This window comes from Pinus tabuliformis, chromosome 9, assembly GCF_031772625.1.
Source record: "Pinus tabuliformis cultivar Carrire ecotype Pingquan chromosome 9, CPIR1, whole genome shotgun sequence".
In the NCBI taxonomy this organism is placed as follows: domain Eukaryota; kingdom Viridiplantae; phylum Streptophyta; class Pinopsida; order Pinales; family Pinaceae; genus Pinus; species Pinus tabuliformis.
The window spans coordinates 1123819802-1123891890 of NC_142307.1; the positions used below are offsets into that span (position 1 = coordinate 1123819802).

At 38.8% G+C, this 72089-nt stretch overlaps 2 protein-coding genes across 2 annotated transcripts; both read left to right on the top strand.

Annotated features, from left to right (window-relative positions):
• Positions 1 to 11599: 11599 nt before the first annotated feature.
• On the top strand, positions 11600 to 13440 carry LOC149152596 (uncharacterized). The gene is made up of 2 exons (XM_089438581.1): positions 11600 to 11860; positions 11976 to 13440. The coding sequence occupies exons 1-2, from the start codon at positions 11733 to 11735 to the stop codon at positions 12430 to 12432; spliced, it is 585 nt and encodes a 194-aa protein (XP_089294707.1). The 5' UTR covers positions 11600 to 11732; the 3' UTR covers positions 12433 to 13440.
• Positions 13441 to 15503: 2063 nt separating this feature from the next.
• On the top strand, positions 15504 to 52161 carry LOC149152597 (Sec14p-like phosphatidylinositol transfer family protein). Its single transcript, XM_089438580.1, has 10 exons — positions 15504 to 15532; positions 15636 to 15719; positions 15862 to 15915; positions 16603 to 16680; positions 30606 to 30659; positions 30994 to 31053; positions 31148 to 31243; positions 38048 to 38149; positions 48450 to 48530; positions 51616 to 52161. Exons 2-10 carry the CDS (start codon positions 15639 to 15641, stop codon positions 51946 to 51948), a joined length of 939 nt encoding a protein of 312 aa, XP_089294706.1. The 5' UTR covers positions 15504 to 15532; positions 15636 to 15638; the 3' UTR covers positions 51949 to 52161.
• The last annotated feature ends 19928 nt before the right edge of the window (positions 52162 to 72089 follow it).

Sequence of the window (72089 nt, forward strand, 5' to 3'; positions counted from 1 at the left end):
AATGGAATAAGATGTGAACTTTCTATCATTTGTGCATCTAGTCAAACCATAATTTGCGAATCCAACTATTGCTAAATCACTGTTGCATTGCAAATACTCCAAACCCCAACTTATTGTGCCCTTTGTATATCTTAGTATTCCCGTAGCTACTTTGCAATGACTAACTTCAGGTTTTGCCATTTATTGGGTTGAGCAATGCGTAAATAAATTCATAGCTTATATCGCACTAAGCAATGCTCAAATAATTCATCTCCTACTAGTCTATATATTATAAGGGGTTGCTGCACTAATCACTTCCCTTCTTGTTGAGTTTCATGCTAGTATTTGTTGGGATATCACATGTTTTTCCACTATGATTCTCATTGAAGGCTTAAATTTAAAGAAACATCCAAAAGCTTTAGACTTTTGTGCTAGAAATATCCATAACTTTTGGTTGTGGTCATGATTAAAGTTCATTAAATTTAGCCTACCATTAATTGACTAATGACTTGTTAGTCTACCCATGTTAATATGCACCAACTCTAGACTAATTTAGGGCATTGCACTTTTCCTTTTGGGAATTATTCACATATTTCCTTGTCCAAGAAGTAAACTTCATAAAGCTCAACAAGATTTTGTGTTTGTGGTAAATCATGAACCATATTTAATTTACCTAACAACTACAAATGTTGAAAATTAAGATCACTGTACCTCGAGTGCCAAAATTTGCTTTAATTGCTTGCTACCACCATTTTATATTTGCCATTAATCTTTGCATCTAGTATGAACAAACCATCCTTATAGCCTCAAACTATGATTGCATAATTCTTAATTTGCACTTAATAAAGTACTTGCCTCCTTCAAATCTAAGATTTCGATTCAAGAATTTTCTTTGATTCATTGAGAGTAAGTTTTTTTTTTTTGTTTCCAAGGAAAAAGGCGTAATTTTATTAGTTAAAACAAAATTACATGTTACATTTTACTGAGAACCAAGCATCATCAAGTCAAAGGACTGATGATAAGCAGAGATATGCAAAAAAAACACAAGTAATATACAATAAGGAGAAAGCTAGGCTTTCCTCCCCTTCTTTTTTTCCACCCTACGCCATTCTCCTTGAGATGGCGTATCAGAGACAAGTGCGAGTTGAAAACCAGGTTCAGGCCTTGCATTGTCCTTATCTGAGTCCGAGTTGTCTGTTGAGTGGGTACGTTTATACCCACTAGTATCCATATCTTCCGGGTTGTTTGCTATTTTTTTCCTGTTTATCCTGCATTCCATTGAGGTCCTAGGGGACTTCCCCTTGATTTTCTAGTACCTGTGTTGTCTGGTTGTTCCTGGTTTGTATAGTTTCCTCCACAACTTCCTCTTCCTCCTCGTCCTGATTGGGTGGAGGGAAATTCCATCCCTTGGGCTTTTTCCCGTTCCTCTTCTTCCTCCTTGTTCTGACTGGCTATGTTCTCATAGTCTAGTGTCTGAGTCCAATGCATCTGTTTATGGATTAATTGTATGCGGTCCAATAATCCTTTGCTAAGATCTACTTCTACACATATCTGGGCATGTGTGAAGATCCTTTCTTCTAGTCTTTGGGTATCCGTCTTGATATATTTCCCAATGATGTTCCCGATTCTTGTGAGTACTCGCTCCTCCCAGAAATGGAGTGGGAGATTGTGCAGGTGGATCCACACCGACATTCTAGAGACAACCATGGTATTTGCATCGAAAGCAGGGAACCATGGTGTGATGGAAAGGCCCGTCGAACCCCAAAACCATGGACCTTCCTGAATAATACTGTCCCTGGCCTCTGTTGAAGGGAATTTTACAATGAAAAACCCCTTTGAACAGAGGTGAATTTCACAGTCTAGTGACCAATTAGTCAATATCCAATGAAATAACTCCGTAGGTTTTGGCCAAAAACAATTAAAACGATAAATAATTGCTTGAGATTCAAAAGCAACACAATGCTCATTTGTTTTTGAATTTTCGATGGTAAGTTCTGGAATAGAGTTCAGAAGCTCCACAATGTATGGGCTAGGGGATGTACCAACTTGTTTTTTTGGTTCTGTAGTTGTTCTGTTCCCTTGTAGGATGTTCTTGAAAGAGGGTCCTCCGATTGGTTGCTTCTATTTGGCTTCTGTGCTTTTCGAAGAACTGCCCCCAAAGCCATTTCCAGCCTTTAAGTTTTTGATGGCAGATCCCACACCCCCCCCTAATCTCAGATTGAGTATTATGGAGGATGCAACTTGAATATGGTGTTCTTGCAGAGACCGAATATCCTGTAATACTCTGCCTTCGAAGATCAGGTTCTGCATTTGAACAGGGTAACCCACCTGTTGCATAATGTTAAATTTTAGCTGCTGCACAGTATCGCCAAGATTTACCCATATTAATAGAGAACGCCCTTCCGGAAGTTTAATAAAGATTTGGATCTGGGTGGGCGATGACAGTCGCCTTGAGCCATACACCCCTAGAAAGCCTGGAGTCCTCACTTCAATGGGGGGTCTGATAATCACTGGGGGCCGTAGGGAACGCGTGGAGGCTGGGCATGGCGCCGAGAACATCGCAGCCAGGACGGAAACTCGCGCACAAGCCAGCTGAGCCAAGGGGGAGCCCAAGAAGCTGCGCGGAAGGCAGGAGCCGATGCCCGAAAACAGGAAAATCCGGAGGGCAAGAAAATAGTCCCTATGTAGCAACTCTTAACAATAACATGACCAAATAGTTATCTTTACAATAAAGACCATTTGCTCACAAAAGTATGAAGATTGAAAGGTCCAGTCGCTACGAACAATAAACTAAGCTAGTTGCTAAACACCTCTCTATAGAAGAAGTGTTTGGCAATTGCGAAAGCACCCATGTTAGCCAAATTTTGTAGTTGTGTGGTAGCACTATTGTGCATGTTCCATCACTCCTTGTCTAGCAATGTTCCACCATTGCTTATATCGGGATCCTCATCATTAGTATCATCCTTCATTCTTTGCCTCTTGTCTAGCCTTTGCCTCTACCTCGATCCTCTAGGGACATTAGTCAATACCACCCAATTTTGATGAAATTACCTAATCCAAGCCTTAAAATATGGTAGAAAAATCTTAACATGCCTGATCAATGATTTTGGTTTGAGTGAAGGGTACATTTTTGCTAAGGCCATGACAAAGGAGTTCAACAATCAACACCACCAACAATGGGGTAGATATAGGGCTTGGTGCTCTTGATTAAATGCCAATAACATACCCTCATATGTGATAGAATCCAATGAAAATGTTGTAATCCCATTGATCCTGAAATATGAAAATTGTTTGTTGAATTTTGAATGGGATATGAAATTCTATTTTCTCCATATGAAGTCCAATAAGGTTGGAACCACTTTCAAACATCATTAAACAATTAATGGTAACATTAAAAATTGAAAGTTGAACACCTAAGGAGTGCTTGGGGAGCACCTTTATTCTTTTACTTTGTTACCTCCCTACCGCTCCACTCCCTAGACATTCCTTATGTTGTTATGTTGAGTTCCACCCTCACCTAGGAATAAGAGGGTCTACTGCCCCCCTCCCCCTCGTGACCTCCCCGCTACTCCACTCCCTAGACACTACCTCTGTTGGGTATGTTGAGTTATTCTAACGTTGCACTTGTGTTTTAGGGCTTTACAACTTGAAGTGTAGGTTTGGGAGGTAACAATATATAATTACTAATTTGTAATGAATTTGATGCCTAAAATCTAGATAGAACTAAATAGGGTGAGGGGACACTCATTTTGCATGTAATGTTTACATATCACACATCCTAATACTAATGATAACTCTCTTATTGACTTTCTTTTCCAAAGTTCAAGATTGCAATTTTAAACTTTTAATGCCTCATGGTTTTTTATTTTGCATATATATGTGCACACACACATTATTTGGCATATCCTAGCAATCTTGTGTGTGGGATGTTCTAAAGTTTTCTTGCATCAGTTTTGGACACCATATACATATATGTGCCACTTAGATATCAAACTCACAAATAAGTGTGAGAGAGAAGATAAGATAATTATATTAATTTTTGACAAATGGCTACAAATAGGTGAAAGGGATTTTTAAGAACATTAGTTTCAATACAAAGTAGGAGCTTACAGGTCACCCATGGAAAAGCAAGATAAAAGTAGTTTTAAAGTTGTAACAGATAAGATTTAGATACAAAGCTGGAATGTTGATACAAAAGTGTGAGTAATGCAAAAATGCAAAATCCTAGAGTGATTCTTGTGCAAGGGTGCAAGTGAAAGGAACATTAGGAAAATTAATGCCCACTGTAGTTTTTCCTTGTTCTTGAGGAGGGAAATCTACCCTACCATGAGTTCTCAGTCTTAGTATGTATATTTATCCTAGCATCCATGATCAAAGAGAAGAACTTTTGATAGATGGTTGGTTGAAAGCACTAGAAGAATTGGCTTGTAACGTGTCTTGCTATCTAAAAGAGGTAGCTTGTTGTTGGGCTCTAGAAAGATTGATTATTTGCTACTGTTGGGTGCACTGTTCTCATACGTGAGACGATATCTCTGTTGGGTTCTCTAAGAGGTAAGATGATTCGTTGGTGTAGGATGGGATCACTAGAAAGAAAGATGTGATCATCTTGGTAATATCAGGTCATGGGTTTGGTTGGACCAAGCTAGATTTGAGTCTGAGGATATCCCTGTTGAATAGTGGGAGGGGTCATTGGTCATGATATCAAAAGATGGAAAAGAAACTTTGAGAATCCTTAAAGAGGTAGTAGAATCGTCCTTGGATCTTGTAGTAGATGGGGTATTGGAATATAAAGTGCTCCTTGGACTCAGTCTCTTAGAGATGGAAGAGCTGACAATTCCCCTTCACCCATGGAACATAGTGATCATCTTCCACAAAGACAATGTGGGCCCACTCGGAACTGGCCAAGATAAATCTTGACGGTGTGCATCCAAAACAAGTTGAAAATTGAGTCCAATTAACTCCGTGAAGTGATCTGTATAGAAGTCCGTCTTTGTAGTTGACTTGTTATGTGGGGTGAACCAAGTAGCTTGATTGTATTGCCTGTAAATATCCTCTTTGTAGAAAATCCGTGAAATTCTGATTTGCTAATATGAACAATCTGAAAAACCACTTTCTTTTCATATAAACACAAAATTTCTCTACTAAATTTGCAGTGGAATAAAATAGAAATAAATGCACAATTCACACGAGAACAACACAATTTTCTAGGGAAACCAACTGGGAAAACCCTAATTTTTTTAAGAATATTATTGAAGAAATTTGAGCAGTAGATCTCTTACAAATACACTTGCTTCATTAGAGAATAAAATGATCTCTTAGTGTTAGACTAGGATTGAAACAATCTTGCAAGAATGTTGATCCTCTCCTCCGAAGTCTGTGTGCACTAGAAGCTCGAATTCCTCGTACTAATACACCTCCTATTAAATAGGGAACCTCCTATTTTTATGCGCACTTCCTTGGGAAATTGCCTTTCTCTCCAATAATTCACACAAGGTCTCTTGGCACCTTTCTCTCACAAGCTCACACAAATTATGATACAATGAGTGCCTTCGTTCTTCCTTTTAATGCAATTCGTATGGCTAAGTTTAACAAATTTCTAATTAAGGAATGATTTTGTGATTGATTGAGTTAACTAAGTGAAAACTCACATGCAACTCATCTTGTCTCAAATCTAAGACTTGGAACTCAACCACTTGTCCTTTTCCTCAATCAACTTGCACTAGAAGACAAGTAACTCGTCCTTCCACTTGAGCACATTAGTTAACTGTATCATAGCTCGTCCTAATTTTTAGGAACACTCCTAAATTTTGGGAACTCGAACATGCCCAAGAAAGAACTCGAATTGACTCCTTGAATTAAGGCACAAATCAAGGAATCCATTTCTCTCTACATTTTCAACACTGTGTATTAGCAAGGAAGGGATTCCGTACAACTCTGAACTTATCCCTGTGATGAACAAAACTGCTTCTTGCCAATGCCTTGGTCAAGATATCAACTGTTTGCTCCTTTGTTGGAATGTACGACAGCTTCACTATCCCCTTTTGCACATAATCTCTAAGATGGTGATACTTGATCTCGATATGCCTTGAGTGATCATGAAACATTGGGTTCTCAAAAAGCTTTATGCAACTCTGATTATCACAATGTATCATGGTAGGTTCCATCCTTTGTTTGAAAAGTCCCACAAGCAACTTCCTCATCCAAATAGCCTCACATGCTGCCAAACTAGCATCCATGTACTTGACCTCTGTTGAACTGAGTGATATTGATCTCTGCTTCTTGCCGTACCAGGAAACAATTGCTAGCCTAATGCTAAAAACGCTACCTGGAGTACTCTTTCTATCTGTGGAGCACCCTCCCTGATCTGCATCTGTGAAGCCCTCAAGCCTCACTCCATCAACCTGTCTATACCACAATCTATAGTTTGTTGTGCCTCTAAGATATCTCAACACATGCTTTGCAACAACCCAATGCACTCTGGTCAGTTGCACCATGAATTGACTCAGCTGGTTGACTGCAAAACAAATATTAGGTCGTATGTTGACCAAGTATGTCAACAACCCAATGAACTGCCTATATACTGTAAGATCAACTCGCTCCGATCCACTGGCATCCACCTTCCTCCAATTTGTGACTAGAGGTGTGGCCATGGGCCTACAATTCTGCATATGAAATCTCCGGAGAATCTATGCACTGTACTTCCCCCGTCCCACAAAGATCTCACCATCACCTTGCCAGACCTCCAAGCGAAGGAAATAGTGCATAATCCCTATATCCTTCATCTCAAACTCCCTTGCAAGGTCCTCCTTGCAATCTTGGATTTGGCTGTCATCTCCAGTCAATATAAGGTCATCAACATAGAGAACTAGAATGAGTGGAAGCCCTCTAACCATGATGTAGTATAGGTTAGCATCCGCCTCACTCTTAGTGAAGCCCAATCCTCGAAGATAACTGTCAATCCGAGTGTATCATGCACTCGGAGCTTGCTTGAGCCTGTAAAGAGCTCTCTTCAGCCTAAACACTTGTCTCTGCTGAATTGCGTGAATCCCTCTCGCTGCTGCATATAAATGTCCTCCTGAACTGCTCCATTGAGAATGGTTGTGTTCACATCCATTTGGTGGATCTTCCACCACATCTAAGCTGCAAGTGCCAAAATAGTCTTGATGGATGAATACTGTGCTACTAGGGCAAAAGTCTCATCATAGTTTATGTCCTCAATCTGTGAGAAGCCCTTGGCCACAAACCTGGCCTTGTACTTCTTCACACTCCCATTTGCCCCATGCTTCACCTTGTACATCCATCTCGATCCAACTATTGATTTCCCCTCAGGTTGTGGAACAGTCTCCCAGACATCATTCTTCATGATAGAGGAATACTCCTCCACCATTGCATCTTGCCAAACTTGCTGAGAAGATACCTCCTTGTAAGAAGAAGGGTCATTGTCCACCAAATCTGTCATCAGTGCCATATAAACTATGTACCTCAGTGGCTGTTTACTCTGCCTAAACATGGTGCTAGGAGCCTCGACCCGCTCCTAAGTCTCCTGAATCAACCTCTCGACCCACTTGGCCTTCTTCCTCCATGTGGTGGGTGGCTTTGGCTGATTTGTCTGCTCTCAGTTTGAACTCTCATCCTCCTCCTGCTGTGCCACCCTCTTGCCACATGGTTGTGGCTGGGTTTATGGCTGACTCTAAGGTATTGGCTGTGACTCCTACTTAGGAGCGAGTAGCTCCTCCCCAGGTATTGGTTGTGACTCCTGCTTGGGAGCGAGTAGCTCCTCTCCAGGTATTGCAATTTGCTCACGCTCTAAGGAAACTCTCAGAGGCCGATCCTCCTAAAATCTCACCTCGCCTGAGAACTGTATTCCTGAGTCCTGGAAGATACATCCTATATGCCTGAGCTGTCTCACAGTATCCCACAAAAATTCCCTTTTCTGCATGGGATCTAGCTTCTTCCTACTATCCTTGGACACATGACAGTAGACCTTTGTGCCAAAAATCCAGAAGTGTTAAAAGATCCAGAAGTGTGAAACATCAGGCTTATTGCGTGTGAAAGCCTCCTTTGGTGTAACTCGCCCAAGCACCCTGTGTGGACTTTTGTTTTGCGAGAATACTACTGTGTTGCACGCTTCTGCCCACAAGAACATAGGCAATCCCTGATCATGCAACATAGCCTTGGCCGCTCCAACAATACTGCGGTTCTTCCTCTCAGCCACCCCATTTTGCTGAGGGTTATGAGGCGCTATCAACTCTCTTTTAATACCTTCCTTTGCACAAAACTTCTTGAAGGCATTGGTGACATATTCTCCACCATTCTCACTCCTCATTGCCTTGAGATTCTTTCCAGTCTACTTTTGCATCAAGGCGTTAAACTCCATGAACTTGTCTATGACCTCATCTTTCTTTTTCGTAAAATAAATCCAAGTTTTTTGAGAAAAATCATTAATGAAAGTAACACAATACCTGTGCCTTATCAGTGATGGAGAAGAAAAGGGCCCGCACACATCTGAATGCACCAAATCCAAAATCCCTTTGGCTTTGTTATCCTGACCATGGAAGGAAGACTTGGCATACTTGCCAAGCGTGCACCTTGTTGACATGTACATGGCCAACATTGTTCCAAAATACAAAGTACAAAGCATTGGAATAAAAAATTTAAGTTATTATCATCATTGTAATCCCAAATTTTGCAAATTATTGTAAAAATGATTCTAGTATGACTATTAAGCCATGTAACAACACCTAGGTAAGCCTATGATTGTTCTCAAAGGGTTTCACTCTAGGGAGTTTTTTAACCTCCCCAAATTATTTGTGTTTGTAAACACGAATAATTGACAGAGTTTTTCTCTTAAATATACCCCAAAGCTATGGTGGATCTCATTGATGAGGTCTTAGGTGAGTCTTAGTGTTATCAAGTCGATGTATTTTGTCATGCTAGATAAGCGCCCCATGATGCAAGTGACCCATGCGCCTATGCCAAAGTTCACCAGTATCTACACATCCTGCGTTGCTGCTCAAGGCTGCACAAGTCTCCACATGCAACCTGTAATGGTTCTTTATCCTCACACCTATTTGCTCCATTGTCTCGGAAGCTAGATGCTTGAGGTAAGCCTTACCTTTGCTGAATATGACTTCATATCCGTTATCCTCAAGGATAGCTACTGAAACTAGGTTCTTCTTCAGCCCTGGATCATAGAGAACATCTTTGAGATGGAGAGTGCTTCCAGACCAGTGTTGTTAAAAGCGCGATTTAATCGCGCTTTTTTCAAAAACGCGCGCGTTTTTCCCTTTGCCGCATAAAACGCGCGTTTTATACGAAAAAAGCGGCAGTGTTTTTTTTATAGCGCTTTTTTCCGAAAAAAGCGCGATTTAATTTGAAAAAAGCGCCGAGGGCGCGGGCAGCGGGTTATAAACTATGAAAATCGATTTTTGTTTTTTCATTTCTGACTGTCGCCGCGCGGAGGAGGAGGAGACGCCTTGTGGAGAAGAGCTGAAGGGTTTGGGAGCGAATCCAAGTGTTTTTAGAAGAAATCCAAGACAAGATCACCAATTTGTCCATAAAAACGGTATGTAGATTAATTTTTTTTTGTTTTCCTTGTTATAAACTTTGTTTTTCATTGTTTTTGGTTGAGAAATTTCATATGGGCACCATTTTCCTTTTGTTTTAATTGTTTTTAAAGAATTTTTTGTAATTTTTCATTGATTTGGGATGGGTAACTTGGTATGACTATGGGAACCAATTTTTTATTTTTTTTTTTCATTTTTTTTAAACATTGTTTATGTTTTTTGATTTTCATTGTTTTTTGGCATTTGCCATTTGGTTGGGTAACTTGGGATTTTGGAAATAATTAACTTGTAATTTTGTAAATGCTAAATTGTAATTTGTAATCCTAAATTCCTATTTCCTAATCCTTATTTTTCCATAGGTTTGCAAATTCAAAATTCAAAAACAAACATGCCAAGGAAATTGGATCCTTTCTGGGAAGATGGTGAACCTAAAGCTCCGAATGATAGACAAAACTTGAATTGCAAGTTGTGTGGAAAGGAGATACGCGGGGGGGTGTACAGGTTGAAGTACCACCTTGCACAAATCCCTGGACATGATGTGGGGCCCTGTATAAATACAAATCCTGAACTTATCCAAAGAGCCATGAGAGCATTGGGAGAATTAGAGCACACTAGAGAGGCCAAAGAAGAACTCAAAAGGCAACTAAGAAGGTCAACTGAAGGAAGTGGACCAAGTGGCACTGGTTCTACTGCAGCGTCAGTCAATCCGGTAGCTGCATCATCATTTTTTGTTCCTCGAACCACACCTGGTTCACAACCAACTATCGGTTCAATGCTAAAAAGAACTGAAAAAGAACAAGTTGATAGGTTGATGGCAAAATTTCTCCTCTGGAGTGATATTCCTTTCAGCATTGTAAGGAATAATCCATTTTTCCAACCTGCTGTTGATGCTATTGCCAGTGTTGGCCCGGGGTACAAAATCCCTTCTTATCATGATTTCAGAGGCCAGATTCTTCAAGAGGAAAAGCGTGACTGCACCCAAAGATTGGAGGATTTTAGGGCATCATGGGCACAAACAGGATGCACTGTTATGTCAGATGGTTGGACTGACCAAAAGGGGAGAACCCTTATAAACTTCTTGGTTAGTTGTCCCAAGGGGACTATGTTTATCAAATCTATTGATGCAACTCATCAAATCAAAGATGCAAGAACTTTATGTGATTTGCTGGATGTGTTTATTTTGGAGGTGGGTGCAGAAAATGTTGTCCAAGTCATAACGGACAATGCTGCAAATTATGTTGCTGCTGGTAGAATGCTTATGGACAGGCATCCTACTTTATTTTGGACACCTTGTGCTGCCCATTGTATTGATTTGATGTTAGAGGACATAGGGAAAATTCCCTTTGTCAAAGATATTGTTGACTCATCAAAAAGCATCACAAAATTTATTTACAATCATACATCTGTGCTTAGCTTGATGAGAAAATGCACCAACAACAAAGAGTTGGTGCGCCCCACCATTACACGGTTTGCGACGAGTTTCATATCTCTTCAATCCCTCTTGAATTCTATGTGGGATTTGAAGAGAATGTTTCTTTCAGAGGAGTGGCGTGCTTCGTCAATGAGCCGCAAACCAGAAGGAGAGGCAGTATGCAGACTAGTTTCATACCAGGAAGACTTCTGGGCGGGAGTGCAGGAGGTGTGCACCGTTACTGAACCTTTGGTAAAGGTTCTTCGGTTGGTTGATGGTGAGAAGCCCGCAATGGGCTATTTGTATGAAGCCATGGACAGGGCCAAAGAAGCCATTCGGTCCTACTATGATGATAAGGGAGATGATGGGTTTCAGAAACAACTCCTTCTATGGGAAGTGATTGATGAGCGATGGAACAACACACTCCATCGTCCCATTCACGCTGCTGGGCTTTTCCTGAACCCTGCATTTTCTTATGCATATGGGTTTGATTTTGATGCTGAGGTCATGGATGGATTATTATCCTGTGTCCAAAAGATGGTGAGATCTCCAGAACAACGTATAGAGATCTCTAAACAAATTGAGACATATAAGATGTCAGGTGGCACATTTGGCTTTGAGATGGCTGTCACTGATAGGACGATTAAAATGCCAGGTATTTTTTAGTTTGTACTTTGTAACTTTGTTTCAAATTTCATTGTCTCTTCAAATTCCATTTTTTTCTTATGTTTATTTAAAATTTTATTTGTAATTTTGTTGTAGACGCATGGTGGAAGATGTATGGTGGCAGAGTACCCCTTTTGCAAAAGCTTGCCGTACGCATCCTCAGTCAAACATGCAGCTCCTCAGGATGTGAGCGCAATTGGAGTGTATTTGAAAAAATACACAACAAGAAGCGCAATAGGTTAACACTTAAACATTTAAAATATTGCAAATTTCCAAATAAATTTTTGAATTCATTAAACAATATTTTTTTTATAATATTAATTATTAATTATTATTTCATGAACTTTGTACAGGTTGGAGTCCCATAGACTTAATGACATGGTCTATGTCTACTACAATCTTCGATTGTGGGTGAGGCAACTAGAGAGGACACTTGATATGGATGCCATCTCATTGGATGGGATTGACACCACTGCTGAATGGAGGGTTGAGACCGAGAGGCCTCTCATGGATCCCACTGATGATTGGTTAGTGCAGGATGAGGGGGAGGAGGAGGAGGAGGAGGAGCAGGAGCAGGTGGAGGAGGAGGAGCAGGAGGAGGAGGTGACACCGCCTACCCGGGCTACCACTACCACCAGTAGAGGACGTGGTCTCCGTCTAGCTCCTGTAGCTGCTACTACTAGTTCTTCAGCTTCTAGAGCACGTCAGACTCCACTGCCATTTCCACCAGCACAGGCACCAGCTTCTACATCTAGAGGGAAAGAGAAAGCTGCGCCATTTTCTCGCAAGAGGGGCAGAGGAAATCAATAGGATTAGACTTTCATTTTATTGTATATGACATTATGACATGATGAGATACATTATCATATTTTTTGTTGATATTTTGAGGCTGAGTTGGGACTCAGGACTTACTATTCAGGACATGATTCAATGTTATGTGTGATTTTAGCGCTAGAAATGATATTAAACATCTTATATATTAGTTTTTTTATCATATTTATGTGTCAATGTATTTATTTTATGTCGTAGATGGTTTAGATATTAAAAAAATTGAAAAAAAATGAAAAAAAATGAATATTTTTGTGCCAAACGCTTTTTTCCCGCTTTTGCCGATTTTTTCCGCTTTATTCCCGGCGCCGATTTAATCCCGCTCGCGCTTTTAACAACATTGTTCCAGACTCCCTCAAAGCTGACAGTACCAACCCCCTTGTTCCCATACTTGCCATTATCTCCAAGTTCGATATGCACATGCAAGTCCTTCTCCTCTAGGTGGCTGAAGAACTTTCTGTTGTCGGTCATGTATAAAGAGGCACTTGAATCAATATACCATGTGCTGCTTCCTATTGAGCTTGCCATGTAAGCTATCAACGAGAAATCCTTCTCAAACTGAGAGGCAAACCGATCTACCTCAGCTGATGCAACTACATGCTCCTTATTCGACCCCTTGTTCAGATGGGGACACTTAGAAGCAAAATGCCCAAACTCATGGAAATGGAAGCACTTGACCTTACTTAGACCCTTCTTTTTCTTGTCATTCTTCTGACTATTCTTGCCCTTCCCTTTGCCTTTGGCTTTACCCGCAAGAGCAAGATTCTCCTCTTCCTTCTCACTCTTGGAACCTTTGCCATTGCTGCTAGAAGCCTCAACTACACTGAGCCTTAGCTCCTCCTCAGTGAAGTCACTCCACAGGCGTTCCCAATCCGGCAACTTATCTCGTCCAGCAATCCCTTGAACAAAAGTAGCCCACTCCTTGGTAAACCAGTTTATAGCAACTCGTACGCTCTCCATCCACTGACTTCTCTCCCACAACTACTAGCTCATCACGGTCTCCATGATTTCTGGTGAGATAGAAAGTTACCTTCTTACCCTTCTGCGTCTTGACTGTTCTCAGCTTCTCCTTGAGAATCAACTTCTGATTCTCAGAAGGGTCTTGATAGAGCTTGACTAAGGCATCCCACATCTCCTTAGCTATATCTTTACCTGCAACATGAAGGACTACATGATCCCAGAGTTCATCTAGGATCATCCTCTTGGTCTTGGGCATCTACCTTTGGAAAAGCCTTAACTCGTCTAGATCTGAAGGTTTTGCAACACCTTTCTCTGCATAATCTTTCAGCCCAAACTCGTCCAACAAGAACATTATCCGGACTTTCCAAACACCAAAATTTGAGGTGCCATCCAGTCTATCCTGCTCTCTCAACCCTAATTCTGTGTGTGTCATCTTTCAAACTCGAAAGCTGTGTGCTGGTCAATTCTTTTTGAAACCTCTGATACCATGTAGAAAATTCATGAATATCTGTTCTGCTAATATGAACGATCTGAAAAAACACTTTCTTTTCATATAAACACATAATTTCTCCAATAAATTGCAGCAGAATAAAACAGATATAAATGCACAATTCACACAAAAGAACAACACAATTTTTCTAGGGAACCCAACTAGGAAAACCCTCGCTTGCTTGAGAATATTATTGAAGAAATTTGAGCAATAGATCTCTTACAAATGCACTTGCTTCTATAGAGAATACAATGATCTCTCAGCCTTAGACTAGGCTTGAAACAATCCTGCAAGAATGCTGATCCTCTCCTCTTAAGTCTTGTGCATAATAGAAGCCCGAATTCCTCGTGCAATTCACCTTCTATTAAATAGGGAACCCCCTATTTCTATGCGCCCTTCCTTGGGAAATCACCATCCTCTCCAATAATTTGCACAAGGTCTCTTGGCACCTTTCTCTCACAGGCTCACACAAATTATGATACAATGATTGCCTTCGTTCCTCTTAATGCAATTTGTATGGCTAAGTTTAGCAAATTTCTAATGAAGGAATGATTTTGTGATTGATTGAGTTGACTAAGTGAAACTCGCATGCAACTCATCTTGTCTCAAATCTAAGACTTGAAACTCAACCACTTGTCCTTTTCCTCAATCAACTCGCACTAGAAGACAAGTAACTCGTCCTTCCACTTGAGCACATTAGTTAAATGCATCATAGCTTTTCCTAATTTTTAGGAACACTCCTAAATTTTAGGAACTAGAGCATGCACAAGAAAGAACTCGAATTGACTCCTTGAATTGAGGCACAAATCAAGGAATCCATTTCTTGCTACAATTTCAACACTCTCTAGTAATTATGTTCATCTTTTTTTCTTGTTGGCGAGGGGCATCTAGAGAATCATTGAAAGTGGGAAGGAAATCCATTGAGATACTGTTTGATTGCAATAGATGGGTGACCTCCTCAAACTAGCAGTGACCTTCCTTGGAAGTGAAGGCAATGGTGTTTGAAGAACAATATGCAAAGAAAGGATAATGATCCTTACTGGCAGTTGAGTCGAAAGATGATCTCGAGCTGGAAGTGATGGGCTGCAGACTCCACCTAAATGATGTGCTGGGAAACTGTTTGCCTGTATCTGATAATGTGGCAAGGAGTGAAGGCACAAACTGTCCCCATCTTGTTCCAGGCCAACTCAAACAGACTAGGCTTGCAAATTTCTGAACCATATAAAACCAAGGGTTGGATAATGGTGTCCATGAGGTCCATCTCGGATGATATTTCCTAAAAATGGTGCTGGAAACACCATCTCCCAGGTAGCGCGAGGTAGTTGTAGCCTTACCTTTGTTGATACAGGAGAACTCTTATTGATTCAACCAGTGTTTGAGAATGTAAAACCAAATTTATACATGCTCTTAGTTATTTTGATTATGATCATAATGCAATCAGAAGTCGTGGAATGTGGTCTATTTAAGCTATTGTTCTATTATTTTCGGTTTTGTATTATGAATCTTGAATTATTGCTTCTCTTTGATATGAAATCATTTCTTGAAAGTTAATATCTTATATTTACATTATCTGTGTATGTGGTGTATTTTATTCAGACATGGATTGCCATTTTGCTGTTTCCTTTTGGCTTGGTTTGTTTCTGAAACCATTTCTATTTTGGATTTTGTTTTACATCTCTCTATTTCTGCCCAGCATAGGTAGAAGTTAACTGGATGTGAACTTGTTTAAATGCAGACTATGCATCGAGGATATGCACAGCAGACTCTAGAGAGGTTTCTAAAGGCACGGGAAGGGAATGTTCAGAAAGCAAACAAAATGGTGAGAGGGTCTATATTGATTCAGATTATTTTTAGGGTCACTGAAGAAATATTATGAATTTTGAAGAACTTGTTATACTAGGCATGGCACAAAGTGTGACATTAGTCGCCTTTTTCTCACATACTCTATTTTGTGGTTGCAGTTGCTAGATTGCTTAAGTTGGAGAGTTCAAAATGACATTGATAACATCTTAGCGGTATAGATCTGGTTCTTATCTTCTTGACAGTTCATTTTTTTAGATTTTAGAACTTTTGGTAATTGAAGTTTACCATTTTTTATCGTTACTGCAAATTGGTGTCATCTCATCTACTCTTAATCAGAGTTTGCATGAATGAATACACACTTATTTTTGGTGATAGTTATGACTGTACAATTATTAATGGTGGCATAATGGTTTCTGTTTAATTTTGTACATTGTCCTTCCATGGTTGTATCTGATTTATGATTAATTTTTGCATCAATGTCTTCTCTCATTTGAGGATCTTCATTCTTGTCCATAATAAAAGCGTCTACACTACCCACAATATGATATTTGGTGCACAAATTTAGCTTCGAGGCTTCTCATTAAATCATATTAGAAATTTAGTGCCCACAGTTACCATCGCTTGAAAGTTGACATGTATAGAAATTTAACTCCCAAAGCTTTCCTTTTAGAGATTAGCAGATAGACAGTTCCAATCACTGGACAAGAAGTAAATATTACTTCTGATGAGATGAATTTGTTGAGAAGAAGAATAGATCGAAATATGCATCCATGCAACCACAGTTAGTGGCAAAAAAAAAACACATCAGAATAATACTAAAATGGCAGAATATAATATATCATATTCCTATATATTGATACTTGTTCTGATGAAATTTCTTCCCGTTTTCAAATATGCAGAAACCTATAGAACCAAGAGAAGTTTATAATGCTGTTCGAGAATCACAGCTCATGGGGATGACAGGGTACTGCAAAAAGGTGAAAGTTCATATAAACTATTTTATGCTGTACATTAGTGAAAATCACATGCCCTTTTTACATCTTATGCTAAATTTATTGATAATACTCTGTCTATTCATTCCAGTTGTGGGAATCAGTGAAGCAGATAATAATTTTTTTTTTTTGGTATTTTGTTGGTATTGCAACTTTGAATTCCAGAGGCTTGTTTTAAGCATCATTGTCTTCCCCTGTCAGCATGCTTTCTCTTATATAGTACATAAGTATCCCTATGTTGTGTTAACACTTCAATGTGTCAAATTTGATGTGTATTGAGCTTTTCTCATTTCATTCAACTCCCATGCTCATCAAAATCCACATTCTGTGTTCTCATGGAATGTTATCTAAGGGAACCGTATTTAAACAGGAACGCAAAAAATTACAGAGATAACCATAAACACAGAGATGCAGTGGAAATAATATTTCATTTCATTAATGTAAAATATTGAAATATGCTTACAAATAGAAATGGAAATACACCAGCTATGGCGATGGTAGCTTATCTTTGAGAAGAGATGTGGCGGCTACATGCCTCTGAACTGAACTACAATGAAGCTCAAGGGCCTTTTTATTATTGAACAATAAGAGCAAACCTTAAACAACCAAAACCCTAACTCGAGCAGATGTAACACCAAGAGTTTATGGGCCCTGTTGGGGTGAGTTGGACAACCAACTTCCCAGAGTCGTGACTTAGTCATATTATCTCCGTTGACACGCATGATAACCTGTTGGAAAGATCTCTCTGAGGACTACGACGGAAAAGATGATTTTAGACAAAGAATTGCTGGCGGTAGATTTCCAAAAAAACATCGTTTAGAGCCTCAAAACGGCTCCGGATGTTTAGGACCCGAAAAATTGCTAAAAATAGTAAACTGTGCTATAATTAAGGAAACTGAAAAATTGAAAGAAGCAATGGTGGGGGTCCAAGTGGAATTGGTGGGTGGCCACCAATATCCACCCGGATCATTCCTCTCCCCTTAGGAGCCAATGGTCCCCATTGCGTTGAGTTCCTCCATGAGATGAGAAAACTTCTGTTGAACTTGGTCCCTGGCGAGCCACTTGCCTTGGTGAAGGAATTGGCCTACTTTGACAACTCGATACAGTTGGATATTCTGCTGGCGAGTGTGCTTGATCTGTGTGTCCATGATCCGATCAGTTTCAACTTGTTCCGTGCAATTTGGATTTAACTCTGTGGGTGTGCGCTGTTCTGCAATGTCGGATGTGTTTAGTAATGGTGGAAAGTATCGCTAAAGGCAGTCCACATTGAACACTAGGTGCAGGCCAAGCAATGGGGGAATGCTGAGCTCAAATGCATTGTCTCCCACAGCCTTGGTAATGGTGTAAGGACCATATCGGAGTGGTCTGAGTTTCCGATAGGCTCCGGTAAGGCGTTACTTTTGCAAATGCAACCAGACTTTGTCGCCCACCTGAAACTTGTGTGGCACCCGATGTTGATTATGTCGTTGCTTGTACTTGGCATTTCATTTCTCCAGAATGTCATGGACCTGCTGACAAATATGTTGGATGTGCTCAATGACGCTGTTTGCCTTATTTGTTTCAGACTGGACATGAGCCAAATTTGCGTGAGTAGCTGCAAATGGCATGGCCACATCAATGGGACATAGTGGCTGGAATCCCAAGCCCACCTGAAAAGGGTTGTGGCCAGTCGAGCTGTGGAGAGCCCGGTTGTAGCTGTGCTGAACATAGGGGAGGCTCTCGTCCCATGTCTGTGGATGCTTTGAGTTGTACATACACAAAATGTGTACGATCATCTTGTTGACAACCTCTGTCTGTCCATCAGTTTGAGGATGGAAGGCTGTGGGATGCTCTTGTCCCATGTCTGTGGATGCTTTGAATGTGTACGATCATCTTGTTGACAACCTCTGTCTGGCCATCAGTTTGAAGATTAGGATGTCATCCAAGTATACCACTACAAATGAGTTGGTGAATGGCTGCAAGATGTCATCCATTAGCCTCATGAAGGTTGCAGGAGCATTCGTCAATCTGAAAGGCATAACCAACCATTCGAAAAGGCCCTCCTTGGCTTTGAAGGCAGTCTTCCACACATCGGAGGGTTCGATTGGTACTTGGTGATATCCTGACTTCAAATCGATCTTGCTGAAATATTTTGCCCCCTTCAGTTGGTCCAGGAGGTCATTAATCCGTGAGATCGGGTACTTATTACGGACAGTGATCTTGTTCATCGCCCAATAATCAATACAAAGTCTCCAAGTCCCATCCTTCTTCTGTACCAACACTATCGGGCTCCCACACAGGGCGGTGAACTCAGAAGGATGTGACCTTTCTATAGCAATTCTTGAATCTGCCTCTTGATTTCATCGTTCTTCAGAACGGAGCACCGATATATTGGTCCATTGGGCAGCGGTGCACCTGGGGTCAGAATGATGGAGTGCTTGACCTGACAGTGCAGAGGAACCCTGTGGGGGAGGTGAAGATGTCCTCGTACTCCTCCATGACCTTGTCCATCTGTAGTTGTTGTGCGGAGGGGCCCTGTCTGGAGGTTGTGGCCACCGTCTTCTTCTTTCCTTGAGGGCGTATCATCAAGAAAACAAATTTGCGGGTTTTGGAAATGAGCTCACTGCATTGTTTTGCAGTAACCAAAGAGATGGCGGTAGGCAGTGCTACCTCCGGTATCCTGTACAACTTATTTCCCAAAGTAACAATAACAACACGGGTCCTTGATTCATACACAACATGTTGCTTCCACAAGTATGGTTGTCCTAATAATACATCACAAACTTCAAGGGGAGCAATGTCACACAATACCTCATCCGTGAAGGGCTTGATGTTGAATGGAAGACGACACTGCTGGGACACGCGAAGATCCCGTCCTTGGTGAAGCCACCTGACGGTGTACGATTGTGGATGTGTTGTGGTCGGTAAGCCCAACTGCTTCACGACCTCTATCGAAATGAGGTTTTTTTGGCTCCCATTGTCGACAATGAACTATAGCAGGGAGCGCTTTACCCACATCGGGGAGTGGAAGAGACGGTCCTCCTCCTCTGGATCTTTTGGTTCCTCCTTCTGCATCTTCGTGGTGGCAACGGTGGCGTTGGGCTCCACATCGATAATCTGCTTGCCTTTGTCATTCCCCTTGTCGGGTTCTGACTCAGAGTCAGAACATGCATCTGATTCTGAAACCTTTAGCTCAGTCACTAGTGATTGCTTCGCCCGACACTCACTTGTGTTGTGAGTGGAGCTCTTATGGAACTCACACCACTTTCCCGTGTCCTTTTTCAGCTTCGTGGCGTTGTTCTTTGCTTGCAGCTTTGGCGGGTTGTCTTGGGCCGCCCCGCCTTGGCTTTGTCCTTTGTTCTGCGGTTTGGGGCACCTTTCCCTTGCTTCGGATTCGCAGATCCAAAGTCTCGCTTTTTCTGTTTAAACTTTTGCTCGACCTTGACGACATATTAGTATGCTGTGCTGAGCGAGGAGATGTTCAGGAATTCTATTTTTTCCTGGATGTACTTGTGCAGGCAGCTGCGGTATTTGAATACCAGATGCTGCTCTGAATCGTTGATACCCAACTTTGTGTGAAGGGTATGGAAAGTATTGGTAAACTCTGGCACATCTTGGTTCCTTCCCTGTTGCAACGTGGTCCACTTTATGTATTGATCCTCATAGCTTCCAATAGGGTAGTACTGCTCCTTGGTGGCATCCTAGAATGAATTCCAAGTGGGTGCGGCTAAAAATAGTCAGCCTGTACTTTCATCCTTTTGCTCGCAGTAGGTTTCCCACCAGTCCTTGACGTGGGGAGCTGCTTTGAGAAGAGCGAAAATAATCTTTTCCCGACTGGAAAAATCATGAACGGAAAAATAAACCTCTAGCAGATTTAACCATTTATCGACGACATCTGCGTCTATCTGACCCTCGAATATGGGGATTTCAAAATTAACTTGTACCTTAAATGGTGTGGCGTTTCCAGAGTAGCTGTTGGAAGCCGATGCGTCGCCCTTGGGTAGCAACTGAAGGATCTGGGTAAAGCTGTCCATCATCGCGTTCATTTGTCGCTCGAGGGTTTCTTCGAGCAAGATTTTGATAGGATCTTCTGCGCCCTCATCTTTCTTTTCATCCGCCATAGGAGGCCGTCGGGATTTGCGAGGCTGGTCTTGTAAAGGTTTGACCAGTTCAAGCCCTAACTCCTTATATCCCGACCTCGTTGGGGACATGCAAAGAAAAATAGAGAAAAAGCGCAGACCGCTCTGATACCACTGATCCGTATTTAAACAGGAATGCAACAAATTACAGAGATAACCATAAACACAGAGATACAACGGAAATAATACTTCATTTCATTAATGTAAAACACTGAAATATGCTTACAAACAGAAATGGAAATACACTAATTAGGGCGATGGTAGCTTATCTCTGAGAAGAGATGTGGCGGCTACATGCCTCTGAACTGAACTACAATGAGGCTCAAGGGCTTTTTATTATTGAACAATAAGAGCAAACCCTAAACAACCAAAACCCTAACCCGAGGAGATGTAACAACAAGAGTTTATGGGCCCTGTTGGGGTGAGTTGGACAACTAACTTCCTGGGGTCGTGACTTGATCATGTTATTTCCGTTTGACGCGCATGATAACCCATTGGAAAGATCTCTCTGAGGACTACGATGGAAAAGACGATTTTAGATAGAAAATTGCTGGTAGTAGATTTCCAAAAAAAATGTCGTTTAGGGCCTCAAAACGGCTTCGAAAGTTTAGGACCCGAAAAATTGCTAAAAATAGTAAAGTGTGCTACAATTAAGGAAACTGAAAAACTGAAAGAAGTAATGGTGGGGGTCCAAGTGGAATTGTTGGGTGGTCACCAATATCCACTTGGATCAATATGAGTGCGCAAGAAAAGTGCTATCCTAATACAAGGAGTTCACTATACCAAAATATCATCCTCATAGGTTACCATGCCAAGATTTCATCCTCACTGTCCGCCATGCTAAGATATCGTTGCTATGCCAAGCAAGTTGATGAGGATTACAACGTTTATTCATAAAAGACATATCTCATCATACATTACCAGTAATACTATTATAATGCCAAGATAGACAAACAAGCATCTCATGAAAACATGTACTATGAGTTTGATCCATGTTACAAGAATACTTGTAGATAATACTTTATTATTATTGAATAAGAGATGATTTGATGCTTTACAATATCACTCGGACAAATGTGCTATATAGCATTTATTGGTGATGAGTGAGAGGGTATGGTATGCACCCTTTACTAACTAATTATATATTATTTTATTTATAACATTACTAATTAGTTAATTATTATTTTATTTGTAACATTGCCGACCCCTTTAAAATTGCTTTGTCCTCAAGGCAAGGGTAATGAGGGGTATTGATGGTGAAAATTCATTGTTCCCATGATGCATTTTCTTCTAGAAGGTTTTCCTTTTGACAAGGTATAGTTTGATGTTTATGGAATGTAACATTTTTTCCTTCGTTGCAAGAATTCCTTCTGGTTCTAAAATAATTTTCCTTTGTCATCGAAGTCAGGGATCTTCGTCTACACAGGTTGTGCTTGTCCTACACCTTGAGGCAAGAGACATGGAAGACATTATGGATGCAATAGTTGTCTGATAACCTCAACCCATGGGTTACTTTGCTAATTTTTTTTTGATTTGAACATACATGTAGAATTTTGGAGCCAATTTGTTTTCTCTTTGTTGTTTAAGTGATAACTGCTTGTAAGGTTGGAATCTTACAAGCACCCAATTGCCTTTGAACCTTCTTTTTGATCTATGTTGGTATACTTGTTCTTTCATTCTGTTATGAGTTGTAGCTAAATTTTCTTTTAATATTTTGATCATCTTTTGCTCTTCGTTAAGTGATTCTTCAATGCTTGGACTTTAGTATCAATTATTGCAAATTCCTTCCATTCTGGTCGTTCAGAACCATATAAGGCTCGGAAGGGAGTCTTCTTGGCATGTGTGGTAGGTAGAATTATACCACCATTTGGCTAAATGCAACTGTTGGGACCACTTGTTCTGCTTATTTGTCACAAAACAACGGAGGTAAGTTTCCAAGCATTTATTTACAATTGTTGTTTGTTCATTTGTTTGTGGATTGTAAGTTTAACTCATATTAAGGGATATTCGGATTTGTTTGCAAAATTCTCTCCAAATAATTCCTTTAAATTTTGGATCCTTATTGCTCAGAATGACCTTCAAAAAACCATGCAATTTATAGATATTTTACAGAAGACATCAACAATCTGGTGTTATGCAGTTGGGGAACTATGTGATTCCTTTAATACTGTGTCCTTATAGACTTTGAAGATGGAATTAGGTAAATTCTATTGTTGTACCATAAAATATCATTTTTCCATTCAAAGTTTGGACTTTGCTCCAAATTGTTGATTATGGAATAAGGTTCAGGATCCTTGGAATATTCAATTTGAATTTCATCTAACCAATTAAGCATCACCATTCTTATTGCACATGCAGTTATTTCATCATCTCTTTGTGACAATGCATCAACAACTAAGTTGTCTTTCCCTTTTTTGTGTAATATATCTATATCAAAGGTGGAAAGTATTTTCATCCATTTTTGTTGTTCAGTGGATAATGATTTTTGTTGTAATAAGAATTGAACACTGTTGGGATCTGTACATATTGAAAATTTCCAACATAAGAGGTATTGTTGCCACTTGGCTAGTGCATGGATAATGGCCAACATCTCTTTATCATATGTAGATTTTAGGTTTTCCCTCTTGTTGAGTTTTCGACTCTCAAAAGCTATCAGATGGTCATTTTGCATTAATACTACACCTATCCCAACCCTTGAAGCATCACATTCTACCACAAAGGGTTTTGTGAAATCCAAAGTTTCTAACACGTGTAAAAGACAACTTTTTCAATGCTCCAAAACACTCATTTGCTTGTTTACTCCATTGGAAGGAATTTTTCTTCAACAAGTGAGATAGTGTTGTTGTTAACTGAGCATAGTTCTTGATGAACCTTTTGTAATAATCCATTAGTTCGTGGAATCCTCTTAGTTTTGATATGTTATTTTGCCTTGGCCATTCCATGATTGCTTTGATTTTACTGGAAGCTAGTTATAGTGCATAAAGACCTACATCTTACAAAAAGTACATTTTGATATTTGTGCATAGAACTGATTTCCTGCTAGGAGAGAAAGTACTTGCTCCAATTGCTTAAGATGTTCCTTCCATGTCTTGTTGTAGATACAAATGTCATAAAAAAGACTAGTATGAACTTTCTTAGGTAGGGTTTAAAGAGTTCATTCATGGTTTCTTGGAAGGTGGTAGGGCGTGAGTTAACCCAATTGACATCACCTTAAATTTGTAGTGACCTTCATGAGTTATGAAAACAATCTTTGCCATATATTCTAGCCTTACTCATATTTGATAACAACTTGACCTTTTACTTCCAATTTTGAGAAATATTTTGCTCCATGGAGCTCATCTAAAATCTCATTTATAAATGGATTAGGAAAATTGTTTTTTATAGTTATCTCGCTCAGGCCCTGATAATCTACTCGTAGTTTGAAGGATCCATCTTTTTTTTTAAACACTATTGTGAGGATATCAATAGGATTTGATATTCACTGGTGTTGATTTGGTTTAACTTAGATTATATGTTCTGTACTTCTTTCCAAAGGCAGCTTCATAGATAAGTCTTGGAATACCCTGTCGTATTTGTAGATTAATGTTATAATCTCTAGGTGTTGAGAATGCACTAATTTTAGTGCTAATATCCCCATTTGATGGCATTGTGTGATGTAGATTGGTTCCCCCTTTGTAAATAGTTTCACCATTTGTTAAGAAGATACAATTTGAGTTGGTGGAGGCTAGAATCTGAACAATTTATGTTTTCTTCCTTCCCATTTGAATTTGATAAATTGTTTCTGATGGTTTGCAAAATAGGTCCCCAATGTTTTCAGCCATTGAATTCCCAATACAATGTCTACCCCGAGGGGCATGATGTAGAATCTCGATTCTAATTTGTAATCTTGTAATTGCAGCTTGACTTTGTGGCACTTTTTGACTCCATCAATTTGTTTGCCATCTGCTACCAACACTTTTATGTTTGCAACTGGATATTCAAATAGATTTAGTATTTTTTGTGACATTTATATCTATGAAGTTATGGGTGCCTCTTGTGTCATTTTCTTTTCTCTTTCACCTAACAAGAGGTTTGATTCAAAAATCCATTCTATTTTGTTGACCTAGACCACTGTTCCTCTATGGTCCTTACCATATGCTTTGATAATTCCTTCTTAATCTGTTGATGATTTTTATCTAGAATTTTTTCTTGATACTGATTACCTGAAAAAATACTTCAGCTGATTCTTGATGGTCTCGTTCACTTGTATTTTGTGATTATGGACTTGGTGTCAGCCTTTGATAGACTAAGGGTCGTGCCATTAATGCATGCACTTTTTTGGTTAGTTGATGAATTTGTTCACCATTGTATATAAGTGTCCTAGTAGTTTTGTCTTTGTCATCGTTCCTCATTCTTAACATAGTTTGCCTTCGATCTTTGGACTCTGCGAATAGATTATCAATTTTGGAAACGCAAGTAGATTATCAATTTTGTTTCTGTTTTCTATTAGCTGATTCATTTTCTCAATTAACACCTTTTGTCCTTCCCACATTTTTCTGTGACTTTTCCCACAAGTCATATTTTTTGCTTGTGTCTTTTGGTTTGAGTAATTAAGTTAAAAAAATAATAAATAACATTATAATTAAAAAACTTATTTTATTTTAAGTATATTTACCTAAGTTGCACTGAAATGGATACGGGAACAGATATGGATATGGGGTTTGAAATGGATACGAGAACGAATACAAATACGGGGTTTGGATATGACAAATTTTCAAAAAATATGGATACGATATGGCAGGAAACGACACACACACACACACACATAAAACAACTCTTTTAAAGACCTGGATTCATGGATCCAATTGCTTTCTAGTATGATCAAACACATTAGCAGTTGCAGAAATTGATGAATTGATAGCTTCAACATTACTAAAGGACATTGATGTATCACTCAATAGAAATGTTCCCTGTCTAATGCATTCTCAGCACTTCCATTTTGGTGACTCCAATCAGGGAATAATTATGTATTCTATGCAATTAGAAAACAAGATTGTAGAGAGCTCTCTCCTTCAGCTCAACCCTTGCTCTACAATTTACTTAACAGTAAATGTCATATGGTTCTCAATGCATTCACATGAATGGTATGTCTCCTTAAATGCCCAACCTTTGGAGTCTTATTTGGATACAATCATGCTCCAATTTAGCTTATGCACCATTCACTAATTGAACATAAATGAGAGGACAATTTTCTAAAGCATATAAGCAATGTCAAACATGTAAAGCATATGAGTAAAATAATCCTCCACATGCCAAAACTTAAAAGAAATATGAACTAAAGGATTTCACCATACGTTGCCAACAAATGGGAGGAAGGAGAGATTCATGTGTTGTGGGTCACACTTGACCATCTTTATCATGCCCAACATCAGTGGCACAATCTCTTGAAGATGGGCATAGTCTACTAGGTGGTGTACGCTTTGTATTACCCACAGTGCACACACAGCCTCCAACTTGCCCTAAAAACATATTAATACGTGTATGGCCTCCCAGAGAACTATTACATATTAATAGGTATTAAAAAATTAAAATTAGCGGAAACATATGCTTTTTACAAAAACGCCCTAAAAACGTTTTTGGATTCCAACTCGCAGTTTCTGAAATTCTGAAACGCTACAAATACGTTTTTATGCCATTTTTTAGGCGTCTCGTACCAGTTTCTGGATCTGAAACGCCGAAGGACGTTTCGACAAGGTTAACCCAGTGTTTTCAATAACTTAGATATTTACTTGATAAATTAATTATAAAGTTAGACAATAAAATCACTTTATTATTTTGTCTAACATTACTAATTAATTATTATTATTTTATTTGTGACAATCCATCAATAAAAGTTGTACAGTATGAAGAGACTGATAGAGCAACCTAGAGAACTGTGCCCCTTGTTTTGGAATATAACCCCTCATGCAATGTGCCATAAGAAACCTTTATGATTCACACCGTATCTGAGAGTACATCATGCATGTAATCTAAAACTGAATTGAACTGAAGACTAGCAAAAGCAAAATTGAAAATGCTACATCTGAAAGAACATTAAACTGGAATTAAATGAAGATGGAAAAATTGAAAATATTACTTAGATTGGTGCATGCATGTGCCCTCTATTGCTCCACATAACTGCAACAACATGCATGGACCCTCTACTCTCCTACATAATTATGCCCTCCTCATTGCAAACTAGTGCTTTGCTATCTATCTAACAGGACTGCTCCACCATGCCAAGGAGAGTACTATCCGAGCAGCATGTAAACAATTATGAGTGAGAACTCTTTGAACTTGCAACTAGACATCTACAATGTTATCACATGCTATACACTATAGCTACTTCTAGATACAGTTATCTATATAGTCCTGCTAAGGGCTCCTACTCTTAACATATTTTCTGTTAAACCATACTTGCAAATTTGTTTCTTACATTTTAAAAGGATTTCTAACATTCTTTTGGTGGAATAACTAAATGAGCTCAGCTACGACAAGCAAATTCCTTCCCATATAAACATGAAGCAATGCCTTCAAAATTCCAACCTGTAATGCTGTAATAGGAAGTTGTTCCAAATTGCTAGCATGGACATTGTCAAGTTTTTGGGCCTTTTTTCTTTTTATACATCAGAGTTAGAAGTTGTTTTTTCTCTCCCACTTTGTACTTACGCTGGCTGTACTTCTGAGCCCCATTGACCTACTGTTGTGGTCATTCATGGAACACAAATTATCCTATCCTATCTTGTAATGCCCTTTTGGACGAAGAAATCTCTCGACAATATGCTACATAGCCTAGAATAAATCTTGCAACCTTCTTTGAAAATTTGGTTTGGCTTTTTTTGATGAGATTTTAATTGGTAGGTGAAGTTGGGAAGAACAACGGAAACAACTTGACCAACTACTACAAGTAGTCTGTCATGTTCCTTTTTCTGGTTTTCCTTATGGCATAGTCAGGAAGGACTTTCATGGTTGGAGGCATCTAGGTCATAGGAGCAGGTTTACTCCATCAGCGGGCCCAAGAGCTTTTGGAGGGTCTTTATGGGGATTTGAAGAGTTTCTTTGGGATCTGATGGCATTCGCTTGGCATACTCCATCATCCGCACACCTTGCCTTTTGTTCCGTTTCATTCCGACAACTTTCGAAAAACAGGGTTATTATGCAGCCTAACTCAATGAATTACGCTTAAGGTGGTATTCCGAGAGGAATACTTGATATAACATCTTAGTGTAATAGCTCGTTGGAACCAGAACAAGAAGATCTATAGGATGAGATGGTGGGAAGTGACTTTCGGTGGCCTGAGGAGGAATGGTGGCCGATTTACCATTTTCCCAAATTAAAAAAGTATTTTAATTAAAATAAAAGGAGGGAAAAGATACTAGTGATTAAAATAATAATAAAATAAAGGCTTTTAGAGGGGTCCATCATATTATAAGAAGAGGAGGAGACCATTTGAGGACATCTCGGATTGTTGATATTTTTTGTTGATGAGATTTGGAGAATCTAGTTCCTAACTTCTATAGCCCCAAGATAGAAACCATTCGGTGTTGGACGAAAACCCAACGCTCTTGAGGAGATTTCACCCATAAATGTCATGGTGCTTTAGTGGAGTTTTAGAGAGAGCAAGTTTGCAGTAGCAAGGTTGTAGCAATCTTCTCACTGGACCATCTACATCATTGCCAAGGTCATACATCCTTTGGGCCAAACATCTTTCTTTGGGTTTTGCTCTGCCTGCTTGGCAAGCCCATGTTTCACTATTCCTTCATGTTGATGTACTCTTTCCAGTGGATTAATAAAATGACCCAGTGATTTTATTGGCATTTATCTGTGTTTATCTATGATTATTTTGTTGTTCAAGTTCATTTATGGTATCTATTGTTAAATTTTCCATTAGGAATATTACATACTCAAACAAAATTTTGCTTTTGCAAAAAGTTCAAAGCGTGTTTTCTTTTCAACAGGAGTTCTTGTGTCTAGGGATCAAAATATTAGAATTTAGAACAATGAAAAAGAATTGACCTGAGAAAAATAGAAACCATAAATTGGCCTACACCCAAAATTGTGATTCAAGGAAGTTCTTCATGGTGGAATTTACCTATGTTGGATAGAGATAGTATCCTGCATTATGGGCCTTGGTTTATGACACATGTAAGTCTATCCATGAAACTTTGGTTTCCATTCTTCGACCCCGTCTATTGGTTTGTCTTGAACTCTAATGTTGGTTAAGCCTTTCAATCTACTTTCCTATTTTGGGTTAGGGTTACGCATCTACAGAAAGCTGACCATGTTAGCATCCCCAACTACTAAACCTTCCAAGGAAGAAGAGTGATGAGGATGGACTGAGTTTAAAAAAGGAAAATAAGGACAGCACTTTTAATGGTGCAACAAAAAGGCCATCTTTTGCAAGGAAATGTTCTCATTGGGGTTAGGTGTTCTAGTCTCGTAGAGGTAAGCAACAACACTCCTAAGAAAGGAAAACAACTCGACAACTCTAAGACGGATGTTTTCCAATAGATAGATGTCCTTTGAAATTCAAGGGAACTGAGATTGAGCACAACATATTAAGATAATGCATACTGTAGCTTTGTGTTGAATTTTATTGCCCAACAATTATAGTTGCAGTTCTAAACATGAACGCCCCTCTGATATTTTAATAGAGAAAGCAGATATGTCCTACTCAAAATTATACGAACTATGAGTGCGATTGGAATCGGCTGAAGAAAGCAGTGTAGGTGCTGCACTCATCTGGACCCTATATTTTTTTAAAATAATAAATATATCAAAAAATTAAAATTTTAAATTTATAATGAAAATTTAGAAACAAAGAATTGAAATCTCAAATTGAAATGATTCATAACATCAAGAGCAATTGTCACAATGATAAAATCATAAATCATATTGTATATGTCATAACAGTTACATTAAAGATTCTAGAATTAATTAATCATAGATTCATACATCACACATGTAATTTTCCGATTTGAAATCAAACTGAATTTCTGATTCCGTATGTAAACAAATTTTGAACACAATGATATTCTATAATTTTGTCATTTCAAACAATGAAACATTGAGATGATAAATTAATCTTATGAAAATGATATCAAATTTCAAATTTTAAATTTCATACTTTCATTTCATGAGATTCATACTTTCTAGATCAGTCAACTGAGGACCATAATTAATATCAAATTGAAATTCAGATATCATAAATTCATTATCTTTAGGAAATCAATCTTATCTGGACCGACTGGAAGGAATGGAGTTCAGGAGGCCAAGAAAAAAATAATATTCCATTGTGTGACTAGAAATTGCAGGGGGGTGCAGGGCTAGTTAGGCATTTGTAACTATTTGTTTTTACATTGTATTTTGAGGACAGCTGCTTGAAAACATCAATATGACTACTAGTAGTATTCCTGATTAACAAAATGGTGATTTCAGAAATATGAAAGAGGGCCAGATATAAAGCCTTGTTACTGGATGAATCCATGGATCATTAATGTGATCTGTTAGGTTTGCTCAAGAGGCAGGATTATTAGGATTTCATTATGCGGGTTTCCTAGTTAGCTTTACCAGTCACGACTCAATTAATATTTAGGATGCTGCTGTTGAAGCTATATTTTTGTACATAGAAGAAACCACTGACCATTATTGGTTATCATTGGTTTCCATTTTAATAGAGTTGTCTGTCTCACTCTTATAACAAAATGCAAGTGAGCAATGCCCGTTTCACAGATTCTGGAGGAATTATAATTTTTCAACTATCCTTTTTTGTAGGGACGTCCTGTTTTTGCTATTGGAGTGGGGCTTAGTGGATATGACAAAGCATCTGTAAGAGCCGTTATTTTACTGCTTATCTGATCATTCGTGATTTTTTCTCCTCATTGGACTCAAATATCAGTTACTTTTTTTCGGTTTTTTAATGTATATTGCAAGAGATATTTTTAATGAAGATAACCCCCTTTTACATTTCCCTGTCTTAAATTCTCTTCCTATTGTCCTTATTTCCTTAATTCAATATCATTTTAAAAATGATTGCATGGCAAAGGATAGGTGAATGTATGCAATGTTTCTGGTCCCAATATTTGCATATCTTATTTACTTGGCTTTCACTATGTTTGTGTCCATGGATAGAGTTTAATACACAAGTTTCTTCTTTGTTCAGGCTGACAAATATGTGCAGTCACATATACAGATAAATGAGTACCGAGACCAAGTTCTATTGGTTAGTTATGCGAAGCTCAATGGTTTTGCTATGGGAATGGGTTTTAAAGTTCGTTGAGAAATTGAATTTTAACCATTGCCTTGTTATTTAACAGCCAAATGCATCAAAGAAATATGGGAGCTACATTGGACCATGCTTGAAAATCTTGGACATGACGGGGCTGAAACTTTCTGCTTTAAACCGCATTAAGGTCTGAATTTTGAAATGGCAAGTTTATGAATCTCAAGATTATGTACACTGCATTGCTTCAATAATGAACTGGTAGAGAGAACTCAATATTAATCAACCACGCATAGTATCAGCTCTATACTTGTGCACATTGCTTATTTACTTATGCAGAATGCTCTGCTCATGTGCATCAAAGTAAATCTTGTTACAAGTCAAAAACTAACACTGTTGCATTTCATATTAACTTTTGTAAAATGTATTGTTTATGTTTGCTCTTACATCTGAAATTTTTAACAGTTATAATGCATTTCTTTATAATGTTACTCTTAGGAAAAGATGCTGTTTAGCATCTAAATACATGCAACTTGCAAGTAACCTTTCTGGAGCTCTTTTATTATTTGTTTCCATTTCTATTACCTTTTGTGAAATTTTCAAGTGATATATTTTATTTGGAAGGATTCTTCTTTTGTAAGTCTTAATTTGTTGTTTTGATTGGTATTAGCTATGAGCAATTGCAAATATCACAATAATATCGCTGATATCAGGTTATTTCCGAGGAGGCAATAATATCATGTTAATGTGTTGTGATATTTTAGAACTTTAAGATAAAATCATGATTTTTTAAAGTATTGTGAGTTAATGCAATATTTTTCTGGGTCCACTTTAATAACCTTTAAGATTCTCCTTTTAGATTTTTTGACCTCATTTTAAAAATCAAAGGGTGGGGATTTACAGGAGAGTAGTTTCTCACTGTCTTGCATTGAGTTGTGGAGGAGGAATTGAGTGTTTTCATCGCCATAAGTTGAGATATTGTTGAGTAGGGATCAACTAGGACTCTAGGAGCATTGCAAAATTTATACATAGTCATGTGTAAATTATTAGCCTCATGAGACAAATCACAAGGAACAAGGACGTGGTTTGCCTCATAATCATGTGTTTCGCTACTAGCCTCGTTTCTCTATTGGGTTAAATCTTGACTCAGTTATAGAGTAGAAGATAGTATTCATTTAAGCCCGTGGTTTTGGAAACCCATGCTATTTGATGTAATAGCCTATCTAATGGCCTGAGAACTTCATTGTAAGATGCCTTGATTGGTCGGTTTTGCCCTGGTTTGATCGGTTTGGTCAAGGCTAATAGATCTATTAGGTGTTAGTTTTCCCAATGTAGGGTTTCCAAAGATAAATAGTGGTGCCTTGTGTGTTTCACATTTTATTTTGTGTCTATCTTATATTATTAATGTTTCTTAGTTTTTGACATGTGATATTAGGGCACATGTTGACCTGGAGTCTCCCATGAGAGGTATATGTTGGGAGCATTGGAGACACTAAATAATGGTTTGTGGATATATGAACCATGGTAAAATGGCACATGGGAATGCATTACAGAGGTTAGTATGGAGCATTGGCAAACACACATTGAGGAAGAATTACTAGGTGAATGAGTGCTTGATTTGGCTTACTGTATTTGGAGCAAAGAAAAATGTGGGAAAATAAGAAGGTAGATACTAGTCTCACATAGATAATTTTTAATTTACAAGTCTCATGGGTTCCTTCAACAAGTCCAATGTGAAGGAAGATCATAGAGACTTAGGCTAGGGTGACCCAAATGGTTGGTGGACTATGCACTGGGAATCAATATTTCAAATTGCCATTTAAGAGATGTACACCATAGAGAAGGGAAGAGCATTAAGTTTGTTTGTCTTACAAGTCTCTTCAACAAGTCCAATGCCAAGGAAGATCATAGAGACTTAGGCTAGGGTGATTGACCCAATTGGTTGGTGGAGGAGGCATGGCGAATTGTGGTTGATGCTCCAAAGCTCCAATATCTTGTTATCCCATATTGCTAGTTCATTTGTGGTAGAGAGGAATCGGTTCACACAAAACTTCATTGTATGAAGATTAGACTTTCCTCTAGGAGAGTGGAGAAGCTAGTTATAGTGCATAGAGGCCTACATCTTGTGCATAAGAAGATACTAGAGTATTAGGGAGGACTAGCAACATGATAGGATGTCGGGCAAGAGGAGGATGAACATATATATACGGAGAATGGATTGTTTGAGGCTAATCAAGGTTTGGTTGGTGTGCCATTGATTAGTAATGAGAGTGACTTTGATTCATATAGTGACATTCTCATGGATGTTATTGGTTACTTTGTACACTAGATGGATGCAGAGGACTAGTACATAGAGGCCTACATCTTGCACATAAGAGGATACTAGATTATTAGGGAGGACTAGCAGCATGATGGGATGTGGGGCGAGAGGAGGATGAACATATATATACACGGAGGATGGATTGTTTGAGGCTAATCAAGGCTTGGTTGGTGTGCCATTGATTACTAACGAGAGTGACTTTGATTCATAAAATGACATTCTCATGGATGTCACTGATGACTTTGTACACTAGATGGATGTAGAGGACTAGTCATTGGCTTTGCATTCATTATATATGACAGTCATAGATGATCATTGAACAATGACAAATTTGTTTCGTGAAACCAAATTTTGGAACCATCTCCAATGGTCTCTAGAAATGGAGCTCTCTAACCTAGGAGAAGTGCACCTTCTCTAATTCTAATGTCAAAGAATCCCCTTTTATTCCTTAAACAAAGCTTAAAAGATTTTGTTGTTATCTCTCTTTGAAGATCTGTGCACAAATATTGGACTTGTTTTTCATGATTCAATGTCTTGGCCATGCCAAGACGTTTTCGGGATTTTTCCTTCTTGTTTTGCTAGTGAAACTTATTTGTCCTCCTCCTTGATTATTCGCTACCAACAAAATTTTAGATGTGGGAATGAACACCATTCGAGCTGAAGTTACATGCCAAATCAACTTTCCCGAGTTGCAGGGATTCTCTCATTAGATTTTACATGCTTTTGGGTTTTTCAAAAAGCACTAATTCCCATGATTTGCCTATTTGTAGCCACAACTACTACCTTTTGGAATGCAGGGTACAACCACCATTGATTTCCAAAATTCCATTCAACTAACCTTATCTATTGGATTTGGCACTTAGCTCTTTATACCACATGAATTGTGCAAATAAAATTCTTACCAACAAAACGACATCATATTGTGTGGTAAAGTAGAGTCTCCAGATACCTTGTCACTCATGCATGCGGCATGTTATTTTTAGAGTCCAATTCATCATCATGCCCCTATGCCAAGTCATTCTCCATGCTATGTGCCATCCAACTGCTAGTTGCCACTTGTTTTCCACTCCATGGTCACTGCTCTGGATTATTCTAACGTAGGATGGATATAGGCATGATGTATGGGAGTGGCATGAAGTGGGATCTATCCTGCCTGCCTTCCTCCCCTCTCCACCCCCTTCAGATTGGTTGTTGAGAAGGCAAAGACTTAGGATGGAACGGATGCAGAGAAATGGAGTGGGGTGGGTGGTAAGGGTCAAGGTAATAGGGTGCAGGATAGAGCATAAAGTGGCTTGGAGGTAAATGGAGGGTGGGGAATTATGAATACCTTTGTCCTTCACCCCAAGTGAAAGTGAAAAATGGTGAAGTATGGAGTAGATGTGAGATGGAGTATGAAGTCAAGAGTGCAAAGAGGTTTACATTAAGACCCTAAAGATCTTATCAGAGGGCAGATATCAATGACTCTGCCACAAAGGGATCATCCTCCCCACCTTCCTCCCCTCTGCACCTACTTTGGATGTCTTGTTGAGAAGGAAAGGACAATGAATCAAAGGGATGTAGAGAAATGAGGTGGGGTGGGTGGTAAGGGTCAAGGTAATAGGGCAGTGGACAGAGCATGGAGTGGGTTGGAGTTAAATGGAGGTTTCGATAAAGACCTGAGGGTTCTTATCTAGTGGGCAGATATCAATGACATTGGCACAAAAGGACCTTACTGTAAGGGGTTTTACATATGCTCCAGGAACACACACTCTACTCAATTCTTCAGATTTTCTGGTAGGCTCCAGGATCTGCTGCTATTTAACATAAATAAAAAGCTCCAAAAATTGGATATGTAACATTTGGGGCTAAAAGTGGTTCCATATGGGGAGTGCAATCCCTGTTGTGGGGTGCTGAGAACTGTACATTTCCCAATCAGGATCTACCCCTTGAACTTGAAAAGCTGCAACTGCATCAAAAATGTTCATGACAAATTTCTGCTCTTGGCTGGATGCTGCTTGATTTGGTGGGTACAATGTGTATGCTCTATCTTGATGTCTTTGTACCTGTGAAGAATTTGGCCAAGGGCACATGTGGAATTACTAATCCCATTAACTTTATTATGTAACTCAGGTAATACCATGACACAATTTCGGCATGACAAATCCTTGCCTTTTATGTTTTTTGACACAAGCAACGCCTTCTGCAATTTATATAAAGACTCAGACTGTACCGCTGCCATCTGCTAGCACTTAATTAAAGAGAGACAAAAAAGTCTCGAAAATCCAGGCATCAGTCAAAATGCCAAAGAGAAACTCATAATGAGACATTCTGGAATAACCAACCAGTGTTCAGATAGTGAACTTATTTAGATATATAGTACTATCCTACCCTAAGCTAAACAATAAAAACAGGCATTATATTTCTAATGCAGTCACCCACAAATCACATAAAAAACATGAACTCTTCCCTTGTGTTTGACTATTATGTTATAAACCAAATCAGGGTGGTCAGTTACTTCCATAAGTATGCTGGTCCTTCAAATAAAGAGATGTACAATTCCACATTTGCTACTCTGAACAACAAAGTTGACACTTGATGCTCCTGCAGACCTGCATTTCTGCAAACAGAGTCCATTCAAACTTCAAAGGAATTTACATACGTTCCATTACTCAAGGCATGGTTGGGTAGTACATTGTGTACAATAACACCATAAAGCAGTGGAAACATAGCTGTCCATGTCAACTCTAGCGCTCTGCAGCTGGAAAGATGTGTACCAAAGAGAGAGTGGATGCGATATCAAAAGTCTTCAGCAAGAAAGTTTTGGAATTACGCTGTTTCTCTTCATGGCATTCAATGTCAGCCAAACAATCAGTATGTAACTGTTTGTTCACAATAGGCTGACATGAATACATCTCCAGGCTGCACTTTGACAGGCAGATCTGTACTCCAGGTTGTTTCTTCTCCTGGTCATTCATTAGTATGCACAAGGGTATGGGCACCATTGACAGGAATTAATAACTGATATTGAATATTCTTTGTTCCATCTTCACCATCACTATAGGTGTTATTTCATGTTCAACGTGATGATGGGCTGGTGCTGGAATTCTTGTCTTACCACCATTCAAATAATATGATTGTACAAACAGATGTTTGCAATGCAAGTTTTCTACATATGTGTCAAGACTCAAAATCAGAGCCATAACAATGTGGATAAGTGATAAAGAAGATGTACAACATACCCCATCACTTCTTTGATGCTGTACAGAACTGGTGTTAAGGTCTCATTTCTCCTGGACCAAAGAAAATTGTCAACATCAGTCAAAGGAGCCTGATCCAGTTCTGATTTTGAGTCCTCCCTGTGAGTTGCTGTTATTTTGCCAAAACTTGTGAGTCTACCAGTTTATTGGAGACTTTCTGAGAAAATTATTTGTTGGGTTTTTATTTATTTATTTTTTTGCCAAGTTTTTCCTTGTCGAATGAGTCTTTGCAACACAGATAAATGCCTTAGGTGTATGAACTTCGAAGTTTTCTATCTAAATATGCATTTCCTCCTTAATTCCTATTGCAGGAGCAGCGCCTTGTGTTTTCACGCCGAGAGAAGGCTTTATATTACTTTATTTCTTTGGAAATCTTGATAGTTTTGTTCTTCCTTTTTGGCTTGATAATAGAATGTATTTATAAAGTGATTGAATATAGAGGAACGACATTCTAAATTTGTGCACATAAAAAACCATTCCCATCACCAGTTGTAAGCGTGACCTTGAAATCATTTAATGGCATAACAGATTTCGCTGAACGTTCCCCACATTTGAAGAGGTACATGTGCTTGCATTATCTTATAATTCGTTGTCTTGGCTTTTTTGATAATAAGTCAAATATATGCATGTTGTACATTCGTTCTTCCCCAGAAAGCTTTGGTCATCATTCTCTCTTTTGTACATATAGAAATTTGTTTGTGCTTGAAATTATGGTGTTTCAATTTGCAGTTGCATGAAAGGTATTATCATATATTACTGATTTCCAGTACCTTGATTCGATCTACTTGTTGATGCTGATTCTGCTACGTCTGGTTAGGAAATAAGAATTTCCGATTTCCTTGTTGAGCTGCAATGACTACTGCTGGTATAATGTATAGTTATACTTTCCGGTGACTTCCATGATGACAATGAAATATCTCGATAGAACTATAAAATATACAAGAGAAAATAAGATAAAGATTTTTGGCTAATCAGAGATGCCTCTGAAGTGTGAACCAAGCATCCGTGCTTTCTTTTCAGAATGTGAGAGCCAATATTACAATATTCAAAATATACATTCATACAGGAATGGTCCTGTGAGTAACTGTCACATCATATAATCTCAACTCTACACTGAGATGAAATGGAAGCTAAACCACATAATCTAATTGGGTTATCTTACAAAGAAAAGTTGACAAATCAGTGACAATCACACCACATACTTGTAACATAATTCTAAATACAGTTATACAAGCTAAGGTTACCCGATCCAGAGTTGTGTCTTCTGCCCCAAAATAATGTGACTCTTTTCCTCGTATGCCAAGTGGAAAAAGAGTTTTATTGATGCTCATCTTCTTGTGAATTGCACAATTTGACATGATTTAATGTGTTTTGATATGGAATTTTTTGTCAATTTGATATTGGCTGATCATGTGACTTGCCAATTGGATGGTTGCAGATATTGACTACGATAGCTACAGTTGATGACCTTAATTATCCAGAGAAGACGGAGACATATTATATTGTTAATGCTCCATATGTTTTTTCTGCCTGTTGGAAGGTATTTTCCTGTTCCTTGCATGTAGGATTATTAGAAACTGCCATTTACATTTTGGTATGTTTGCATGCTGTTCAGATCATTGAAAGGCATTGTTAACATGGATACAGATAAGATCACAACCAAAAGTTATACATATCACATCATCTCTATAGTGTGCTGGGTGTAGATCATTGGATTTAATCATTATGCCATTGGTAATCTATTCTTTGAACATACTTTTTAGAACCTTAAATTGGGACTTTTTGTTGATGATAATATAATTTTTCTTTGTTGATGGAACAAAGAGTGAACCGTGTGGCACTGATCGTGATGGTGAAATATCGCTAGCAATCTCAGTCGGACCCCATAGAATTCCTCAAAACCCTCCGGGGCCACCAATAATGTAATCCAACTCATGTGACCTGGCTGACATAAGCTCGAGATAATGCAAAAATTGGGGACATTATAATAAATGTAGAACAATGGAGGTTTGGTCTTGGGGCATGTTGGCCTCCTTCATAACCTTTGTACTTTTATATGCATGTGAGGTATGGGTGCCAAGTACACTTAGAAATAGGTGGAATTGTATGCAGGGAGTGCAAAAGCAGTCATTAACAACTTTTTGAAGTTATTAGAATATTCCTATTTAGTATTTAATACTCATTCTTTTAGCTACTCTGCTATTTTTATTCTTTTAAGCAGTTTCTTAGATGAAACTGATTGTTTCCATATTCTACATAGAAACTTGATGTTTCTATTATTGTAAATTCATTGTATTATTATTGAGCTTCTGCTTGCTCAAAATTAATTAATTCATTCGACATTCTTTTATGGTATCGGAGCCAGAAAAAGAGATTTCTTGAACAGTTATTCTCTCTGCATCCTAATCTCTTGAGTTCTTTCTTTCATTCCTTTCTAAGGTCGAGCCCTCTGTAAGCCAGGTAGCCTTCACTGAGTCTTAGCCTCGGCTTTGCTCACTGTGATAAAAGCTTACAGTCGTCTATCTCGATACAGAAATGGATTCTTCTCCTGCATTATCATTTTTCATGTCTAGAAGCCGATATGGTTCAAAGCATTTCTGAGGAATTAGAAATTGAAGAAACTCTTGGATCTGGTTTAGAACAAAATTTAGCCTTCCCTTGCTGGTGTACCGATTCTGTTTGGATAATCGCAGTCGGTTCTTCCTGCGTCTCTGTCGTGTTCTCATAGGGCAGCAAGATCTCCACGCCACCTCCCCTGTTCACAACATCAAGGTTGGACGACTGCTCTCAGATCAAATTCCAGGAAAGTCAAACTCTTCGTCCGTCCATTTGACGGGATCGGGACCAAAGCGGGATCGGGACGTCAATCGGGATCGGGATTTGATGGGATCGTGGTCAATCGTAGCAGAGACAGTGAAAATTTGAGGCAAATTAAAGCCGCGGCAGTATTCTCCGACAAAGGCCTCTTCGGCTTCGATGATTTCTTCGAATTCTTCTCTTCGAGATCAAATTTGAGGCGCCTGAGAGCGCTGACGGTGCTGGAAAGGCGATCGAAGACCTCAATCTCACAGAAATCATCTTCCTCCTCCGCAATTAAATTGGCGAGTCTCCTAAGCTCGTTCTTGAGCTCCTGAACAGAGCGAAGGCAGTTTTGTGTGTAATTTCTAACAGGAACCCGACTGTCCATAACAGTGGATTTCCGGGATATTTCAGACATTCAGCTCTGGGGTGCTCAATTCCCGACGCGACCAAAACCAGTGTATGACAATCGTTGAAGCTGAACAGAATGCGACTGTGTGCAGCGTGGGTTTATGTGTATACGTGCTGCCTAACCTCGCATTTTTGCTGTGTGAGAAATTTCAAAACGACGGCTCACGTGGTTTCATTTTTCAGTCCACGTATTGGTCATTATACTGTTTCTTAGTTGCATGAATTAAGTGAAAAATCAGACAATTGGAGTTTCGTCTTATCTAGAAAAAATAGCCACCCAGGATTTTTTTTTGCTGGTTCAAAATATAGCGCTCATTTTTCTGTGGAGATTTATTTTTGCTGGGTAAATATATATATATATATATATATATATATATATATATATATATTTTTTTTTTTTTTTTTCTTAAACCTGTCTCGCAGAACAAATTCTGTTTTGATTTGCACCAGGATAAGCGGGCAACTACATTAAAATTTGTGTCAGACTTCTGTATTGTCTTTGGGAAAATGGCCACGCTCACCAATCTGATGTTAGAAGGAAATCAACGCTTTAATGGCAACAACTATAACATTTGGAAACAAAGAATGTTGACCATTTTTGAATACAGGCGTCTTGATCAGCTCATTTTGGGCAAAGAGCTTCGTCCCGGTACAGTTGGTACCGATCAAGATAAATTTGATGATCGAAATCGAGAGGCTGTTATGCTTCTCAAGCTCTCTGTCGTTGATGATCAGTTACCACAGATTCCTTCTGGCAAGACAGCGGCTGAGATCTGGCAACAGTTGAAAGAACTGCACGAGACATCTGACAAAAGCAGAGCTTTTTTTCTCAAAAATCAGTTGTTCTCCATCATGATGGACGAACATATGTCTTTACAGGAACATCTCAACAAAATTAAAGACATTCGAGATCGGCTCGAAGCCATTGGTCGAACCATGGAGGAAGAAGATATGGTAGTCATTACTTTGAAAAGTCTACCGAAATCTTATGAACACTTCATAGAAACACTCAACATTACCATCACAAATGTTGATCTGAAGTTTCCATAGTTATGCACCAAACTTCTACAGCAGGATCGGTGGAAACAACAGTTTGGTAGTGGTGCTTCATCAGTGTCCTTGGAAAATGCATTTGCTGCAAAATATCAGTCCTCTCAGTCCTTTCAACAGAAAGGCTCTTCTCAGCCTTTTGATCCTGCTAGGAAGAAAAGTGTGCAGTGTAATTACTGTCACAGGTTCGGTCACATGAAGAAAGATTGTCGACAGAGGATTGCTTCTGAACAGAAGAAACAGGGAGGGCCACATCAGACAGCAAATGTTGCAGAACATTCCGAGCAGACAGATTCTGCCTTTTACGCCTTTATGGCTAAAAGGTCTTCAGATCACGTTCCTTCCTCTGCATGGTACATTGATTCTGGTGCATCACGCCATTTCTCTCACAGGCGTGACTGGTTTATTGACTTCTCACCTTTCAGTGATTCCGTGGTATTTGGCGGAGGTGAAAAGTACACAGTAGTTGGCAGAGGTACAGTTCAAATTCAGTCTGGTGGGCGCACACTCATAGCACACTCATATTTCTGAATGTACACTATGTTCCTGGTATGGAAATTAATCTGCTATCTGTCAACCAGATTATGAGGAATTCTCCTCAGCTTGATATAGTGTTCAGTGCACACAAGTGCTCCATTGTTGACAGGGAGACTAGTCTAACAGTTGCTGTTGGCCTAGAGGACCATGGTCTATACAGGCTACTTGACACCGGTGACTCTCCAGAAGTGGCTCTAGCAGCACGTGTCTCTCCCATCAGCACTCTATGGCATCAGCGATATGGGCATCTAAATATGCAGTATCTCTCTCAGCTCTCTCGGGAGGGACTTGTGTTAGGATTACCTGATATTCAGACTCAGCAGTTGGGGGTATGCAGCGCTTGTCAAGCAGGAAAGCAACACCGGTCCTCATTCAAAGATGGAGAATCTTGGCGCGCATCTAAGGTACTTCAGTTACTTCATGCTGATATTTGTGGTCCTATGAATACAGCTTCTATCAGTGCTTGCAAATATTTTTTACTTATTGTAGATGATTTCAGTAGAAAGATGTGGGTGTATTTCTAAAAAATAAATCTGATGCTCTTAGTACCTTTCAGAAGTTTAAAACCTTAGTTGAAAAAGAATCTGGTTGTACCATCATAACCCTTAGGACCGACAATGGGGGGGAATTTTGTTCTTCAGCTTTTGCCAACTTCTGTGATATTCATGGCATCAAACGTCAATTAACCACACCTTACACTCCTCAACAGAACAGTGTTGTCGAGCGTCGCAACCGCACGGTTGTTGAAATGGCTCGTTCCATGTTACAACACAGGAGTGTTCCAAACAGATTCTGGGCTGAAGCAGTATTTACTGCTGTTTATCTTCTTAACTGATCACCTACTCAGGCTGTTAAAGGGAAGACTCCTGAAGAGGTTTGGTCTGGCCGTAAGCCTAAGATCAGTCACCTCAAAGTATTTGGCTCAGTTGCATATGTTTGGATTCCACCTGCTAAGCGCTCTAAATTGGATTCCAAAAGCCAGAAACTCATGATGACAGGTTACAGTGATCATCACAAGGCCTATAGGCTGATAGATATAGCCACCGGTCGTCTTAGCTTCAGTCGGGATGTAGTATTTGATGAAGACAGGATTTTTTCAGTCTTCTTCTTCTAAGCAGTGTTCTGAGGATCAGCCTCACAGTGTTCTTCTTCCGGTCGGTCCACCTGATGGGAGGGATGATTTAGCATCAGTATTTGATAATACTCTATCTGAGCTTCCTCCAGAAAATAACCCTCCTCTTGTTGCTCCTATTGATCTTGAGTCTTCTCCATCTCCTCCTGATATTGGTTCCTCTACTCTTCGGCCTAAATGGTGGGCTAAAACCATTGGTGATCTCCGGGATGATGAGCTTCTTGAAGGTAGAACTTCTAGACATAAGAACAAACAACAGTCTACAGTCAATTTTGCTCTTATGGCTAACCTTCACAGTATTTTTGAGCCTCAAACCTATTCAGAGGCTAAGGGTACATCTGAGTGGGAACAGGCTATGGAAGCCGAACTCCAGAGTCTTCAGAAGAATCACACATGGACACTTTCTGATCTTCCTGCAGAAAAAAAACCCATAAGCTGCAAATGGGTGTATAAAGTGAAATACAAAGCTGATGGCACCCTAGACAAGTATAAAGCTCGTCTTGTGGCTCGAGGGTTCTCACAGAAGGAAGGCATCGACTATGAAGAGACTTTTGCTCCTACAACCAAGATGAGTACCATAAGGCTTGTCCTTGCCCTAGCAGCGCAGTTCAATTGGAAGTTCATCAGATGGATGTAAAGAGTGCTTTCCTAAATGGTGATCTCCAAGAAGAAGTCTACATGACGCAGCCTCCAGGATTCAAGGTTGCTGGTCAAGAACAGAAAGTGTGTCGATTAGCTAAAGCAATCTATGGATTGAAGCAAGCTCCTCGGGCTTGGTACATGAAAATTGATCAGTATCTGACAGATCAGGGTTTTCAGCGGAGCCCATCTGATGCAAACCTGTATATCAAGCATACTGGTGATGATATCTTGCTTGTGGTTGTATATGTGGATGATCTTATCATTACTGGCAGCTCTGCACATTTGATCCATGGGATCAAACAAGATTTATGCAGAACTTTTGAGATGACAGACTTGGGACTTCTTCATTACTGTCTGGGGGTTGAAGTTTGGCAGACTGAAAATCATATCTTTCTCTCTCAGTCCAAGTATGCCAAAAATCTTGTGGACAGGTTCAGAATGCAGGATTGCAAACTGACCACGACTCTTATGGAACCAGGGCTCAAACTTTCATCACAGTCATCCTCTCCTCCTGTGGATGAAACTTTATTCAGGGAACTAGTGGGCAGTCTCATCTATCTTACTGCCACCAGACCTGACATCAGTTTTGCAGTAAGCTATATTTCCCGCTTTATGTCAGCACCTAAAGCTGATCATTGGATAGCAGCAAAGCGTGTGCTACGATATGTGCGTGGTACTTCTGATTATGGCCTCCTATATACTCGCAGTTCCAATCCTATACTCAGTGGTTACACTGATTCTGACTGGGCCGGTTCGGTTGATGACCGTAAATCTACAGCTGGGTATGTGTTTAGTCTAGGATCAGGTGTTGTTACTTGGACTAGTAAGAAGCAACAGGCAGTGGCTCTCTCCTCAACAGAAGCAGAGTATCGGGGAGCAGTTAAGGCATCCTGTGAGGCAGTTTGGCTTTGACGCATGCTTGCAGATATGCATGTTTCCCAGACAGGGCCTACGTCTTTGTTTTGTGATAATCAGGGAGTGCTCAAACTTGCCAAAAATCCAGTCTTTCATGAAAGAACAAAGCATGTGGAAACTCATTTCCACTACATTCGCCAGCTTGTTGAAGACGGCTCAGTTCAGTTGCAATATGTTCCCACAATAGAGCAGCCTGCCGACATCTTCACCAAGCCTCTTGGTCCTGATAAATTTGTAAAATTCAGAGGGTCTATTGGTGTTGTAAATAGATTGAGTATTAAGGGAGGGTATTAGAATATTCCTATTTAGTATTTAATACTCATTCTTTTAGCTACTCTGCTATTTTTATTCTTTTAAGCAGTTTCTTAGATGAAACTGATTGTTTCCATATTCTACATAGAAACTTGATGTTTCTATTATTGTAAATTCATTGTATTATTATTGAGCTTCTGCTTGCTCAAAATCAATTAATTCATTCGACATTCTTTTAGAAGTCAGAATCAGCTTCTGGAATGAGATACGTGTGGCTGAAATAGGGTTATATAGTGGGAAATGCAATGAAAGCTAATTTTATTTAGGCAAAGTGTGGTAGTGATCGACAGTGACAGAATATAGTCAAAATTAATCAAGGGCTGAAGAGGAGGAAGAATACATGGAATCAACAATATAAGTAGTTTGAAGATTGGGGTATAGTGGAGGAGAGTTGCCCAACTGAAAGGAAAGCACTGAAAATGCACTTACATGAGTGCTATAGAAAAGAGCCCAAAACTTCTTGAAACACAAGAAACAAAAAGAGCTCAAGACCACTGGAATCTCAACATCCAAGTGCATGGAAAATTAGCTCAGAGCACACTCCTATATGTTGACATGTGAGACAGAGAGGTGGGGACAATGCAAGGAGAGATGGGAAGAGGTATATGAGAAATAAGAAGAGGTAGAGGCCAAACAACATTTCTTCTTGTGTTATAAGGTGTATAACCACATTACATAAGATAAAATAATTTTATCAATGCCCAATTATAGACCACAAATAGGTTAAAGGGACTGCTAGATACAAGTGTGGGACAGAAAGCGGGAGCACAAAGGTTGCTCCTATAAAACCATATACAAGCATGATAAAAATAGATCTAAATGATGCTAGATTTGATCTTTAGAAAGAGGTTGACTCTACAAGCTAGCAGTTAGGTGACAATATTGTTAGGGTGTCGAGTGGGAGATATTGTAATGCTGGTTGCAAGGGTGATGCACACTGGATACAAGTTCTGGAGATCAGATGCAGAGGGGTGGTTAGCTCTCGACATGGAGTGAATCTGGCCTTCTTTTTTATAAATTTTTCCTTTAATTTCTTGAAATTGTAGCATCAAATGTAAACATCTTTGTTCTATTAGGCCAGTTGGCCTCATGGATAGTTTAATAAAGGAAAGGAGGTATGGGGGATGGAGAGCAATATTCATCCTGTAGAATAGATACACGGAAACCGAAATTTTAGAGTGGAAAATTATTAACTCTCTATTTGACTCACTAGTTATATTGACACTGCTTTATGGGTTTAAGATATAGGGGCCTAGTATCTCCAAGTCTAGGTGGGTGCAATTGGAAATAGTCTTGAAACATATAATAACTATCCTAGAAGAGACCTGTCTCCATCCTTTAGAAATGGAAGCAAAAAAATGATTGATTTTATAGAGGTTTTGTTGAAATGGAGAAGAGGACGTTGTTTACACAGGTTAGTAACATGGGAATTTCATTGTAGAAAATGGAAGGAAGATTGGAATATTGTAGAGAGGGACTTCCCTAGAGAGATAAAAGAGCTGTGAAGAAACCTTAAGAACTGTTATAGAATGGGGAAACGAAAAGGAAAGATCAAACGAAAACAATATTATACAAGGCAGTTCAGTCCCATATGTGAAATGAAAATTCAAGAATACTACAGTTAAAAATCCATGGAAGGATGAACAAACTCTGGCTCAAACGAATGAGCTAGAACAAATTGAGATGTGAAAGGGCGGGAGGTGACAAGAACCTAATGAAGATTGGGGTTATGGAACATGCCAGATTTGCTGATTGGAGGAGATTGAGACCTTGTAGCATTTCCTCATTCACTCCATGGGACACAATCACATCAAATTTATACTGGAGGAAATCAATTGGACAAAACAATTTTAGAGTAGCCAAATGGAGGTAATTGGGAGGAGGGCCACCATGATGACGAACCACAAGTGTAAGCTTGTGCAATCGACCAACAAATGAGTAACATCTGGAGGGGAGAGGAATCTAAGAGTTTATCCCCACATATTTATTTCTTATCGTGTCTATTTTTTTGAATTATATTCCCCTTCTTATAGCTAGAGATTTACTTATAAAAAGTTTAGCAGTATGACGTTGTAGTCCATGTTTTGTAGACTACTTGGACTTGGGGACGTTAATACAAGCCTATTCTACTCTATTCTCCCTCTGTCTGTGTAACTTTACTGTGCACGTGGATAATTTAGTATGTAATCTCCTATCCAAGCATTTTAATCCTCAATTGATGCTGTTGTCTATGATTTTTGTCTCCACTGGAGAAGCTGTATTTACACACATTTGACAGATTAATGGCCAATTAGTTCACATAATGATAAAAAATGACAATCCAAAGAATATTTTATTTATCAGGTTGTTGAGTCTCTGAAACTTCTTATACACAAGCACATCCATGTTCTTATCCCTTATCCCTTGAGACAAGGGAGTCAAGAAGAACAATCCCTCACAATTTGTTCTAGAGCAATGCTTTCCCTTGCTGGCATTCAACCTTTGGCCATAAGCATTGTTCTTAAGCAGACAGGATATCTGGGGGTTTATAATTTGAAGACTTTAACATGATAGATGGTTCCCTCCTGTTTCAGACACAAGTAACTGCCATTTTTTTGCCTCCATTGGCTGAAGATGCATTGCTCCATACCATGACCAGTCATACATAAAGCAGGCAGACTATTTCAAGCTTGGTTGGAAAGGAAACTTGCCCTTTGAGCAGTGTCCCCATCTCCTGAAGAATTTTGTGACAATTTCCTCCGATTTGGGAGGAAATGACGACTACAAAGGTACATCTTAGTCTATTTTTAGTACCAAGTTAATTTAATTGTTCCTCACATATAAAGTGTATTTACAATGGGATATTTCATTTTAGTCGTTAGGCTACTTATGTAAAACGACGAAGATCTATGTTTTTCTCCAGTCTTCCTTGTCATAGTTGTGTAGCACAATACAAAAACTTGAGATTTACCTCTCCAAATTCGTAGTTGTCTCTTTGTGTTACAAATTCCTTGTTTTGATTGTGTACTGTGATGACAAGTGGACATATTAAGGCTCTAAATGTTGTAACTTTTACCTGAAATTGCCACAAATAAGTTACCAATGGATATCCAAACCTGTTATCTGCATGTCCAAACCTGGAATGGAGGATTTGGATATTTCCAACGTGTATCCTATTTTCTAGATGATTTAATCCATACCAGAATCTTGAGCATACTCTTGACATGAGTTTATGAAATCTATAATGGAAAATTTCCCTAATTTCTAGAGATAATTTGGTTTTTTGTAGACTTCCTTTACATGATTATCGAATTGTGTTTATCTGTGTCTGTTATTGTTCATATGGGTTGGTTGAAAAACAATATAAAAAATTATTTTCCATTGTTTCTATGAATTTCTTCGCTTCTTCTAGCTATTTCCACACACAGAAGTATTACTAGTTTGGAGACAAAAATATATTGTATTATACTGCTTCTATGCAATATGGATGACTGCCAAAAAAACTAAAACTGCTGTCTAGGAATTTGGTAGATCATCTTTTCCTAAAATTACTAATGAATGTTATGGTTGGTGTACATTTCTCTCCACAGAAATGGTCCATGCAATTAGCCATGGGATAGCAGAGATCCATGCTCTGCATTGTATGTAGTTTTTACAAGTTTTTACAACTTCTGCGTGCAATGAATTGCAATTTCTATTTGGGTTTTTTACAACTTTTTTGGGCAGGATTGTTTTTTATTTTGAATATTATTGTGTATGTTTCTTTACCAATCTCTGTTACGATGAACTGGAATCTATTGGTATTTTGTTTTTGGGAATGGACAAAGATTTCATTTTAGAAATATATCCCACAGAGTACATCTAGAGCAGATTCTTCTTCCATTCGAGGATAAGATTTGCTTTTAGCCTTTATATCATGCATTTCGTGTTTTCTTCAAAACAGTTGATTTGTTTTAAGCTACAATATAACATTCATGCTATCCACGAGATGTGGCTATTTTGGGTTCTGGATTGTCGTCAACTAGTTGATTCTCGATTCTTGGTTTATGTATTTACTTGGCAGGTTGTGAAACCCTTGTTGCAAGAAAGGACTAGACGAAAAGTACAGGTGTTGCAAGGTTGTGGTAGGGAAGAGTTGCTGAAGGTATATTGACTCAGACTTGTTTTTTTTAACTACTAGGCATGTCAGAGGCTTTTGTATTTATATTCTAACCTGTGAAGTGTGTGGGTTAATTGGGACTAAGTTTATCATGATTCATAACTAATAAGAGTGAAATTATTAATATTCAACTAAACATTATAAATCCACTGCATCAAGATTGTATAGATGAGTTCCTAACTTGAGTATAATACATTTTTATGGAGTTACTATTCTGGTGATGAGCAAACTTTGTAACATTGATTTCTGGTTGCACAAAGGCCTTGTTGTTTGTGGACAATATCCCATAAACTGCAGTTTGCCTAAAACCTGTCATATAGGAAATCTGTGTAATATAAAGCATTAGATACCTGATCTGTCTCGGTATGGTAAATTATAAATATTATCCTAAATATTAATTTAGAAGGAATATGAAGAGTCATAGGTGGATAGGAAGAGCCCTTCATAGCCCTTTAGAGCTTTTGGAAGATGAAACCAAAGGTCACTTAAAACTTGTATTTATGAATGGATCACATTAATAAAAGTCAATTAATAGAAATCAATTCAATCATGAAGTTATTTGTTTCTGGCCTTAAACAAACAAACCAAAATGTGCATCTTTGTTAGTTTCTTAGACTTCAAGAGCTTCTTATTTCATTTTGTTAATTTTCAGGCCTCTAAGGTTCATCTTGTATCCTGTTGCCACCTAATATTGAACAATGTAAATTACCAGCATATACATGATGAAATGATTCCAGAGATAAGCACACATAATCATATACAAATCTTTGCAATGTTTTCGATATATTGCAGTTCTCACAATTATGACACACAAAATTACTCTCTATTATTGTAAGCAACTATTTTTCAGAACAAGATCAACTGTGACACTTGATACATATTATTCTTCTGTATATCTATTCATTATTACTTGGTTGGTTGTCATTTTCTCTTTCCATGTAACATATCCTGGGGAAAACACTTAGGCACTTCCCATCATTTTGAGGATAGCACCTAGGGTAAGTTCTAGATTTTTCAGGTTACAAAGCGAGGTCAACAATGAGGCTCAAGGCCGTTATAACAATATACTCGTTATGAACTCAACATGTCACTTATGGGAATAGAAAATAGAACCTGGGTTGGGAAGATAGTATTCCTTCCCACAACCACTCGGGCTAGATCCAATGTGCATTGGCTGGTTGTTTATATATTGGTTGCTAACTATTTCAGTGGCCACCACTCTTACGGATGTGTTGCTATGTATTGCTTGATGGATCTGTTGCAAATTGCAATAGAGTGATATGCAGCTGCAGTTGGATTTCCTATCATCCTAATAGATTAAATCTCCTAATTCTGTGAATTAAATTCTGTATCCTCCTTCCTGCATATGAAAATGAAATTTCAATTCAAGTATCCACAAAAAGAGGGGTCAATTTTGAACTTGAATATTGAATTCAAAAGGTTTATTTTATTCTTCATTGGAATATTAAAAGTTCTCAAAGGAACACAAAACTATTTGGCTAATTTCAGTAAATCCTATTAATGCACCAAGAGAAGTGAGGTGCATTCTATATCATGTGTGTGGGTTATCCATCAAAGTTTGTGTTTGTGTCCATCCCTGTAATGATACATCGATTGTGGGTTATCCATCAAAGCTTGTGTCCATCCCTATAATGATACATCGGTTCTAGACGGTGCTTTAGGAGCATTAAGCATGGGCACTAACACACATGCATCAAAACATGGCTCTTTATACTCACCTTGAGGTTGTGGAGCTCAAAGATGTGTATTTCAAGTTCACTCAAATGGCCAATGTATCTGTTGATGTTTGTAGCATCGGAAGGCCTTCCGCATAAGCTAAGTGTCTAGCATGCAAGAGAGAGTTGTCTTTGGATGCTTCAAAAGGAGCAAGTATTATGATTTCCTTCCTAAGTTTTAACTTAGGAAAAACACATTAATTAATTTATTGATTAATGTTGGCTATTGAGCTAAAGTCTACAAGGATAAATAATCTAATTATTAAGTGACGTAGATCTAATCTCCACCATTGATCTAAGTGGGTTAAAGATTTAATTCTAACCCTTTATCACTTTGGAGATTAGGGATTTGGCTCAAGTGAAATTATAAAGAGAACTGAAGGAATAGGATGGAGACACATTATTATTTTAGGAAGCGATTTTCTCATGACTGAGAGGCTCGAGTGACTAAGGAGAAAAAGGAAAACTGTGAGCAGATTTTTGGACGGAGAATTTATGTGAGAGCCAAGAATCTTGAAAGCGGTTGAGACTTGAAGGGGAGAGAGAGGCGAAAAGCCTGAGTAGGCTGAGACTGCAAGAGGGCCAAGATTTCCAGCAGTTGGGCCAATGCTTGGAGGCCGAGTTTCCTTGAACAGGCCAAGAATTCCGGTGCACATGCGGTATGGCTAGGAGGATTGAGATTTTGCATTACAGGCTGAGATCTGTCAGGGCCAATTCATCTTCCAAAGCAGCCATATTTCAGCGGCCAAATTCTTCGTTGGCTGAAAATCTTGGGGCCGAATTCCAGGTTCTAACATTGCTGTATTTTCTGTGTAAATTCTCTGTGGGTTTAGACCTTAAAATTTTCCAGATTTAATAGAAAGTGAAGGGAGATTTATTCGGCAGGCTTTTGGCTGTCTTGTGGTGATTTCATTTTTATTTTTCTGCAGCATATTTTATTTGTGAAGTAAAGAACACCAGTGTATTTATTTTCAGAGTTTCCGAATTAATTTGAGCATACATTATTTTCTGGGTAGTAAAATAATTCTGAGGAAAAAATAAATCGGTCAAGCATTGGAACTTGAGATATTCAACCTTGAGAGCTTATCAGACCTGGGTTTAGACAGGTTTGTGCAGCAAACTGTATTGCAAGCTGATAGGATGAATACAGATCCTTCTACTTTCTATGGTAGCTAAGCCTAATATAGTTAGATTTATCTAGGCAACTGTCTTTTTCCTAATTTGTTGCTAGTGGACTTGCATTTTTTCTGTATGCTTTTACAGATTAGTAAATGAAGTTGGATTGTCTAGTATCATTTGGTTATCATCATTTACGCCACAATTACTCTTTGCAGGTAATGGACTATGATGTTCTTCCTCATTTCAGCAGGCAGGAGGGCTCAGGGTCATCCAAACATCGTAATGGCAAGACGACAGATTGCTTTTCTCCAGATCATCCATTTCATGTAGAACTTTATAATTATATTAAACAGCAAGCAGCTATTGTAAAGCCTGTTGCCCCAGAAAAAATGCGATCTTTTCATGTGGATGTTCCAGAGCAGGATGATGAAGGAACCATTATTGTACAAACACTAGAATCTGCATTACATAATTTAGGTGATGAAGAGGCAGTTGAGAATGGTGTTGCTAATTTGAATGTCAATGGGGATCAATCTCTGAGACACTGAAAAGCAGCTAGAAATGAGGTTCAAGGTTGAGTATGCTGAAAGTCGATTGGATATTTAAATAACTGGCCCACATATCTGGAAATCTGAGTTGACAATGTGTGAGATTGTGTTGTTATCCTTCAGTATCAGGGTTAACATTGTATACAATTCTCCAGTTTGACAATCTGATCTCAAACTGGTGTTTTGCCTCATTAATGTAATTGCATTAGATTATCTTATTTTGTGGGAGCGGTTGCCACTCCCACATTCTGCAAAATGTCAAAAATGAAATCCTTATTTTTCCTGCCAGAACTAATCAAAAAGTAGCTCAAAAAGAGTTTATGTGATTGATAACTGAGTAAACTCATCTCCAGGTTCTTCACGAAATATTGCGACAAAACAGGCCTGATTTTGGTGAGTTTAAGTTTTATTCTAGCATTATTAAAGTTGCTTTCTGGTGAAACACTAACCATGCTGCAAGACTGTATGCTGATATAAGAACATTTTATGATATCTAGAGAAAAATTCCACAAATCTCATTGGTTATAACATTGCAAGTTGTTCCCGGCCCCATGACTTAGCGGATGACGTCACTGTTGATTACTTTGCGTTTGCTTTACAGACACCAGGTGCTTTTACAAAACCATTTCATATACTGACAAATCTTCCATAGAGATGCGTTATATACTGCTTACAAATGATAAACGACTGCATAATCTACAATTTACTAACAAATATTCCATAGAGATGCGCTATATACTGCTTACAAATGATGGGCAACTGCATAATGTACAATATACCAAAACAGTAGCTAAACAAAATTACAAATAGAAAAATGCTGCAAATCATCCCGTTACTAATTCTCAAGGATCCAATTTTTATCTCAAAGGTTCATGCTTAATGTTGTGATAACAAAGGTTCGTAGTGTTTAGTCCCTCGTGTATATATATAGATATATTTTGCATATTAAATTGAAAACATTACAATTAATTACGAAATATTTGTTACGACATGGATTTGTGCCTTTTCTCTGGACAATGGGCACAAAGTTAGCACTGTCAGCTCTGTTGCCAATGTAGAAGAGATTTGCTTGAATCTATGATCAGAAACTCCTTTACAAGAACGAAAAAGAGAGTACTATCATTTCTTAAAAGACAGTATTATTAGTTTTTGGTATTATCAATTCCCCGGTAGGTGAAGAGTTATATAGAAACGCACATAGATAAGAGAGCTTTGTTATCCAACTCCAAGGGGAGTTATATAGAAACGCACATAGATAAGAGAGCTTTGTTATCCAACTCCAAGGGTTAGTTCAGTTGGTCGAGTACTCATCGTTAAATCACTTTTGTATTGAGAAGTCATGGGTTCAATTCTTTCGACACCCTTGGGGTCAGGCTCTGTGGTTGAGCCAACATGAAGTGATCATTTTAGATAGATTTTCCTGGTACAATTATTAGGTAGATTTTCTTGGTACAATTATTCCGTGAATGTAGAGACAACTGATCTTTGGGGATTGTGAATCACAGAAAACAAGAAAGAGAAAAAAAGCTTCGTTATCCACACACAAATGTCCACACAATTGGTTTGCTTTCTTCAAAATCCATTCCTTCCATGTGGTAACCTGGATTTCTCAATTATGTTTTCTATCAAATGTTATGGGACAAATTCAAAAGGGATAACTTCAAGATTTCCTCAACTATGTTTTCTATCCATAACACTATCAAATGTTATGGGACAGATTCAAAAGGGATAACTTCAAAATATGTTGTTGATTTCATGCACTTACGTAGTTTTCCTTGTTTATGCGTTATATCAAATAAATGTTTTGGGACATATTCAAAGATGAATTTTGCCAAGGCATGCATCTGAGGCACTGTTTCATTGAGGGATATATTTAATGGTTAATGGCCCCTGTTTGCCAGATTCGAGTTGAAGTACTGATTTGACATTAAGTAATCCAATTATGAACTTATCTACTCTAGATGGAGAATTGAATTCTTTTTTGGAATAAATGGTTGGACGAGGATAAAGATAAAGTCCAATTCTACATGTCAATGTAAACAACAATGCAAATTGCAGTAGGAGGAAAATCCATTGGCTTTATAGACCGTGAGGGTTCAAGTCCCTCTATCCCCATCCAGGTTTGTTCCCGAATGGACTGATCTATCTTCTCCAATTCCATTGGTTCGAATCCATTCTGGTTGTTTTTTAATTCTTTTTTGGAATAAATGGTTGGACGAGGATAAAGATAAAGTCCAATTCTACATGTCAATGTAAACAACAATGCAAATTGCAGTAGGAGGAAAATCCATTGGCTTTATAGACCGTGAGGGTTCAAGTCCCTCTATCCCCATCCAGGTTTGTTCCCGAATGGACTGATTTATCTTCTCCAATTCCATTGGTTCGAATCCATTCTGGTTGTTTTTTAGAAATTGAAATAATTTATCGATGAAAAATTAGAATAGCCCCGTTTTTTGATATGATACCATAAGAACTAAAATGAACCTTCCACAAATAGTGAATTACCGCCGTTCCAAAACAATTTATTGCCCTTTGAAAACATTTTCCAAAGATGCTTTTAAAGCAAATTTGAAGTATATCCATTGCCAAACTTACAGCTAGGCTAGCCAGTGCTAAGCATCTGAATCATAAAATCTGAATTTTTTGAAATAATACCAAATTAGATATCTTTGCCCAGAGACACTATTATTATTATTATTAGATAATAGATAATTTGTCTTTCCAAATAAGAGTAACACGTGAAGGACAACAAGGACAACAATGATAAGGAGCAAATGCAAGCTTTAAAACTATTGTTTTCGATAAATAATGTGAAAACAATGTCTTGGCCCTGTATCATAAGGCTTATATGAAATTAATTATAGATATTCACAAGATTCCAATTTTTTTATATTTCAACAAAAGAGAACAAAAGGAAGCAACTCTCCATAAATTGAGGTTCTTTAGAGAAAATACTCCATGCATTAAAACATGTGTAATCATCTACATTGAGACGTGTACAAGCATCTTAGTGAAAGTTTTAATGGCTAATATTCGCAAGTGGGCTAATTTTGCATGTTTTAAAAAAAAGATTTGTTAATTTATATTTTTTTTTTCTAAAAATGATTTGCCTAAATTTTATAGTATAAAATTATTTTACCTTAAAAATTGCTAAAATTTATATATATAAATTCCATAAAATTGTTATAAATTTGAATATTTTTACAAAAGTATCTTAAAAAATCTTACAAATTGCATACTATGGACTAGTAAAATTCGTGAAGTTTTTTGAACTTATAAATTTCTATCCTTAAAATTTTCTTTGAACTTATGACAAACATATAATCAACAAGTTAAAAATGGCTTCAATAGACTAAGTAAGACCTTTTTCAAATTTAAATGAGCACATGGTGAAACATATCGAAAATTATACAAAATTACATGCTCTTTGTGAGACATAATGGAAATTATACAAGCTTACATGCTTTGTGGGTACATGCTTTTTGTGGAGGGTGCAGTAGAATTTCCAAGTGCCTAAACTTGAAGAGATTGAATCACTATAGAAATATTTGGCTTACATGCTCTTTGTGGGTACATGTGTTTTGTGGAGTGTGCAGTAGAATTTCCAAGTGCCTGAAACTGAAGAGATTGAATCACTATAGAAATAAATATGGATAGTCATGAGATTCCAACATATGAAATTAATTATAGATATTTATAAGATTCCAACTTGATAGTACACTCAATGACCAATTGATATACGCCCGAGGGGTGAAGTCAAACAACCATGTTAAAAGCCACAAGGTATGCCATATAAATATTATTACTATTTCAATTCTTTTTGGGCAAATTAAATGATTCATTCTTCTTCCTCAAATTGGTATATTCCAAACCCTCGTGCAAATCTGTTGTAGTGGCTAGTGCCTTCCACGATTCCACATTAGCAATCTTATCCAATAACTCAAGGACATCAATTATGATTCCTCAAATTCCAAACACAATAATGTCTAATTCAATATGAATCTTATAGACCTTAAAAAATGTCAAACATCATTAATAATCTTTGCTACCACTCTTCCAAATAATGCCAATCAACTACCCCTAAAAAACCATAGCTTCTTATCTAAACTGCACCAAACTAATAAATTTTCCTTGTCAGTGTACAATAATGAGATGATAACTTATCCAATGTACTCATTAGATTCTATACATTGTAACAAACTCCACTTTCCCTCAAGAAAGGATGTAGGAGAGCCCCATCACTGATTATCATCGAGGACAGTGAAGGATAACAACCATAGAAATAACCTCTTACACATTTAAACTAAGAAAATAACCCTCTCAACAAAAAAACAATATGAAACTCTACCTTTTTCAAATAGGTTAGAGAAACCAAAGGCTCAACTCCAACTTGAATATGACTTTCTAGGGGCTCTACAAAAATTATGTTAAAATGCCTTTTTTTTTTTCGAAGTATAAGAGATGCAACTATTTATAGCAAAGATATAGAAGAGATTTGTCTCAAGAAACCATGGAAAAAGTGGAAATATATTCAAACAATCTAAGTGGCAGGACATCTTGATGCATGGAAAAGTCATCATTCATAAATATCCTCCATTAGAGTAAATTTCAGCCTAAAAGCGCCCATGAAATTTTCAAGTAATTTCCATGTCATAATATGTAAATCTATCAAAACCCTATAAATTTAAAAAGAGATACATGTTTTAAATAATTTTAAATTGTTTAATTTGGGTATTCTGTGAAATATTTTATTAATGTTATTTACCCACTTATATAAATTAAAATATCCAAAAAAATTATTAATGCAATGTAAACTTTATAGAAAAAATATAAATGTCCATTTGACATTAATAACCATGCCCCAAAAAATAGTTATATATATATATATATATATGAAAGTTAAATAGTTAAAAAACTTTTTCCAAAAGGACAAATTACCAGATTTTGACAAAAAATATAATCTATATAGTATATAGTTACATAGTTAAATATAAAATAGTATATAGTTAAATAGCTAAATATAAAATGGTTAAAAAACGTATTCTACAAAGGGCAAATTATTGATTCCTACCAAAAATATAGAATATATAGTTACATATAAAATAGTTGTATAGTTAAATATAATATAAAATATATAGTTAAATAGTTAAATACAAAAAATATAGAATATATAGTTAAATATAAAATAGTTATATAGTTAAATATAATATAAACTATATAGTTAAATATAAAATAGTTAAAAATGTATTTTAAAAGGTACAAATTACTCTGGCCAAAAGATATAAGATATATTTATGACTAAATTTAAATATAAAATAGTTATATAGTTAAATACAATTAAATATAAAATAGTTAAATAGTTAAAAAAATGTATTCCAGAAAGGACAAATTACTCTAGCGAAAATATATATTTATGATGAAATTGTGGCTTCAATAGACATTGTCATTAAAAAACACCAAAAAAATATTTAAATATAAAATATATATAGACATTTAAATACAAAATATAAATATAGACATTTAAGTTTATATATATATATTTTGTGTAAGCTTGGTAGTACTTTCTCTATTAATATTTTCAAAACATAAGTATGCCTTTAACAAAATTTACAGGTGGCCTCAATCTGCGCATAGGAAACTAGGTCTGTTGGCCACTTGTCTGCATCAAATGCTGTCCAAAATGTAAATAAAGTTTTCAAGACCATCCAGGCTACGTTTGCAGTTTTATCAACTATAAAATTCAACTTAAAAAACTAAAGGCTAACCGACATATTAACAAAATTATGTTTGAAGACCTGTTTCACTCATCAAATGAGTCCACTGGGGCTGGGGCTTTCGCATTGGACCCTCGAATTTCGCTCCTCTTCATGAACTATATGCTTTGCTCTACCTTGTTCAGTGTGAGATTGTTTCTGTACACTTGTATCTGGGTTGTAACAATTTTTGTGTAGATCCTTCATGCTAGGCTCCGTTGGTTTGAGCTCCTTCTGTTCCTCTCGCTCCTTATATAGTGTCATTGCTCGGGCCACTATGTTCTTCATAACACAATATTGCTGAATTGTTTGCCGAAATAGCGTGTGGCAGCCTCTGGTGTTCCTCAGATCTTTTACCATAGTTTCCCATTCTTCTGTCTCTATTTCCTGATTGGTTATACTGTCATTGAGCTCCCTCTCCCACCCTGCTATTTGAGCTTTCACCTCTGGCAGAGTGCCAACCATATACACATTTATGAGGGTTTACATGTTTTCTTTCCCAGTCTTTCTTTCTCTTTTGTTTGGGCCTCTGCTGGAGGTTGCTTCCACCCCCTTGGTCCTTTTCCTTGCCTTACCCGTTCCTCTGGTTCCTCTCTTGTCCACTTCTTTTCCTTCTTTTGCCATCATGTCCTCTTTCCTGCTTAATCTTTCTTTTCTCGAGCGGCTCACTAGTTCCGCCTTGCTTCCCTGTTCTTGGGTTGGAACACGATAAGGGTTCTGCAACACTATGCGTCGCTGCACGCTGGTATTTTTATTACCTAGAACATCAACAAATAAAAATTCTTTATAAGTCAGAATTCTTGTAAACAGAATGGACTTAAGTTTCTCTAGCCCGAGCTTGTCAGCCCGCTCTTGGCTTAGAGAATTGTGGTTGCCCTCTATATCCCCCGATTCCCCCCCTTCCTTTTTAGAGACGAACAAGCTTCTGCCTTTCACTTTGTTCCAGTGATTTTATGTAGTTTGTATATCCCAATTTCCCAAATCCCGCGGGGCCTCTCTATTGCCCCTTCCTACTTCAATTTCCTCTCCTCTACTTATCCCCTCCCCAACAGACAGTTTAATGCGGAGCAGAATTAGCAGTTCTGCTAGTGCCCTGATTCCGAGTCTTGTTATAGGTATTCTAGGTCGCGTTTGAAGGACCGGATCAGGATTCTCTCCTCTCTGTTTCCCTCACCCGGTTGCTACCCCTGATTGTCCCTTGTGACCCGCAACTTTCAACTGGGTTTGGGATCACTTTGAGCCGGACGAACTGCAACCTTGCTGCTTGGTCCATTACGGTTACAAGCTACCCTCCCATGATAATGACTTCTTCCCTCACATGCCACAGGTTCCACCTTGCTAGAGCGGCAGGTTTCCTACTCTCTCCATTATAGAATTCCCATTGGGCATCCCAATGGGCCACATTCCCTCGGTCCCTATCTACCCAGAGATACATTACAGTTTTCCCGAGCCCCCTCACCCCGACGACATTCCAGGCGAAAACACTCTAGTCGACCGGGCTAGTTTCCCAGGCAACAAAGGTCTCGATTCATTCTGAGTCTTGACTTCCCTCAGTCCTCACTCCATGGTCCTCTGTAGAATTCATTTTTGCTATGCAATCGAGAAATGGGACCTACGTAACATACCAATTCTTGTCGACGAAATCCATTTTCCGCTTAACGTCCTTTAGCTCACTTCCACCACCTTCCGCTGCACGTTCTTTCTCCTTCTCCCTTTGCATGCAAATGCTTTCTCTCTTGGCTGCCTTAGCTTCTTGTTTCTTTGTCCCTCTGCCCCACTTAGCTTCCATAAGGTCCCCCACGTGCCCTCTTCCTCTTTCCGCTGCCCATTACTTCATTCTATTTCCTTGGGATGAGGTTTCCCCGACCCTTCCATTATTGCCTTCCATCACTCCACTCGTGCCGCCGACTACTCCTGCGGTGGGTTTCCTTCTTTCTCCTTGCCACTTGCCATCGTTGGTCTGCCCACCCTCGCGCTTGACCCTGAAACTGTGTTTCTCTCCTCCATCCTTGACCACAACTACGTTAACTCAGTACTATCTGCTGCCTTGTCTTGTCCTGCATGCTGCCCCACCTACTTCATGTCCTCCCACCTTCCAATGCCCCATCTGTCCTTTGGGCCAGCTGAGTGGCTTCTAGCGCCTCGGCCCCCCATACCCTTTGGCCCACCTCAGCGTCCGTCACCTCTTTGCCCCTACCAGACCCCTATCGGGGTTTTTCTCCCTTCCCCTTGTCGTTTTTTAGAATCTTCTCTAGCCTTCCTATCCCTTCCATTTGGCTTAGCTCCTCTCCCCTTATATCCAGGTTTCTGCCTGCTTGCCCACACCCCTAGTTGGCGAGATTGTCTGCTGCCACTATACCTGATATGCAGACATGCGTCAGGACAATGTAGTCAATCTTTCGAATTAGATTTCCAACCTCTTGGACGAGCCATGCCGTCCTCCAACTTTGGCTGATCTTCTCCCATGAGGTTCCTTGCTGAAGTTTTTTCACCATTTCTTTGCCAGTTTCGAGTCTTCTTCCACCTCCAATCTCTGTAACTTTTCTCTTTCTGCAATTTCTAACCCCTGCTTCAATGCCTGGAGCTTTGCTTCATTGTTTCTCACAGTGCCACAATCCATGGCAAACAGGCGGATATTATTGCCTTTGTCATCTCTAAACACTCCTCCAGACCCCGCCGCCCCCGGATTCCCCTTCGCAGCTCCATCGAAGTTGAGTTTAATGAAATCTTTCTGAGGCCGCGTGAAAATGATCGCAGACTCACAATGAGGGGGATGCTGTTTCCACGAGTTAGGGCTCAGTATGCTTCGCTTTAAGCTTAGTCCCGCCATTATTCATTCTTCTTGGGGATTTGTTTCGCAGTCCTCTGTATACCATTTCTCGACAAGGTTCGTTTCTCTTATGTTCTGAACTATCATTTTCCATCGTTCTACTTCGGTTCTCTTTTCCCCTTTGAATATTCTTTTATTTATTTCCTTCCAGATTTCCCATAGTAGGAATCCTAATGATATTCTCCAAGCACAATTCAGAGTCCATTGTTGCTTTCATGCTTATTTGATTCGTGTCATTGACTCCAAAGAGTTTTTCATGATTTCTCCATAGGTTTTCGCTGGACCTATAGGGGTTAGTCAGGTGTTCCATTGTTTCTGCTTGTTCTACACAGATACTATAGATCGAAGGTCACTGCAAACCTTTTATTTGGCACTGGTCCCAAGTAAGTGCTCTCCCATGTTGGATTATCCACATGAAGAAAGCAATTTTCAGCCATGATTTTTCTTGTCAGATTCTATCCCATATCTGTGGCCCCCCTTGCAGGTGGTGCGCTGCTTGCAGATGATACCCCCACCTTATTATATCTAGCCCTTTTGCTATTGCAATTTTCCGGGTTTCCATCTCTTTCTCATAAACCTCCCATTGGGTGGATTCGAGAGCACCTGGCCAATCTTGTTTATGTTTCCATTTTCTCCAGTGTTCTCCTGGGTTTGGGCTCAAAAGTTTTTCACTATTTGATCTGCAGGGTTATTGGTGAATTGACATACTTGTTATAGACATTTTTGGGCACTACAACCCCAAGTATAAATGTCCATAAACTAAGGGCTCCTAAGTCCCTAAAGGTGTTGTTCCAACCCCTAAAAGAACAAGGTCAACTGATTACATCTTCTCCCAGAAGTTCTCCATGAAAAACCACTCAGAACTGGTCAAAACTGGACCATTTCACCTGCTCCATAGGAAACGTGCGTTGCATCTCACCTGAATACACATAGTGGGTGCGTTGCATTTCAAAAAGCCCTTCTATGGGGTGCGATGGGCGAGAAGGGACAAATGGCAGTGTCAATTCGCGAGGTGGAGAGGCATGGAATCTTCCAGAAACTTCTCCTGTGACACTTGCCTATCTGAATTCGACCAGGGATGAGTAAGAGATCATCAATCTCCAAGTGGAATCAAGAACTATCAGAGGGAAGACACAAATCAAATCACAAGCTGACTCATCTCCCTTGCAGACATTTATATATGGATCCCTCATCCCAGAGATCCGGAGGCTGGAATTTTGCATTTTGTAAGGAATTGTTGTTGGTTTCTTGAGGCAACATCATAGTGTTGGGTGATCTAATCTTTTCATGAGGTGAAGAAGGGCTCACTTGCTGAGAGGATGATGCTGGGTCAGAACAATTGGTTGTAACTCTCTTGGCTCTTTCTTGATTATCAATAAAGCTATTCAAGTTTTCCTCCATACTCTTGTGTGATTCATGTTTTATGCATTTGTATGGTCAATTTACATATGATCCTAGATTGTTTATGATAATAGATCTATGTTCTCGTATAGTGTTATGCTTCTTTGATTCTACAGGTACTCTGTGAAGCTGGGTATACAAGAAAGCAAGTAGCAAAGGACTATCAGAAGAGAGAGGAATATAGCAAGGAACCAAGCGCAAGACAGAGGTTGGTTTCCTTTATTCTTCTCTCATCTATCTCTCATAAAGGAAAACAAAAGTAGTTTTACTTTGTTTGTTTCTAAGGTAGCTACCAGCCTTAGTGGGATTAGCAGTTCTACATAGACACTATTCCCGGTAACAATACTACTCCTAGATTAGGTTTGTTGTGGATTTTTTTCTCTTTAGTGCCACGCCTCATCCCATAATTTTGCTTTGTCTCCTCCTCTTATTTCCCAGAAGCTATGAGTTCTTATCAGTTCTCTATTTTCTGATGCTAGGTTCCATATGGCCAAGCCCTTAATGTTTTCCTGGAATCTTAGCCTTCCTTCAATCGAACTTGGCATTCTGTATTTTCTCCCCCATATTTCCTTCCATAGATCTGCTCCTCCCTGAATCCATCTCCACCAAATATTTGCCCCCATGACTTGATTGACAATGTATGGGTCTCTGAGACCTAACCCGCCTTCTTTGAGAGGTTTGCTGAGCCAATTCTATGATAGCAGGGCCCATTTTTTTTCCTGTTCTCAGCGCTTTCCACAATTTTTTTTTGAAAATGTCAATCATCCTTTGGCACATTGTTTTGGGCGTCGCTTGGCGAGATAATTGGTAAATCGGAATCAACTGGAGTATTTATCTCAATAGTATAACATGACTTGGCATATTCAGTGATCTGAATGTCCAATTCTGCATTCTCCCTTGGATTTTTGCCAGCAAAGTCTTCCAGTTTGCCACTCTAGTTTGTTGGTCACTTAGCTGTATTCCTAAGTATTTCGAGGGGAGATTACCAATGCGGAATCCCATTATTCTTGCTAGGAAGGCTTGCGATGGGGCTATCGTATTAAAGAAAAATATATCTGACTTTTCCTTATTTATCTCCGTCCCAGAAGCGCTCGTAAAGTCATTCAGGATCTCCATCAGGCCTTTGGCTTCGTTGAGGGTTGCTTGCCCGAACATCATTATGTCATCGACGAATTGTTGATGAGTTAATGGTAAATCATTACCCCACATTCTGAGACCTGTATACTGATCCCTTTGCACTTTCTCTTTTACATACCTTCCTAGTCCTTCCGCAACCAGTATAAACAGAAATAGGGACATCGGGTCACCTTGCCTAAGCCCTCGGGTTGCATTGAACGCCTCTGTGGGCGTCCCATTGAGGAGGATTGAAAAGACCGGGGTCGATATCATCGACATTATCCAACTTATCCATCTTGAATCAAAGCCAAATGCCTTCAGTATGCCTTGTAGGTACTTCCAGCTCAAGCGGTCATAGGCTTTCGATAAGTCTAATTTTACCAACATCCCTTTGGTTTTTTTGGTCTTCAGTGAGTGTATTGCCTCTTGAGCCATCACAATACCATCTACTATTTGTCTCCCTTTAACAAAACCTGTTTGTTCTTGAGAGATTAATCTAGGTAGGATAGGTTTGAGGCAATTCACCATGATTGTGGCCATGATTTTGTAAATTACGTTGCAGAGTGCTATTGGTCTGAAACCTTGCGGTTCTTCCGAGTGGTCCATTTTGGGAATGAAGGCAAGAAAGGTGGAATTCAGGGCTGGATGCATTCTTTTATTGTGTTGGGACTCCTCCACAAGTTTCACAATATCATCTCCCATGAACGACCAAGTAGCCTGAAAGAATTTGGCTGTAAACCCGTCTGGGCTTGGTGCTTTGTTTTTTGCCAGGCCTTTGATGAATTATTCTACCTCTAACTCAGAGATTTCCCTTAGAAGGGCCATGTTCTGGTCCCTTCTTACTAGTTGGGAAATATGCCGAGTTATTTTGTTTATATTCTCCACCCTGTCTAGATTGGGTTCTGTCAATAAGCTTTGAAAATGTTGAACTATCAGGTTCTCCATATCTTCCTTTTGAGTAAGGCGGTTTCCTTGCTGATCGACTAAGGAGAAGATCCTATTTTGCTGCCTGTGTTGAATCATGGCTTTGTGAAAAAACCTAGAATTCCTTTCCCCTTCCTTTAACCATTGGATTCTTGATTTCTGCTTCCACAATATTTCTTCTTGTTGCCTCCTTTCCTCTAATTTATTTATCAACTGCCCTTCTTCCTCCACTAGAGAATCAATTCTACCTTCATTTATTATCTGTTGTTGCACTTTCCTCATCTTAGCTTGGATCAATTCCTGCTCCTGCTATATGTTGTTGAACTCTTCCTTGTTCCATTTTTTTATTTTACCTTTAAGATCCTTGAGTCGGAGTTGGAAAGTATGCATTAGATTTCTTCCTTCTTTCTCACTCCCATTCCACCATTCCTTCATTTTCCTAGTGAAGGTTGGTTCTCTTAACCAAAAGGCTTCAAACCTGAAGGGTCTATTTGATTGCCCTTGTTTCATGTCCACTTCTAGTCTAATTGGCCAATGATAAGAACCCAGGCAAGGTAGGATGGATGCCTCATAGTAGACATATTTGCTTATTATATTTTTTGTTGCCAAGAATCTGTCGAGACAAGACGCTATTTTCCTATTTCCTCCCCGTCTGTTGTTCCACATATATTTACCATTAATTGTTGGGATATCCACCAGGTGAAGCTCTTCTTGGATATCCCTGAATTTCTCCATTTCTGGCTCCTCCCTTTGCATTCCTCCTTTTTTCTCCTCTAACGTTGTTATCAGGTTGAAGTCACCTGCTAACAACCATAGCTTTTCCTCATGCATTTGGTTTAGAGTCTTTATCCTTTGGAGGAAGTTTTCCTTTTCTATTGGGATGTACGGGCTATAAACTACAGAGAGAAAGAACCAGTGTTTATTTCCTATGAGGCGGAACCACCTTGTGAGGATACGTTGCATGCCTATCCAATAGTCTATAGTTATTTCTGATGGATTCCACAAAATTGTTGTCCCTCCTGTGCTTCCTCTTTCATCTATTGCTGTTAGGATATTCCGACACATAGGAAATAGTTAAGTACAACTTGGTCTAGTATAGAGTTAGGTAAAGTGTGTTTCTTTACCGTTGTACATTTTGTAACTTACAATCCGACGGTCACGATATGTAGTGATCCGACGGTTCATTCTCTCCTCGGTATTACCGACACTTGATCCGTGGCTTGACACCCGATTGGTCCATGATTTCTATTTAAAGCGCTTGGAGGGTCATTTGTAGGGTAATCCGTGCATGAGAGAAACATATGTAAATTTTCATTCTTTTATTAATAAATTGCCTGAAGTGGCCGCGTTGGCTCAGGCCGTGGACTGTTTCCCTCTTTGAGGGTTTTAACCACGTCAAAAATACTGGTGTATTGATTTGCGATCTGGTTGTGAGCAGTGTCCTTTGGTGTTCTGTCTGAGGAACTTACCCTGTATATTCCTACATGGTATCAAAGCTATTTGAGGGCCGCGTCCGTTGGTGATCCAAATCTAAAGCCGGTAGAACTGCATCCGACTGCTGTTTCCTAGATCTGCTCTTTCTGACTGCTTTCGGGCCGAGAGGACTGCTCTGTTGTGTTGGGAGCATCTGTTCCAGTGAGGAACCCCTTTCGTTTCACGCAAAAAGGTTTCCGGTAGCCCTAGCTGCGTCATTTTTAAGATCTGGAGGTATACAGTGTTTATTTGCAGTTTACTGTTATTTTCTCTCTGTTTATTTCGGTTTCAGTTTATTTAGCTTTTTTTATTACCAGATCTATACCTTTCATTTCTGCGTATGCTTTTTGCCCTGCGACTCTGTGCGATCTGGGCAAATCAGAAACAGAAAGGAAGGATTTTTCTCATGCGTATACTCTTTTCCCTGCGCCTTAGGGTGATTTAGGAAAATCAGAAACATTGAGGAAAATATTTAGTTTCCGGCTAAAGCTAACTTTGAGCCGCAAGGTTCATTTTTGAAAATATTTAGTTTTTCGGCTAAAGCTAACTTCGAGCTGTAAGGTTCGTTTTCTTTGCATGTCCGTGTTGGGTTTTGTAGGGAAAAAGAGCATTCTCAAAGCAAGCACGCAACCCAAAGCACCCCCCCCCCTCTCTCTCTCAAATTTTTTGTATAGCTCAATTGGTTCAAAGCTATTTTAAGAGAGTAGAGGTCTTGGGTTCAAGTCTCCATTCTGTGGGGGCGGACTTTTTCATTTCTGCACATTCCCGCACTTCGTCGACAACTTCAACAACTTTTTTTCAAAAAGCCATAACTTCTTTATCCGGAAGCCGTTTTTTTTAAACGAGCCTAATTTTTCGAGATCTATCCATTGGAACACTTAGTTTCAGCATCTTTAGCTTCAGTTTCCGTTGAAATGGAAAGTCAATACCAAGTTACCCTTGACAGCACCAACTACTTCCAATGGTTGGCCTACATTGAGGATTTACTTAGAAGTAAAGGTCTCTACAGAATAGCGTCAGGCCAAGAAAAGAAACCGAAGGATGAAGATAAGGCTGCTAAATGGGAAAATAGGCAAGATCAAGCACGTGGATTGATAGGGATGTCTATTTCTCCAGATCTTAGATTCCATATTGCAGAACTTGATACTCTTGATGAAGCAATGAAACAAATCAATAAAGTTTTTGGGATTAAAAGTGAACTTAGAGCCCATCAACTTGAAAATGAGTTGCTTACATTGGACCCTAATAATTTTTCTTGCATTGAAGATTTCTTGTCCAAGTTCAAGACCCTTAGATATCTCTTGGAAGGTGTTAAAGTTAAGAAAGAAGATAGTAACCTTATCTATTCCATTCTTACTAAGTTGGGACCAGCCTACTCTGTGTTTGTTTCCACCTTCCATTCTACAAGAGAAGCCTTCATTTCTCAAGGAACAGACTACAAGTCCCCTTCTTTTGACTCTTTTTGTGATTCTTTAATAAGAGAACAAGAAAAACTCTTACACCTTGGTCTTCTTAATCTTGGAAACTCTTCCAAGAAAGTGTTAGCCGCCCAGCAGCAACCAAATTCAAAGAATCCTAAGAAGTCATATCCTAAAAAGAATGGTCCTAAACCAAACAAGGGTCCTAAGCAATTTCAGCCCCAAAATGAAAAATCATTTCAACAAAATGATAAGACAAATAAAAACAAAGGGAAGAAGACTGATAGACATTGCAATTTTTGTAATCGAGATGGCCACTTAGAATCAAAATGCTTTAAGAAGATGGAAGCCTTGGAAGCAACAATGAAGAAGCATAACATCCATTTGGGGCAATCTTCAACTTCAACTTCATCTTTAGGAATGGCACTTTTTGCATGTGGTTGTCAAGCATCTCGGTCTGGCTATGCATTAAATGTATCTTCTTCTTCTCATTCTCATGAGTGGCTCATTGATTCTGGAGCTTCTTATCACATGGCCAAAAACAAAGCCATGTTTTCTTCTTTAAATGATTGTAACACCAAAAATATATATGTTGGTGATGATAGATCTCTTAGTGTTGTAGGGACTGGAACTGTTCATCTAGACAATGGTCAGTTTAATGATGTATTATGTGTTCCAACCTTATCCTGCAACCTTCTATCTGTATATCAGATAACTCATTCAGGTGAAGGTAAAATCATTGAATTTTCATGATGTTGTAATCAAGGACTTAAGAGATCCTAAACAGATTTTGGCTACTGGCATTGCTGATGATTCTACAAGGTTGTATAAGTTTCACAACTTTGGGTCATCAAATCTTCCCTCAGTATTTGTTGCTCATAACGATGAAGTGAACAAACTTTGGCATGAGCGATTTGGTCACTTAAACTATCGCTCCCTTCAGCATCTATGTAAAGAAAATATGGTGACAGGTCTTCCTATGGTATCTTGCAAAGATGGTGTTTGTTCCGGATGTGTACTCGAAAAACATCATCGGGACAGTTTTGAAAAACGTGCCTCTTGGCACGTCTCAGCCCCTTTACAGCTTGTGCATAGTGATTTATGTGGTCCACTTCCTGTTGTTTCATTCTCTGGCTGCAAGTATTTCTTAACTTTCATTGATGATTTCTCCAGACGCACTTGGGTATACTTCTTAAAACTCAAGAGTGAAGTATTTAACACATTTTTGGCCTTCAAAGCCTTTGTTGAAAAACAATCTGGACATCAAATTCTTAAGCTAAGATCTGATAATGGCGGAGAATATGTTAAAAACACATTCATCAACTTTTGCACTGAGAATGGAATACAAATGCAACATACTGTTCCATATACTCCACAACAAAATGGTGTAGCTGAAAGGAAGAATCACACCTTAAAGGAAATGGCTAATTGTATGCTACAATCTAAAGGACTTTGTCTTAGTTTTTGGGCAGAAGCAATTAACTGTGCAAATTACATAATAAATCGCACTCCTACTAAGGCTTTAAAGAATATCACTCCAGAAGAAGCATGGAGCTCAATCAAACCAGATGTAAGTCACTTTCGTGTGTTTGGAAGTGAAGCGTGGGCCCATATTCCAAATGAAAAGCATAAAGCTTTAGAACCTAAGAGTGAAAAATGTACTTTTGTTGGATATTCTGAAGATGTCAAAGGCTATAGAATTATTCCATTTAAGTCCAAAAATGTTATCATTAGAAGAGATGTAAAATTTGATGAAAATATATCGGCCTGCGAGCCTAATCCGACGGATGTGCCACCTCTCCCTATCTCTTCTACCTTTGAAAACATTTCTTCTTCAGATGATGAAAGTGAGGATGAAAATCCTCCCCCACCATCTCAGGATCCTCCTTCAGCTCCTGAGCTTCCAAAATGGGTTCGTGCTACTCGAGATGCAGCAGGTGATCTTGCCGGTGATCCTACAGATCAGAGACGCACACGTTCTCAGTTCGAGAGAGCCTCTTCTTTATTGGCTCAAGCTCCAGTAAATTATGATCCTAACACCTTTGCAGAAGCTTCAGGCCATCCAGATTGGGAAGCAACTATGAATGAAGAATATCATTCATTATTGGCAAATGATACATGGGATCGTGTTCCTCTACCAAAGGGACGAAAACTTGTTAGATGCAAATGGGTTTACAGAACCAAGTATGGACCAGATGGGAAAGTTGATAAACATAAAGCTCGTCTTGTTTCTAAAGGTTTTTCACAGGTTGAAGGCATTGACTACACTGAAACCTTCTCCCCTGTTGCCAAAATGAACTCTATCCGCCTTGTTCTTTCCCTTGTTGCCTCGTTCAAATGGGAAGTCCATCAGATGGATGTTAAATCTGCCTTCTTGCATGGGGACTTGCATGAAGAAATCTACATGGAACAACCCATTGGCTTCATAAAAATAGACTCCAGCCTTGTATGTCGGCTTAAGAAATCCCTTTATGGTCTCAAGCAAGCTCCTCGAGCTTGGTATGCCAAAATGTACAGCTTTCTTTTAGAATCTGGCTTTTCTAGGTGTCATTCTGACAATACTGTCTACACCAAGAAAGTGGGAAAGTCTCTTATCATTCTTGTTCTTTATGTTGATGATCTCATCCTTACCGGTAGTGATCCCAACCTTATCAACCATGTGAAGTCTAGCTTTAAGGAAGCTTGAAATGACAGACTTAGGACACTTACATTATTTTCTCGGTCTTCAAGTCTTGCAATCCAAGGAAGGTATTTCCCTTTCTCAGTCCAAGTATGCCTATGATATTCTATGCCACTTTCACATGGAAGATTGTAAGCCAGCCCCTTCTCCCTTTCAGTCTGGAGTCAAACTTTTAGTCACTTGTACTTCTCCTGAAGTTGATGCTACCTTATACCGTCAACTTGTAGGAAAACTTCTGTATCTAACCCATACTCGTCCTGACCTTTCCTTTGCTGTTGGCCTTGTTGCTCGGTTCATGCAAAACCCCCGTGAAAGTCATTGGAAAGCAGCTAAAAGAATACTTCTTTATGTTCGAGGTACAGTTCAGTTTGGGATTCATTACAGTGCCGAAGCATCTCCTCTATTGGTTGGTTTCATTGATTCCGATTGGGCTGGTGACCCTGATGATCGGAAGTCTACTGCCGATTATGTGTTCACTCTTGGTTCAGGACCTATTACATGGGCTTGCAAGAAACAAGGTGCCATTTCTCTTTCATCAGCAGAAGCAGAGTATCGTGGTGCCGTAGAAGCTAGTAAGGAAGCCTTGTGGCTTCGTCAGATCCTGTCAGAGTTTGGCTTTGAGCAGCAACATCCGACTACACTTTGGTGTGATAATCAAAGTGCCATTCAGCTATGCAAAGATCCAGTCCAACATCAGCACAGCAAACACATTGAACTGCACATGCACTTCATCAGAAAGCTCATTCACGACCATGTTCTTGAAGTGCAATATTGTTCAACAGATGATCAAGTTGCAGACATCTTCACAAAGGCTCTAACAGAGGCAAAGTTCACTAAACTTCGATTTATGGTTGGAGTTCAGGAAGTTGTCACTAAGGGGGGATAGGCTCTAGTGCCTCCTTCCTTCTCCTATTGTGTCATATTTGTAAATCCTTCAATCCTATCCCAAGTTGTTCTTAAGGGGGGATGTTAGGATATTTCGACACATAGGAAATAGTTAAGTACAACTTGGTCTAGTATAGAGTTAGGTAAAGTGTGTTTCTTTACCGTTGTACATTTTGTAACTTACAATCCAACGGTCACGATATGTAGTGATCCGACGGTTCATTCTCTCCTCGGTATTACCGACACTTGATCCGTGGCTTGACACCCGATTGGTCCATGATTTCTATTTAAAGCGCATGGAGGGTCATTTGTAGGGTAATCCGTGCATGAGAGAAACATATGTAAATTTTCATTCTTTTATTAATAAATTGCCTGAAGTGGCCGCGTTGGCTCAGGCTGTGGACTGTTTCCCTCTTTGAGGGTTTTAACCACGTCAAAAATACTGGTGTATTGATCTGCGATCTGGTTGTGAGCGGTATCCTTTGGTGTTCTGTCTGAGGAACTTACCCTGTATATTCCTACAATTTCCATACCCTCATACCTCAGTTTCATCTTACTTAGGATTTCTTCTAGTTTCCCTCCTGTGATCTTAGTTTATTGAAGAAGCATGAATTGTGGTTTCTCTTTTCTCAGTCTCTCTGCTAAGTATCTATGTTTTCCTTGGTTGTTTAGGCCTCTTATGTTCTAGGATGTTACTATCATTGGGAAACTTTATTTAATTTTTGGTATACCACTGACAGCGGTACCACCCTTCCTGTGTTCACCAACATTTCTCCCATTACCTGTATAGATTCTGTAGGTTTCTCTGGCCCCTTTTATTCCCCCCTTTTTGTTTTGATACTCATGGGGGTTTTCCTGGTGCATCCCCAGTTGTTCTGCGATCTCGACCTGTCCCTGTCATTTCTTGGCTTGATATTGTTGGAAAGTCTCTTTGTACAGTCTCTTTTGGTCTTTTGGAATGAATCTTTCATCTAAGTGTCTTCATTCATTCAACATTTTCTTCAGGACTTCTTCCATACTAAGCTCCTCCCCCTTGCTTGGGTTGATTTCCATTGTGGTGGTTTCCATCCATACCTGTTCTTCTTTGTCTACAAGTTCTCTTTGAGCTTTCAGCTTGGGTGTTGGTTTGGCTTGACTAGAGTTTCTCTCTTTTCCTTTTTCCTGATAATCCATGGGTTGGGTCTCACTTTCCTCTTCTTCTTCCACCTGTAATACTTCAAATCCATTTTTACTACTCGACTGGGCTTGGTGTTCTTTTCCTGGATTATGGGGTTCCTTCAGTTGCCTCCTCTTGGTTTTAACTTCTTGGAACCCTTCCTTGCCATCATGTGGGTTCTTTTGTTGCTTGTCCTTGTTCTCCATCTCCTCCAAGTTCAGTGGGAATTCTTTGAATAAATGGCCATATTCATGGCATCTTCGACATATGAATGGGATATGTTCATAGTCTAAGGTCTGCTGCCAAACCTCCTCACGGTATTCTAGCTCCGCATATTCGAGAATGGGTTTTGTTATGTTCATATATACACATATTCTCACATAGGATGTATATTTTCCTCTTTTTGTCGTTTCTGCTATTTTGACAATTTTTCCTATCATATTCCCAATGCCCTCTAATATTTTTGGGTCCCAAAAGTCCATTGGGAGGCCAAACAATCTTAACC

Coding starts and splice junctions, on each gene's coding strand:
- LOC149152596 (XM_089438581.1), top strand. CDS start 11,733: ATGTATGGTGGCAGAGTACCCCTTTTGCAAAAGCTTGCCGTACGCATC. Junction 11,861..11,975: donor CACAACAAGAAGCGCAATAG/GTTAACACTTAA, acceptor AACTTTGTACAG/GTTGGAGTCCCATAGACTTA.
- LOC149152597 (XM_089438580.1), top strand. CDS start 15,639: ATGCATCGAGGATATGCACAGCAGACTCTAGAGAGGTTTCTAAAGGCA. Junction 15,720..15,861: donor TTCAGAAAGCAAACAAAATG/GTGAGAGGGTCT, acceptor TTGTGGTTGCAG/TTGCTAGATTGCTTAAGTTG. Junction 30,660..30,993: donor GTGGATATGACAAAGCATCT/GTAAGAGCCGTT, acceptor TTCTTTGTTCAG/GCTGACAAATATGTGCAGTC.